At 45.5% G+C, this 71,137-nt stretch overlaps 1 protein-coding gene and 1 long non-coding RNA gene across 9 annotated transcripts; one reads left to right on the forward strand and one right to left on the reverse strand.

Moving 5' to 3' along the window:
* Positions 1-830: 830 nt before the first annotated feature.
* On the forward strand, positions 831-24,955 carry KLHL8 (kelch like family member 8). 6 transcript variants are annotated; one of them, XM_071555680.1, is made up of 12 exons: positions 831-1,104; positions 2,902-3,105; positions 5,248-5,338; positions 11,627-11,938; positions 14,329-14,877; positions 17,264-17,450; positions 18,132-18,275; positions 19,150-19,261; positions 20,907-21,075; positions 21,630-21,789; positions 22,770-22,971; positions 23,412-24,955. In XM_071555680.1, the coding sequence occupies exons 4-12, from the start codon at positions 11,729-11,731 to the stop codon at positions 23,533-23,535; spliced, it is 1,857 nt and encodes a 618-aa protein (XP_071411781.1). In that variant the 5' UTR covers positions 831-1,104; positions 2,902-3,105; positions 5,248-5,338; positions 11,627-11,728; the 3' UTR covers positions 23,536-24,955. The 6 variants fall into 6 exon arrangements, 5 of the variants coding, with proteins under 5 accessions (XP_071411781.1, XP_071411782.1, XP_071411783.1 ...); XM_071555681.1 differs by lacking the exon at positions 2,902-3,105; XM_071555682.1 differs by lacking the exon at positions 831-1,104 and having other exon boundaries at positions 2,831-3,105; positions 5,248-5,344.
* A 7,895-nt stretch (positions 24,956-32,850) lies between these two features.
* Positions 32,851-38,468, reverse strand: LOC139671821 (uncharacterized). 3 transcript variants are annotated; one of them, XR_011697788.1, is made up of 6 exons: positions 38,307-38,468; positions 38,070-38,189; positions 36,292-36,351; positions 34,652-34,930; positions 34,092-34,176; positions 32,851-33,441 (listed from the first exon to the last, which is right to left on the reverse strand). It is a non-coding gene; the product is annotated as an uncharacterized lncRNA (long non-coding RNA). The 3 variants fall into 3 exon arrangements; XR_011697787.1 differs by having other exon boundaries at positions 38,262-38,468; XR_011697786.1 differs by having other exon boundaries at positions 38,070-38,468.
* Between the last annotated feature and the right edge of the window lie 32,669 nt (positions 38,469-71,137).

Below are 71,137 nucleotides of genomic sequence, written 5' to 3' on the forward strand. Positions count from 1 at the left end.
GTAAAGGTATTTATTGACAATGTTGGAGGCAAGCCAGTTTATACTGGGCAAAAACTTGCCTAACTCGTTTGTGTAAAATAAGCCATTTATAGCCTTAAGTTCATAGTTAACACCTAATTTCCATATTAATGACCGGGCGAAATCTTGGGCAGAGCTTTTCTTTTGACTTTGAATTTGGGTAGTGGTCTCCTGACTTCATCCCTCGGGGTGGTCTTGAAGCGTCTTCATCACTGTTGGACTTCTGCCTTTTCTTTGCTCGATGACATGACCTGTCAAACTTGTAAAACCTTGGCTTCAACTCTACAAAATCTTGGATCTTTACCATTTCATCCTATTGAAATGTCTAGCTTAGTTTAGGGTATGACTTCTAACCATGGCACACTGGTTTCTATAATTACCAGACAATTTGTCCTAGAACAAAGTGGCTTTAGCACTTTATGCTGTTTAGTGGCCCTGCCGTGCAAACAACAGTTTGCAAAGCAGTATTAGAAAATTTCACAAAACTGGGGTTTTTTGGTCTCTTTTCTCTTTCACTGGGGCAGGAGCCAGCAACATGCCAAACCCAATGGCAGCAAAACTAAACAATGGTATCTTTGTGGGTTGAAGGCCTGACCAAACTATTACTAAAGTCAGTGGGAGCCTTTTTGGTGGTTTCCAGGGGCGTTGGATGAGAGCCACAATACATTACAGGCAGTATCACTAACTCTCAGTGCCAGAAATAAGAGCACAAAGACATTAGTTTCTCACTTGGAATAGCACTCTGCCCACTGACTCCTCCTACCTTTCCAAGAGCGACAACCTTCCCCCATCCCCAGCACTCCTCTCGGGAAGCTGGAGGTCAGATTTCCTCCCCGGACACTTCTTAAGTGTCGGGCTTTCATCTTGAAGAGAACAATCTGGAGAAGTAAAGCAGCTGCCAGACTGGGCATTGTAGGCATATGATGTAGAAACTCATTCTCTACGAGGCCAGTAGAGAATAAAAGCATGCATTGTGACAGAAACCAAGGAGAAATCTGCAAAACACGTCTGTACGGGTCACTTTGTCTGATCACAGCCTGCTGGAAACTGCTCATGGACTGCAGCGTCTCTGCCACATACATACAGGTTAGTACCTTTCAAACACGTGGATGAATTTGGGGAGGATTGCTTGGGTTTTTGTGTTCAGAAAAGTAACCACTAAAACATTGCTGAACAGGAATTTTCTGAGATGTATTTATGCAAAACCTAAAATGTGTTGGGTTGCTCAGAACTAGTGCAGTTTTGATAATCACATCATATAATCAATTCAGCTGTTTTCTACTGAACTTTAACCACCTCTGGCCTCTATGAAATAAATGGCACGAGGGTGTGTAATAACAACCCAAGCCCGTTAAACAGATACATTTTAGATAGTAACAATGATCCTCATATTTTTATGGATAGTGTTCTGGCCCTTTCTCTAACAGGCCAGCTCAAACAGCAGCGTTATTTAGTGTTATTTAGTTGGACATTTTTGCCTTTAAAGGCTCCAGAATAAATGTGCATCCCATCTAAACACAGCATTTGTGTTTTCTGTGTGGGATTTTAAACTTTCAGCCATTCATTCTCAGATAAGCATGGATTTATAAAACACCTTCCTGCTTCTGAGCAGAATTGTGTTGGAGGCAGGAAAAGAGGAAATCCTAGAATTATTATGCACATCTGCAGAGGTGAACTTGGCATGCAGTGTGAGTCCAGCTTTCAACACTGCAGTATGGAACTGGGAAATCTATTGAGCTATTTAGCTGTGGGCTGGAGGCGGAGGGCATTTTCAGTTGGCAAGCTGTGCTTGCTTTTGTGCAAGGAGTTCGTACTTCCCAGGGCGTGTATTTCTTTAATAAGGTCTTTGTTTGATTCTATCAGGCTGTAAAACATTCTTGACCAAATCTTTTAAAGTTCTCAAGCCAAGCTTTAAGCAGAATGAGACCAAGACTTACCATTATGGTTCCACAAGCAGAGAGGGGCACTACAAACAAAGACACTGAATAAAACTGGGGGGCACGTGTGTAATGAGGAAAGGTATTCCAGCACTGCAGGGGCGTATATATCTCTCTGCATGAGACACTGTAGAGACCAGAGCTGGTGGACAAGCAGCGTGGAAAGAGCTGGTACAGTCTTTCCCTCTCATTACATCCTTCTCTCTCTGAACTCCTGGAGAGCAGTTCCTGGAAAATATGAAGCAGAATCACTCTGATCTGTATTATAGAATCACAGAATATTCTGAGTTGGAAAGTACCCACAAGGATCATCAAGTCCAACCCTTATCCCTGCACGGGACCATCCCCAAGAATCCCACATGTGCCCGAGAGCTTTGTCCAAACACTTGTTGAACTCTGTCGGGTTTGGTGCTGTGACCACTGCCCTGGGGAGCTGTCTCAGTGCCCAAACACCCTCCAGGGGAAGCTTTTCCTGATACCCGGCCTAAACCTCCCCTGACACAACTTCAGGCCATTCCCTCGGGTCCGGTCAGTGGTCACCACAGAGCAGAGATCAGTGCCTGCCCCTGCTCTTGCCCTCACGAGGAACTGCACTGAGGTGTCCCCTCAGGCATCTCTCCCCAGGCCGAGCAGACCAAGTGCCCTCACCGCTCCTCACACAGCTTCCCCTCCAGAAGGGGGAAGATAATCTCCGAGGAGATGGCACTAGTTGAGCGGGGACAGGGTGATTTTATTTCTCGGAAGTTGCTCTGCCTGTTTCTGGTTCCCATTGAAGGGCAGCTTTTCTACGCGCCAAAAGGAAAGGAGATAAGCACTGAACCAGAAAAGGGAAACACGGTTGAGAGAGAACCGCAAGCCAGCAGCACCATTTTCGCTGCTCAGTACGTGCTCCAGCGGCACTCGCCGGTCCTTAATCGGTGCAAATGTTGTGTTCTGTCTCCCGAAGGGCACGGAAAGCCTTGTTTACCGCACAGAACACCAGTAAGGACACGGCCCCCACCCTTTCCTTTCCCTCCCGGGGCTCTGGACGGACCGGCAGCGCGGGAAGGGCGCCCCCCTCCCGCGTGCGCTGTGCGCATGCGCAGCGCGCCCCCTGGCGGCGGGCGGTCGCTCCGCCGGACCCGGCGCGGCAGCGGCAGCGGCAGAGCAGGTGAGCGGGGCGGGCACGGCGGGCACTGGGGCGGCCCTGCCGGGGCTCCGGTTCCCACCTCCCCTGTCCCCTACTCCCGCGGCGGGAGGCCGCAACCCTCCTGCCGGGCCTTTCCCCCCGCCGCCCCTCGCCCGCCGCCATGGCGCCTCCCCTGCCCTCGTGTAACGCGCCCCCTGCCCGCAGGCTCCCCTCAGGTGTCCCGGGAGCGGCCTCGGCGCGGGCCGTGCCGCGGGTGTTGCCCCTCCCCTGCTCGCAGCACCCTCGCGGGGTCTCAACGCCTCGGGCACCCCCGCCGGGGCGGCCCGGCCCGATCCGGAGCCGCTCCCGGGAGGGCCGCGGGACGGGCCCGGCCCCCTCTCGCCGCCCGCGGGGATCGCCGCGACCGGCGCCGGGAGCCAAACCGAGCGCGGGGGCGGCGGGAATTAACCTGGAATCGGTGCAAAGCGCTACCAGGTCTGGGCAGTGCCTGGGGGAGCGCAGGGCCGGCCCGCTGCCCGGCGTGGGCTCTGCTCTGTGTCAGGGGGTTTGTGCTGCCGTAGAGCCCCCAGGGACCTGGCTGCTGCACGGCTCGAGGAGACAAAAATGAATTAAAAAGTAACTGAGCCGGGATCCCACGCCTTTCAAGATAATCTGTGTGGAGACCACAGCCCGAGGAACTAGTGCCTTGGGCAGCTCGCTGCTGGCGTCTTGTAAGGAATAACGAGTGGAGTCACATAGCTTACTCCCAAACAAATAATTCTTGTGTTAAAACCGCAAGAAATTGCCGGTTGCTACTGGGGAGAGCCCCAGGAGTTCCCATCTTCTCCTTCTCTCTGAAATGAGAATTTCAGATGTCACAGCTCCAGCAACTCTTGATGTTGCCTGCTTGGGTTTTCTTCTTGCTTTGTTAGGTTCCACCTTCTCATCTCCGCTCAAGCATTTGCTTACCGGCTGCTGGGAAGTATAAGTTAATCAAATTTTTATCTATAAGGCGTGTGGAGGTAGTTCACAAGCTTAATAGGGCCTTCTGGTTCATGTCATCTGGATGTATCAGTTGGTTAGAGCACAGTTAATGCTCAGGTTGTGGGTTTGATCCCTGTAGGGGTCATTCACTTACAAGTTGGACTCTCTGATCCTTGTGGGTCCCTTCCAGCTCAGAATATTCTGTGATCTCTGTTACCTCCTTTGCCTAAGTCATTCCTATATATCGTGCAGTAATAAAGTTAAAATACTCAGAGATACCTGGCTTTCTGTGCCTGTTTGCAAAGGCTTCTGGAAATATAATCAAGAAACAAATCACACCTGTGTGACTACAGGAAAGTACCACAACAGGTAAAATAGCTCATCATGTGTTAAACTAAAACCACAATAGCCTGTCACATGTGGCTTTTATTGCTTGTAATGGAGGATACAGGGCAAAAGGTTCAGCCACCTTCTCTAAGCACCTGGGACTAAGGTTTTTGAGTCAGTTTGGTCTGATTCCCATGTAGTGTCTATGTGAACTCTTGTGCTATGAAAGATGTGTGTCCACATTGGTACATGGCAAGATTGTGCCTGGGGTTTCTGTGCAGTGTACTCGTGACCCTCATTTATTTTAGAAATTGTTAGCAAGATGTCAGTGGTCTGGCATCCACTTTTCTAGTTGGCCATTTATTTGTGAAAGCAAACCTAATCAGTGAGGTGACACAAAGACACGGCCGTTGTGTAATGACTGCCAGTAGTTTGGTGCAGGGCAGCAGAGCACCACGTTAGCCAGGGCTAATAATAATTTTCTGCATCAGTAGTTGTAGCGTTTTGAGTTGTGAAGCCTTTTGTCTTGTATTACCTCTGCCCCCTCTTGATTTCAAACAGATTTTGAAGAGCCTTACAGCTCTGGAACAAAGGAAAGATGATACTGTTTTATGATTTGAGCTGCTTGACTTGTGAGTGTGACATGGGAGTGCAGCCTCAGTGAATCTCAGCTCTAGACGAGAGAATATGACAATAGTTGGCAGCCAAGGCAGAGTGTCCTGGGAGGAAGGGGTTGGTGGGTGTATGGGAATCACTGCTTGGCTGCAGCTCTGGAATGCACTGGTGGGTACCATGCCTTGATGACATGTCCAGGGCAAAGGGCAGCTGGCAAATGACTTAGAAATAATTTTGCTCTCTGTTTATACTTCCCAGGAATGGCTGGAATAAGCACTGTCGTGGAGACCACTGAAGTTTTGTTATTTTTAGTCAAGTCCATCAGAGAAGACAGTAGTGCCTCTCCTTGGTAAGGGTATGTTTTGTGTTTTTATGAGTGTGATATACTAGCTAAATGTTTTATATATACATCAGTCTTTCACTGTGCTCCCATTGCATAATGATTTGCAGCATTTTTGTGTTCTGCTTTTTGGATATTCCCAAGGTTACACTGTGTGAATAAATCACATCTTAGTTGCACCTGTGTCTGCAAAGCAGAACCCTTTGCTGTTTTGTGGCTTCTGAGGGATTTTGCTGGTGGTTCTGAAGCAAAAGTAAACCAAGCATAAATAAATCATGGCCTGTTAGGTTCGTTGGTTGTTTTTCATAATGGAAAATTGAACAAACTTGTCAGCCTGTCATTCCATAAACCCCAGAAGATGGATGGCTTTTCTCAAGTTTGATGGAAACTGGCATTAAACCTCAGTAGAACTTCACTGAGCATTGAATTGAAGGGAGCAGGGAAGAAGCTGTCTCAAAACAGCATTAAGGGACTGCTAGGCAGAATTATTTCCAAAATGAGATTTTATCTGAGTATGCTTTTCATGCTCTACAAAACACCTCTTCTATAGCATTTTGCAAGAAAGAGCAGTCCTCGTTCACTGTTTGTGTGTCCACAGCACTGATGGGGTTTTGGTAAAAGAAGCAGATGTAAGGTGGTACCAGCTGTGCCCATTTCAGTGTTTGCCAAACTACCTGTCTGACAACGCAAAACAGTAATGTCAGTTTTGCTACAAAGAACCTCTGAAATGCTAAAAGGATTTAGAAATTGTATATTAGTGTTGTCTAAGAAACTTTTAAATGAATTTCTACAAAAGAAACCCTGGAGTTTTTAAACAAGCTAAACCAGTTAGATGTGTGGTTCCTGACTATTTTTCTTTCTTTCTGTTAAATAACGTTCTGCTGAAAAGTAAAATAGGCTTAGGTTTATGATACAGTATGTGAAGTGAACTTTCCCATGTTTTCCAACCTTGTCTGATTTGACCCAATTAGCGTGGGCATCTGAACAGTTTTGCATAAAGTGTATACACCATCTTTGATGGAATTGGTGAGTGGAAAAGGGGAGAGAGCACTGAGAATGTTCTACAGTATTTTGTCTATTGTTTTTCCCCCCATGTTTCTTCTTGATGATGCAGCTGTAACCAGACTGAACAGCAAACAGCTGCTTGTGCAGCCCCTGCCAAAGCTGCTGCTTGTCTGCAGTTTGCACTGCAGCTGCCTCCTCCCCTTCCCACATCTCTCCCTCAGTCTCTTCCTTAGCTCTGCCAGCTGCCCATTTTCCAAGTGCTCAAGTTTTCTTAGTACAACACAAGACAACAGCTTGACTTGTTCTGTGAGCTGGATCAGACTGGAGAAGATCCTGTCACTGCCTCTGCTTATCTAACCTTGTGGTCAGCAGTGCCAGCAGTTCATGACTCACAGAGACTCAGGCTCTATATTGGACAAGGTAGTTTTGCACAACCACACATACAAACTTGTATATATTTATTTATATGCATGCACTCTGTTTGTACTTGAGTCAGTTCCAAAGCCTCCCTGCTCACAGAGCTGCAAACTTGGCATTTGCAAAAGGCAAATTTCTCGTCTCCTTCACTTAGAAGGCCTTTCAATTTCCTGAGTGAAGCAGATTGCCCTGCTCTGCACATATTGTGATGTGGCTTTAGTTCACTTTGTGGATGGGTAACCAAAGCTACATACTGGTGAAACTTCATCTCTATCTTGATTTCTTCTGGACTTCTGCCACCCTTTTTTCCAGCTTCAGTACCACTGATCATAAAGAGCATTGGGTTTACTGGCATCATAATACCTCTCATCTGAACACTGCCTAGTTTTGGTTATAGTGGGAGTCTTGGTTTTGTTTGTTTTTTTATCAGTGAAGTGTCTTCTTTCCATGTGTCAGGGAAAGAATAAGGACGATCCATTCTTTCTGGGGCATTTATCCATTCTTTCTGGGTCACTTATCTCCCAGGGTACCTGACAGGGAAATGAGGCCATGTACTCCAGCATCTGGGTTGGCTTGTTGGGCAGGATTCATAGGAATTAAAAACAGAGGGATGCTGTTCATGTCCTGCCACTGTCTAATGTCTACAATTTCTTTTTGCTTCCAAATGGAGGTATTTTACCTCTATTGAACATAAATATTTTATGTGACTTGAGTAATTTTACACTTGTTTCAGTTGCAGATTGAACTAGAATGTCTGAATCAAAATCACTTCACTTTAGGATGTTACTGTTATCTGAATGGCAGCAGTTATAAGATAATGTGTCTGTGCTCTGACCTCCCATTCCTGCTTGCATTTTTAAGTTTGACAAATAAGCAGGAAGGGATCCTCAGTCCCTTTGCCTTGGGACCAGCACTGACAACCAGAACACGAACTTTGAGGTCTGGAACATCTGCACTCTTGAGAACAGCAGACATCGTCAATATTTCTAAATATTTAACTTGGACAAGAAAATTACCAACTTGCTCTCAGCAAACAATGGTGAGCTGTAAATGTGTGGTTTGGTTTTTTTATTCAGACAGTTACTCCTTCATGGAAAGTGTCAAGCAACTGTTTACAAGGAATGTAAACAGATAACAGATGATGTGATGAATGAGGCACTTGCTTTACTATCCTTAGAGTCAGTCACTTCCTGTGATGGTCACTTACACTCTTAATGTTGTCAAAATATGAGACCTTACAGAGGCTGGAAGACTTAATTGCCAAGATGAAAAAGGGTTATTGAATTCTGAATGGCCATAGCAGTGTTTTGTTCCAGAGAGGAAAGACTCTTTATGCGTGTGGCATTCACCCAGTACTGAACTAACTTCAAGTAGTTGGATGTTATTGTTGAATTATGGATGGTTTGGGGAACAAATCTGTAAATGGCTCTTCTCTCTTTGTGGAGTTGAAATACAATGACCTCCATGACTTCAGTGTGACCTTCAGATCTCCAGAGTTTATTATCTCGATTCAAGTGCTACTAAAGTTAATGTCTTTTTGATTTAAAATTTGAGAACAGAAAAGGGCTACAGCTGAACATGCAGATGAGCCCAAGACAGTATTTTCTGCATATGAAACATGGCTACTACTGGTACTTTCCATAGCAGATGACAGTTTGTTTGAAGACTCAAACTGTGAGGTGATGTAATTAAGACAAGTGGATGATTGGGGGATAGATACCTAAAAAGATTTGCATAACTGAGATGTACCACAGAAGTAAGATGCTCCTGAGTTGTGACTTGGAGGAAGAATGAAAATGTTATCTAGAATATTATTGTCTGTCACAAAGTCTCATCAGAAGAATATTGAAGTGTGTCAGACTATTGCTATCTGAATATTTCCATAAGGTTATATTACACATGTTAATCTTCAACATGTTGCAGAAATGTCTTTTCACCTGAGGAGCAGTAATTGACTTGCTCTCGTGTTCCCATACACGTATTTGATACTGCAATTTTGGGGGCTCCCTCATGCATGTAGTTCTCCTCTCTATGGCTGTGTGTCTGAGTAATGGCATTGGTTTCCTCTGGTGTGATTTCTAGTTTCTTCCCCTGTGTCTCGGTTTGAGGGAAACAAAAACAAAATGTTTACCCACAAGCAGAGGAGGGCGTTTCCTCTACAATAATCAGGCCACTCTATCAAATTTAAGAAAAGGAACTTTAATCAGATAATGGATACAAGAAGGATAACTGCTCTTAACTGGTATATGTAGGTATAAATATAACTGCAAACAGACCAGAGCAAACTGCTTCCCCAACACTACAAGAAAAAAACAAACAACAAACCCCCCCAAAACCTGCAGGTTTCCTCCTCGAGAAAAGTTATACTTATGGGCAGTATCAGTGTCACAGCCCGGCTGGCTGCAGGGTGAGCTCCCAGATGAATTCTGTCTCTCTCTCTGTGACCGTTGTCCCAAATGAAGAAGGCAAACTGGAAGCGACGAACCACCGCGTGTCCTGGAAAGAGGCTGTAACTTCTCTCTCCCGGGTCGCTGCCCCAGCCGGGGCGGGCAGGCCGTGATGCTGCAAGTAGCGGTGAGACTGAAGCAGAGGCTGGAAGACCAAATGCAGGAACCAAGAGAACAGCCGTGGCAAAGAGAAAAAGAACCAGCTCCCCAAGAAACAGCAGCAGCAGCGAGGAGCAGGAGAAAACAGCTTCCCTCCTCAGCAGCACACACACCCCGATCCTGCGTCCAGGCGAGCTAAAAAAGAATGTCCCCAAAACCAAAAGAGACAACCTGCTCCCACCCAAGCGATCAAGAAGAAGACAGTAGCAGTTAACTACTTCTTTTTGTTAACTAATGGCATGGGTAGTTAGTGGCAGGGGAGAGAATTTACATAATAATTCCAAACTACAACACCCTGCAATATGAAGTGTATACTTACTATGTATCAAATATATAAATCCAAACATGTGCTCAACTTCTTACAAGTGAGACCTCAGAGCATCTCCAAGAGCTTTATTTGCTCTAAGTATTAGATACGAGTGAAAAACAGTGCTTAAAATCAGTTATGTTTGGCTTTTTGTTATTGCTTAGTTCATTTACAGCATAAAAAAATTCACCCCAGCAGCACTGATTTGTCTTCAGACTCACAGGGTTTGTGTTGGTGTTTACAGTGGCATATCCAGAACAGGTAAAATGTAAACCATCAGCCTTTTATACAGGGAGGCACAGAATAATTGAGGAAAGTGTATGTGCAGTTGCAGTTAAAGCATGAGGCTAAATGCAGCATGTATGTCAGATGGAAAAGCCTTATGACTTGGGAGCTGTGAACTATAATTTAGCAATCAGTGGCAGTTCAGTCTGAAAGCAGCATTTGTACTCACTGTAAAAATTGTTAGGTGTGAATAACCAGGGAGTGGTGAAGTGAGAGTGTCAGTCAAAGACCAAAATAAGCATGAGCTCCCTGGAAGTGTAGGCTGGAGATGAAGGAATGACACATGATGCTTTTCAACACCACTTCAACTTGTCTGTTTTCTTTGTCTTGTTTGTCCCTGTTAATTTTTATAACTTCAGGAGTTATGTCTGAAGCTTTGTATCTCACTGCTAGTAGTGACTCTTCTGAAGAGCAGGTTAAACAAAGCAAAGGTGGTGGTGAGTACCAGTAGTGGAGGATCAATTTGAGAATCAAAATAGCCTAACAACAGTACAGTAATTTGCCAAATCTGGTGTAATGGAAGGCAAGTTTTCAGCAGAAAAAGGTATTCATTGCTCTAAACTGTATAAATACCCCATGCTCCACGATATCTTTGAGCTAGTTTGGCGGTTTGGAAGAAGTAATATCTTTCTCTTAGATACCTTTTAAAGGAGGAATAGTTGCCTTGCATAAAGCACCACAGGCAGATATTCTAGGCATGTTTGATCTGGCTTTAACCTGCAGCCAACAGCCCTGTCACCACACAGGGCATGGAGCTGGCAACAACCCTGTGACCCACAGCAGGAATGAGTACAGTCGCCTCAGGTCACTTCCTGCTTTTTCTCTGGTAACTGATGCACGAAGAGTTGTAAATTTAGTAAGAGGAATGGATGCTTTCAAAATGACCCAGAGGAAAATCAGGTCTGCTCCCAGGCATGCGACTTAAATTTTTATTATAGAAGAATTTTTTGTTCCTTTGGTCAGTCCACTTCCTGTAATCAGAGACCATGAGCAGAAATCACTGAAGTACAGCAAACATCAGCTCTCAGTGTAGAATGAAGAATGCAAGCATCAAGAATTAATTAAAATCTATCCAGTGTAAGAGAGGAACATGCTACTCAAGATACTCTCAAGTACCTTCCAGTATTTAAAGGGAGCTTTTAAAAAAGAGAGTGCAACTTTTCACATGGGCAGATAGTCATAGGACAAAGGGAATTTTTTAAATAAAAAGAGGAGAGATTTAGGTTAGATTTTAGGAAGAAATTCTTAACTGTGAGGTTAGTGAGGCACTGGCACAGATTGCCTGGAGAAGGTGTGAGTTCTCCATCCCTGGAAGTGTCTAAGGCCAGGTTGGATATAGCTTTGAGCAACCTGGTCTAGTGAGAAGTGTCCATGCCCAGGGGAGGGAACTGGATGATCTTTAAGGTCCCTTCCAACCCAGACTGTTCTATGATACATCTTTGCCTTTTCTTTTTTCATGTCTTTTTCAAGAAGTATGGACAAAGTTCACAAACAATGGCTTTTCCTAAAGGTACCTACATATGATTCTTGACTGTGGGGTGGGTTTTTTGCCCCTTCTCTTCTCACCTTCTACTAGTAAGATCACAGGTATTATTTATAACATGTAATCAAAGTGCTAATATACTGGCATTACCTAATGTCTCTTTTATGTGTGTGTGTTTGTTTTTTTAAAAACAGAAGGATGGACAGAACTGCATTTTAGGACTCAGCTTCTGATGGGCTGGATTTTTTCTGGGCTGTACCTTTTGAAGATTCACGCAGTGAGAGAAGAAACAGCCAATGGCTTCGGAATCCATGGTCCCTGAGCAGGCAAAACAACATCTGATAAAGGGAAAAAGGCGGCAGCAACAGCAGCAGCAAACCAGGCCTTCAAACAGTGATGCTGAAGATGATGTCTTTGTATTTGAGGCAAATGAGGCCTGGAAGGATTTTCACAGCTCTCTTCTTCACTTCTTTGAAGCTGGAGAGCTCTGCGACGTTACACTGAAGGTGATATTTGTCACACATCCATTGCATTTCATGGTCTGCAGATTAAGCTCCAAATAAGTGTGCTGGAGATGGCTGTGAATTTGGGCAGGGATGTGGAAGCTACAGAATACCTGTTGGATATGAGGCATCTCTAGATATGATCTTGAGTTTTTTTCTTATTTAGGAGGTTTACTACTGAAATTTAAACTTTGACCTCATCCAGCTTGTCTTCTAAGCGAGTTCCCACACTGGGTCAGTATATTACTGTGCAATTTCAGCTTCTTTTAGCCTTTTTGTTCTCAACACACTTTCATCTCCAAATCTCTCTCTTATTTCTGCATTCTATGTTGTTTTGCTTCATCTTTCTCAGCAAACAGGATTTCTAGATCAAATCTAGCTTCCAGCATTCTCAAAGAAAGAAAGAAAAACCCCAGACAATTATGTTCTACAGCTGATCAAAGAGTAAAGGAGGAGGAAGCAAGTTAATACAAATTAACATTATTATTGGTAATTTAAGAATATTAGATCGCATGACTCAGCTTCCAGTAAAGGCCAAAGCAACCCATGTGCATCCTACTGTGTGACTTCCTAAACCAGTGACTTTCAAGTAACTGGTTAACGATTATAATTTTCAATTAGAATTTTCTGGAGGGCTTAATTTTTCTTTTTGTAGTCCTCAGGCATTTCTCATGTTTCCAGAATAATTACCCCTCTACTGAACTTTCTGCTTTTGTGTGTGACCTGTGATAGCAGGCAATTCTGGTCAGACTAATTGCTGGCTCTTAAAATATGGTACTTAATAACTGAAGGGGGACTCTGATTTCAAAATACCAAGATTGTGCTAGATATTTAATATTAAGCAGGTTTGCGTAACATAATAAAGCCACTTAATTCAAAAGAAAGATCTAATTAGAGAGTGGGATGATGGGCAGAATAAAAATATCTGAAGGTGAGAACAGTTTGGGAACTTTCCCTGATCCGGCACACCAGCTGGTGGCATCTTTTTGCATCAGTACATAGTTATTTGGAGTGATGCTGTAACAGTGATAATCCATGGAAGCACACAGGGAGACTTCCTCTGCTCCTAAGAGCTGAATTTTGGAATTCCACCTACTGTGCTGCTGCTGTCACATGAACAGTGTCAGAAGGCTGTTAGAAGGTGGAGAGTGTCAGATGCACACCATCTGCTTTTCGCCTGTTGGTTTGGTTTTTTGTTCGTTTGCTAGGTCTGAACTGTGCCTTCTGGGGTGATCTAATTTAATCACACTGAACCATCCATCTTTTCCTTATTCTTAATCTGTGTACTCTTTCACGTGTGTTTGCTCTCTGTACTCAACTTGCTGCTTACCAGGTAGGTTACACTTGTGTTGATCATACACACTTTTTAAAGGGGTAGAGTAATTGTGTATTGAATCAGAGCTAAAAAAAACTCCAAATCACCTTTTATAATTGAGGTGGGTTTTTTTATTAGGTGTTTTGTTTTGTTTTTCGTTTTTGTGGGGGTTTTTTGTTTGTTTGGGTTTTTTTTGTTTTGGGGTTTTTTTTGTTTTGTTTTGTTTTTTTTTCAATTGCAATGCAGGTCACTGTAACAACTTTGAAAATGAGTCTTTCAGGGAAACTGGTTGTTTAACTCAGCCATCTCTTTATGTTAGTGCAGACTGCAGAATGACAAAGGCTGTAAGAAGGCACTCCTGTAACACAAATAAGTAGTGAATTGTTAATTTACCCTTAATATTTACATTGCTTTTTAAATGAAATTGAATATAATTGAATTGTAGAATTTTGTACCTGAAAAGTTTAATTTCTGCTTCTGATCAGAGTTTTGAAAAGTACCTTGTCTTCATGAAGAATACACTATCTGAACAGATTGTAAAAATCTTGAAGTGATTGGTAACTTTTAATAATCCCCATAATAGCTGTTATTACTGCGGTTTTACATGAATTTGCTTCTCTAAACATCATTATCAATTCCTTGACAGTAGTAAAAGTCCAGTTTAAGTTAAGTAATCTAAAAGACTTCACTTTACAGTTTCTTTCCCTTAAAGTCCGATACACGTTAAACAAGTGCCTGGCAGTCTCCTCCTGTCTCCAAGATGCATCTGGAGTGTTCCTAAGGATGCTTCATATGGCTTTTAAAGAAAGGCAAGCTCAGTGCATCAGTGTTATTGCTTCCTTGTTTTATGGCTTCGCTCTTTTCTGGTGGCCAAGTTACAACTTAGATCCACCTGGGATACATGGAGGTAATTTCAGAAGTAGAAGGCAAATGGAGTTAATTTGTTTGAACAAAACACAGTACCTTAATGCAGAGTGAGTCCTGAATTCTCATGTCAGCTTTACTGTTCATCCTTTCACAGCTGAAACTGACATTTCCAGTAAAACATTGTGGGGTTTTTTGTTCTTTTTTTTTCCAGGTTGGTTCAAAGCTTATCTCCTGCCACAAGCTGGTGCTAGCTTGTGTTATCCCTTACTTCAGAGCCATGTTTCTTTCGGAAATGGCTGAAGCCAAGCAGAAGCTGATCGAGATCAGGGACTTTGACGGCGATGCAATAGAAGACCTGGTGAAGTTCGCGTACTCCTCGCGGCTCACGCTGACCGTGGATAACGTCCAGCCTCTCCTGTACGCCGCTTGCATTCTGCAGGTGGAACTGGTGGCAAAGGCCTGCTGTGAATACATGAAGCTGCATTTCCACCCCTCCAACTGCCTGGCAGTCAGGGCGTTTGCAGAGAGCCACAACCGCATTGACTTGATGGACATGGCCGATCAGTACGCCTGCGAGCATTTCACTGAGGTGATGGAGTGTGAGGACTTTGTGAGTGTGTCACCGCAGCACCTCCATAAACTCCTGTCCTCCAGTGACCTGAACATTGAAAATGAAAAGCAAGTTTACAATGCTGCTATCAAGTGGCTGCTGGCCAATCCACAGCATCACGCCACGTGGCTGGATGAAATACTTGCACAGGTAGGGCAGACCAAGGCACCAAATACCTGTCTCGTCACTGGTTTAGTTGTATCAACTGTTAGGTAGATCTCAAGAGGAAAAATGTTCTTAGCTGTTGATGCCTCATCAGTTCTGAGCTGACAGTGGAAGCAGGTTAGATCTCTTGACTATCAGGAAGAAGTTGTGTTCTCTGGTTTCTTCAGAAAGAAAACTGCTCACTTTGTTGCTGGGGGGTGGGGAGCCGATAAAGAGCTGCATCTGTACTAGAGCAGAAACTTCTTAGATTTACATGAAACAGATAATAAAGCCATTGCTTCACTTGGTTTGACACTCCTACAGCCTGAAACTATTGCCCTTGCTGGCGTGTTTTTGTACTTAAGACAGGAGGCAAAACTACTGGGGTTTTTTTACCTGGCTAGGAAAGTAGGCCTGTGACAGAGACGTGTCACATCAAGTTGGGCTACTTCCAGAATATTTCGTGTGTTTCATTAGCAAAGACCAAGATGTGTCAGCCCCACGAGTAGGCCAGGAAACATGATAGACCTTTTAATGCTCACTAGACTGGCACTGCTGGTTATCTGTAAGAGTCAAAAGGAGTTTGCAGTTCAGTTGTCTAGTCTTGATGGAAGTTCACTGCTTCTGAAAGAAAGGCATACAGGTATCAAAAGGTCATTGAGCGGAGCTTATTTGAACATCCATCAGAGCTCTGCCTGTCAAAGCATTAAGTACTTCAGGTATTCAAGCTCCACATGAGGTGGTTATGGGAGTTTAAAATACAGTACTTGAGACATGTGGGGAACCTGTTCTGTGGAGGACTGGAGTGCATGCCATGTGCTGCAAAACACCCCATGTGTCTTAGCAGGAAGGGTCAGCTATGCAGTTTCAATTGTTACTGAACTCCAACTTGAACTTTTTGCATTTGGCTGAATTGCTAATATTGGTGTTACCTGAGAAAGGAGAGGTCCACTAAGATGCTGCTGTCATTGTCTTCATGTATCATTTTTCACATTTCTTAGTAAAAGATGGTTTATTAACTGTCTTCAGAAACCCTTTAGTTTCATCTAGACTAGCATGAGGTTTCTGGTACCAAAACCCCCTTCTTTAGTACATTCTAATTAAATTTACAGACTATAAAAAAATACTGAGTTTTATTGCCCAGTTGTGCTGTCAGATCATATTAACAACTTTATTCTATTGATACCAGAGTATCAATTATATACCAGTATTGAAGCCAGAGTCTGTATTGAAGCAGTGAAAATGTAAACCTCCTCCTGTAAATATGGTTTATTTTTACCATAGTATATGGAGCCATCAGCTTACTTGGACATTATTGCTAGCAGAAAATGTGATTTGGCTTATCAACAGTTATTATCCACATCATAATCAGCCTTAGGATTTTGCTGTCAACCTGGAGTTCCTACCACATCACAAACCTCAGGAGCCTGCCAGCAGGGCTACAATGGTGCTTTAAAGCAGCCTAAAATAAGCCATGCCAAAGTAAAGGAAGAAGTAGGACTGAAAGCAAGTGGGTAAGGAAGAAGTGGTAGACACACATGCTTACTTGAAGAGAGGGACACTTGTCAGTAATATAACAGCACCATCCTGCTTCTCTGAGAAGCACTGGAGATACTGAACTTTTCACCATTGAGCTAATTGAGAGCTGCTTGACAGCATGGACTCCAAACCTTAAGAAATCAGGAGTTTTACCTCAGTTCCCCCCACTAACAGCTGTCCCACCTGTGCCCCTGATTGTACTTCATATTTTTCACTGTTTTTCTCACAAGGGAAAATGAAAGGTTAGCTGAAATAAATGACAGGAAGCATTTAGGGAAGGAAACATTTGGCTCTGAACACCTTGTCTGTTTTTATATATTTTAACCTTGAAGTCTGTCAAGTCTGCATCAGAGAAAGGTGTTACTGCGTTAGCAATACTTCCCTCATAGGCACTTAGTTCATGCTGACAGTGTTTCCTGTTTGACTTGCCACCCAAATAAAGTGAACCATTCTAGCATAAGCCCTCCTATTGCTGGCGTAGGCGTGACCTGAAAATTCATACCCTCAGCAGACTAACCTGACCCAGGCTACCCTGGTGAAGTCACAGGTGCTGCCTGCATCACACCTGGCAGGTGCAGCTGCAGCACAGGCACATGCACTTCTCTCACACAGCCTGGGCCAAGGGACAGTTCTCCACTGTTGCTTAAATGCAAATGGTTGTAGCAAACATTTGTCACTAGCAAGAACTGTTCATATTGCTGTTACCTGGAAAAAAAAACGTGAAAGCCTTTCTCCTCAGGAGCGTGGGGCTGCCAGCTGGCTCAGGAGCTGCCATGTGTTACATGTGCATCACTGTGAATGGTGAGACTCAGCCAGTTCAGCCAGTTTCTCCAACTGTGTTCATTCCTGTCAGGTACGGCTGCCTCTCTTGCCCATTTGTTTCCTTATGGGCGTTGTGGCAAAGGAAGAGATTGTCAAGCAGAATCTAAAATGTAGGGATTTGCTGGATGAAGCAAGAAACTACCACCTTCACCTGAGCAGCAGGGCAGTGCCTGACTTTGAGTACTCCATTCGCACAACACCAAGGAAGCAAACTGCTGGTAATTAAATGTGTGTCTGGTTATCTGGTAGGGAGTGAGCGGTGTAGAGGAAAGACATTGATACCAAGCAGGCATAGCTTGGTATCCAGGACTCTTAATGACTTCATGCAAAACTGGGAGACATTATGTACCTCTCTTGTATTGAGATAATGAGCTGCATTTTCCTAGCAGATCTTTAGCAGTCATTTTCTTTCTTTAAAGCATTATTTATTTATCCCAATTGGCTCTATCTGTATTAAAGCTAGAGCTGTTAAGTGTTACAACCAGGCAATCTGTTTAAAGCTATACCAAAAACAGTGACAGTTATCTTTTGGAGTAAGAAGATTGAGCTAAATTTTAAAGTCTTTGACTAAACTACACCAAAAGTGAGTGATGAATACTAGACTACAAAGCCTGATTTTTATGTTGCTATATTTGACAAACAATGTATTTATCTCCCTAAGCAAAATCACAAAAAGTATGTTTAAAATAAGCATTGTTTTAGCAAGAGCATAGCCAGTTGCCATAGCAGCATGCCAAGAAGGCCAAAATACAGTATCCAATTATGCAGGGCAATGATCATGCCCCTTGAAGTGAAATACAACTTCTCCTGAACTATGTAATTTTCACTTTGCTCTGCTATACAACAGTTTTTCCCCATCCTCCTCCTAGTCCTCTGGAAAGCTGTTTTATTTTCCTCAGGTGTGCTGTTCTGCGTTGGTGGCAGAGGTGGATCAGGCGACCCGTTTCGCAGCATTGAGTGTTACTCTATCAGTAAGAACAACTGGTTCTTTGGCCCTGAAATGAACAGCAGGAGGAGGCACGTGGGGGTGATCTCTGTGGGAGGTCAGTAACCCTATTCAAGCAACCTCATTGAAAAGGCTCTTGCTTTTGCTCCTTTTGCTGGAATTGGCCCTTCTATTAGTTACACAAGTAGTAAAGTACTTTACTTGCTTAATTGTTGGATATTCTTCACTTTAGTAAAGCTTCCCTGTGAAGGAGTGTTTGGTTCTGAACCAATCTGAGACCTTTAGTTACTGAAAAGGTACTACTATGAATGGACAGAGTAGGGGCTGTTCAGCCTTGAGAAGAGAAGGCTTCATGGAGAACTAATTGTGTCCTTTTACTATTTAAAGGGAGCTTACAACAGATGGGGCCAGACGTTTTAGTAGGACAAGGGGTAATGATTTTAAACTACAAGAGGGTAGTTTTAGAGTAGACAGGAAGAAGATATTTTTTACAGTGAGGGTGGGAAAACAGTGGAACGGGTTGCCCAGAGAGGTGGTCAATGCCCCATCTCTGGAAACATTCAAGATCAGACTGGATGGGGCTATTAGCAACCTGATCTAGCTGAAAATGTTCTTGCTCATTGCAGAGGGGCTGGACTAGATGACCTTCAAAGGTTCCTTCCAACCCAAACCATTCTATGATTTTATGAACTGTGTATAGCCTCTTGCCTTAATAGGGCATTGACATTTTTAATCCACCTACAAAGAAATGGCCTTGCACAGCAGGCATCCAGTCCACATTAGAACAGATTCCTGGTTGAATACAGCATATAAAAATATAAAGTCTACACTTACTTAAATTCTGGTATTGAAAACATTTTAAAACTTTAACCTTTATTTGAGCTCTTTGTCTCCACATAGGCAGGGACATTACAATGAAAACTGAAATGTTGCCAAGCAATCTCTATATCAAAAGATGTGTATGTGCTCAGGTAAAGTCTACGCAGTAGGTGGACATGATGGAAATGAACACTTAGGAAGCATGGAAGTATTTGATCCTCTCACAAACAAGTGGATGATGAAGGCATCAATGAACATAAAGAGGTATATGTGTCACATGATCCAAAATTTAAGTGCTAGTCTGATAAATAATTTCTTGCTGCTGCTGAAAAACATCATGTCTGTCCTGCTTTTATTTGGATTTTCAAACTTGTTTCTAGGAATTTTTCTCCCTATTTTGGAGCTTTATGTTATAAATACAGTATCCTTTTTTTTTATTTCTGGGGAGTGCTGGCTTCTGGACCAGAGACCTCTTCTGCTCCAGCTATGTTTACATTCTGGTATGCCCAATAAACAACTGGTATGGCCTTTCTGCTATGTCCAATAAACAACTTGAAACTGATGAACTGGTTCTGTGGGTTTTTTGCTCTTTTTAAGAATGAGCAAGATAACTGCCAGCGTAACATGAAAAGTGAAATACTTCATGCCCAGCAAACAAATAGCTGCCTATGTTTTTGCCACAAAAGGCCAGAAGCACAAAAACACTGAAAGTGCAATTGAGGATTTTTCTTGTCTTTTGACATTTGAGATTCATTTAAGGAGTTACTGGACTTACAGATCTGTAATTTTTTGTTTCTGCTGCTACTTAAACCAACATCCTTAATTCTACATTCCATTTTGTTATTTGTTGTTTTTAAAAGCATCACATACAAGTAGGAGTAAAATACCGATCGTGGCTAAGTCCTAAAGCTATTTGTAGCTGTGACCTAATCAAAACATAAGACCCAAACTCCTAGAAGTGGCTTGCTCCTCCTTTTCCCCCTTGCCACCACCCTAGAACATAATCTCAGCAACCGTCAGCCCTAGATTTCTATGACATTTATTACTCAGTACACAGGTAAATGAGATGGGCTGTTGTGCCTTGGCTACATACCACTCCTCCTGTTAGTGGAGAAAAAGCTGCCACCATTAAGGATTGTCTGTTTTATCTGCTGAGGCAATTTAAGACAAGCCCAGGATATTGCCACAATGTTCGTTCTGTAGAGAGATTGTGCCTCCCTTGCTCCTGCCCAGGTATCTGTGAACCTGCCTTGTGTGTAACGAGACAGGAATGTTCTCAGTGACATGGTGACACATCTGTCTTGGTAGTTAAAGCAGAAAATGTTCACATTCTAGATCATACTTTTAAATTTTGTAATACTGATTGTGCTCTCATATTGTTAAATTCAGTAGAAACAAATCTGACAACCATTTTAATGATTAAAAAAGTCAGAATGGAAGAAAGTGCGATTGCATCTTGCTAGAGTTCAATCATCTAACATTCAGCACAGGTTTGCCTTTTAGTGTGTATTAACATCCCCCCCTCAATCATTCCCAAATTGTAGAAGCCAGCTATACCAACAGAGTTAAAACCAGCAGGTTTTGGTTCATCAGTTTCAGTAAAACAAAATAGGAGGCCTGAAATTCAGTACTGAGTTAGAGAAATCAGATATCTAAGACCATCTCATATTTGAGCATGTGAGTAGAAGACTTGGGCCTTAGGTGACATTCAGTCAAAATGGCATTCTATGCCCCTCTGGCACAGGTGTGCAGAGGCCTAGCTACGTTATTTACTATAAACTTCACTTTTTACTTCTTCACTACTGGTTTTTTGCGCTAGTTTGAAACAGGTGCCAGTCATGTAGCATTGATGTGTTATTCCCTTTCCTCAAGGATTTGTGCTGAGGTGTCCATGCTGTCATTTTCTTAGGAGAGGAATCGCTCTCGCCTCCCTTGGCGGCCCCATTTATGCAATAGGAGGTTTGGATGACAACGCCTGCTTTGGAGACGTGGAAAGGTATGACATCGACTCCGATCGGTGGAGCACAGTCGCCCCCATGAACACTCCCCGGGGAGGAGTCGGCTCCGTAGCCCTCGTGGTAAGTGACTGTACTCCCAAGACAGGGCCAGCTGAGGAACAACCCTGTTTTTCAAATCTGCCTCTGCAAGGCAGAACACAAGATCTTAAACAAAATGCAGCTGGTGGGTCTGAGCACCTCAGGTAATCAAAATCCTATGGAACTTTGCAGAAGGTGGAGGATATTTAGGATCATTCTCATATCAAATTGAACTGTTTCAATAGTATTTGAGGTACTGGGAGCAAGTACTAGGACCCTTCCAACAATGTGGCTAGTGCTTCCTGTCTCACACAGAAGTCTGGTTTGTTGTGGTCACTGTGTTTAAAGGTGCCAAATGCATCTGCAGTTCAGTCCCCCTGTTGCCATGTATGCTCTGCAAAATAGCTGCAACACTACATAACTTTTTAACTGGAAGATAGCATTTATGTTAGATAATTCGTTCTGTTGTCTTAAATAACAGTAAATAATTAGGACTGTGCAGATATACCAGGTTGTCCTATAATTTTAACATTTGTTATGAAAAGCTGAGTAAAGACAACTACATTACAAATAGTCTTTATACAACTCTCTTCCAGAACCATGTTTATGCTGTGGGTGGCAATGACGGTGTAGCATCTCTTTCCAGTGTGGAGAAATACGATCCCCACTTGGATAAGTGGATAGAAGTGAAAGAGATGGGTCAGCGAAGAGCTGGAAACGGTGTCAGCGAGCTCCATGGCTGCTTGTATGTTGTTGGTGAGTAGGGATGTGGTATTTTGTAGTGCTGGTACTGCCAAGCCCTGGCCATTGGAAGAAGCTGTTGTTGCTAGAGAAACTGGGGAACAGATAGACCTGACCTGTACTCGGTGTTCGTGGGCAGAAGAAAGCAAGCGCAATCAGGACACACTTAAATGAAGGTATGTTAGTGAGGAAATAAAAAGCTGTTCCTAATCCACATTTCAGGAGGGCTGTACTGTTCAGGGCAGTTTGTCTGTATTAGAAAATCCTCTCAAGACTCACTAATATTGAGTTTCCTTTTAGGAAATTATTTTTAAGTTCACAGGCTTTTAAAGCTTTCTAGTTGTGTTCTGAGTGTAGACAACAGTAGCTTTTTCACGCTTATTCCACAGCCTGTTGTCCTGTGCGTTACCTTTTACCTGCTTTCCTGAGGGAGGAAGATGCCAGGTAGGTATGCTATAGTGGTAGAGCTTTGACTTGTGTATTATCATAAGTGCTTAAAAAAGTTTTGAGCAAAATGCTCCTCTGACAGCTTCCCCAGCAAGGGGAATGCATCCCTGAAGTCTTACATGAGGAATTTTTTTTCCTACTTACGTGTGCATCAATGCTGTAATTTTGAAAACACTGCAGTGTATTTTGCATAAACTAAACTAAGTTTAAGTTTGGGAGCATCTTTTTAATTGTCCTTGTTTTTTTTTCTATTCCAAATGAGAAGCTCTATCATTGTAAGTATGATGAATTCAAGGAGAAGAATAATAGAACTAGAATCATTGCACCTTGTGCAGCAGAAAAGTATCACTCTTGGCAGTGCTTGTACAGTGGCAGGAGGCAGAGCTGTTAGATCAATTTTTAGGAGCTTACAAAGTTCTGGTGAAGAGGGAGCTGTACAGTACCCAGTGAACACTGAGAATAGCCTGATAATGCCAGTTCTGAGCATCACCTCCATCAGAAGTGGCTAAAACCTGATAATGTGATGATGATGTGATGGTTCTTTGCAGGTGGCTTTGATGACAACTCTCCCCTGAGCTCGGTGGAGCGGTTTGACCCGCGCAGTAACAAATGGGAGTATGTGGCAGAGCTCACAACTCCAAGGGGTGGTGTTGGCATAGCGACATTGATGGGAAAGATTTTTGCAGTTGGAGGTCATAATGGCAACGTGTACCTGAATACAGTAGAAGCATTTGATCCCATTGTGAATAGGTAATTTTAAATGTTTTATTTGGCTTAATAAGACAATGAAATCTGCCTGTATGAAAACACAACATGATAGTGTGCAGCAGGAGTCCAGCTGTTGTTTCCTGGTAATAATTGAGTAATACCCATGAATATCGATGCAGGACTGCAGCCTATGCCACTAGGTTGTTCTGGTAAATATTTAAGCACCTCCTTCCTCTTCTGCTTCCTCTCCATCCCTTGTCCTCTCCACTTCATTACCAAACAATCTACATTCTTCTGGTTGTTTCAATCTGATTTTACAGTAAATTTACCAGAGAAATAATAAGCTAGTGGGGTGGGTTTTTTGTGCAGAGTAAACAACCAGGCTGTATAGTAGAATTTTGGACACAGAAAATAAATACTTTCAGATTGCTTAGAAAGGACAGGAACTTACTTTTTCTTTTTTGCTTTGCCATGTTCCATAGGTGGGAGCTCGTGGGCTCGGTGTCACACTGCAGGGCAGGGGCAGGTGTGGCTGTGTGCTCCTGTCTCAGCAGCCAGATCCGGGACGTGGGCCAGGGATCCAGCAATGTTGTTGACTGCATGTGAGCTCTGCTGCTTCCTCCAAATTCCAAAGGAATGATTCTAGGGAGGCCCTGCAGAGCTTTTAAACGCTGTGTTTTGTATGGTAGGTTAAGAAATCAATCCAGTACATTTTCTTTGTGAAAATGGTACATTTTGCAGCTGTAAAGCTCTTGGTGGCTTTTTATCAATAGTGATACAGAAAAGCCTGTGAAAACATGGAATAAAAGTGTGACTCACAGGAAAACAAACCTGCCAAGAGCTGCAATCATCCCATTTTTGAGAAGCTATAGTTTCAGAATCATTTGAGGCAGCTGTTGCAGGGACTCATTGAACTGTAAGCCAGGCACAGGGTGAGGGCAGAGAGAGTGGCAGTTGTTACTGCTGAGCTTCACCCAACAGCCCTGCTACATGTTTCCTGGAGGACTCGAGTGCCATTTAATATAACTTATTTTCTGGAATGGAGTCTTAAACATTTCCTAATTGTGCAAGAGCTTTGTAACACAAGGCATCTCAAGTTTTAGAAGGTAACGACATTCCTGGTGCGCACTAAGATAACTGAAGCAGAGAAGGTCACTGCCCACCTCCCAGGGGACTGCTGGCCGCAGTGGAAATTGCAGGGATTCAGTCTGAAAACTCTTTCAAGGTACTTTCTCAAGCTAATACACTTGTTAGGTGAAAAGATTCTTGACCTGAGTTTAGCCACTGGAATACTGGAATTCTCTAGTCTTCAATAAAATTTGTAGTTACAACCCCTCTTCTCCAAAGGTGAGTTTCTGTTGAGAGGTCATTCTTGAAGTAACAAGTGTAATTTGTCCTACTTTGAGATGACAGTGAGTAAAAATGTAGGCTTCAGTGGTGTTTGAATCACCATTTTTATATGAAATCAAAATACATAATAAAATTTGCAGTATTCTCTAAACACGTTCAGGTGCAATTCTAGCAGATAACATAGCAAATTTCATACCCAGTAGCACCTCTGATAATTCTCAAGGTACTAGCTCTTTTAAGTAGATAGAGAAACCAAAGAGAATAAGCAAGACAAATAATAAACCAGTACTTACATAAAAATATATCAGTACTTACATAAAAAACTTGAAATAGGAACTTGACAGTCCTGCGTACAAACAAATCTTGTTACACAGTCAGAAACACTGAATTCCAAGTAAGGTCCAGCTGGAAAGACTACAGATTCCTGTTCGTGCATCACCTTGAAAGACCAGCAACTGAAAATCCTTTGTGACCAAAATTTCACATTACAAGGTTGTTCCAAGTGACCAGGGAGAGCAGCAAACTTCTCTGCATTCAGGCCCGGGGAAGAGGAAGGACAGCGTAAGGCACAATCACATTTTGCTTTCCTGTCTGAAATGGCTTGCACTTTGGTAGCACCCAGGGACAAAGTGAATGGTACTGTAAATAATGAAACATTGCAATAAAACATTTGTACTTCAAAGCACCTTGTTTGTACAATGACTCTGGAGCATACTATTCCTGGGAAACATTACAACACTGAGTATTTTTTTGTTTCTGCAGTGTATAATTCTCAGCAGAAAGCTTTTTGACAACAGAGAAAATCATGTGTTATAGCTGCAAGTTGTATTACCCTGCTACCCACCTTGAAAGGATGTGGTTCCCCTCCTGGCTCTTCATCTCACTAGGAGTGGAAAGAAAGGAAGCAGGTTGGGGACCAAGTGAGTTTTTCTATGGATGCCCTGACTAACAAAAAACCTGCAAGTTTTCTGCCAAGTGACACTGACTGTGAAACCAAGTAGCCTGGCAGTGCTAGATACCAGCTGATACATTTCTCCTCCTGGTGGGAAGGTGGGAGCACCCATGAGTGTAGCCTGTGGGTAACTCACACTCCTGGACCACACTGACCACAGTGACCTTCCAGGCACCAAAGGGAGAAGTGTTCAGGGGGAAATCACGTAACAGCAAAGGCACTGGGATTCTGTGCCATGAGGGAGGAGCTCTGCTGTGTCACCCTGTAGCTGTAAGGGTGAATAGGGTCTAGGTCTGAACAGAATCTTACGACAGACACCAGTTGTATTTCAATGCACAGCCCCACCCCAACACTCATGCTCAGGCCTACAGAGGTGAATCCTTAAGGACTAGGATGAAAACTACAAAGCAGGTTTAAAAGGAACAACCCTGTTGCTAGTACACATTGTTAATCTTAGACGGCACCAGAGCCACAAATGCCTTGTGCGGAACTGGTTTTAGAAACACTATTGCTGGAAAAGTGACAATGATGTCAAAGTATAAAAAAAAAAGCAGGATTACTGTGGTGACAAACTGCAATGACCCATCTGCACATAAAGCTGTTGTGCTTTAACACTGGCAAACTTGTCTTGCTTTCTCGAGTACTGGCAATGCGATAAAGATGACAAAGGAGTACCCTCCCTTGTCCGTGCTGAGGGGCAGAGCAGCCCCTGCATTTGGGATAGCAAAGTCTGTGAACGTTCAGGGCCAGGAAATCGTTGTATCCAAGCATGATACACGTCTGATCCCAAATGTGGAATTGTCTCTGCTTATGTTAATGACCTTTTCCTGCATCTAAAAGCCTTCACCTCTCCCATAAAAATTGAAAACCCAAAGATACCTATTAGTACATCCTTTAAATGAAACTGGAAAATCATTTTTAAGAAATCAAGTATGGTCACAGTTAATCACCTAAGTTTCTGGTGTGCTGATTTTAATGATGCTTTTGGGAGGAGCATGACCAGACTTTGGATCACTCTTGACCAGTCCCCTTGGCTGTGTATCTCCAATCACATGGGTGCAGCCACTGCTTACAACCCCTGCTGCTGCCATCCACCCCAGCTTCTGGGACAGCCACGTGCACAAAGCTGCTCCTCACCTTGGGACTAGACACAAACTTCCTGTGCTTCCCAAACTGTAGCACTGCCAAGGGCAGCTGTGTCTCATGGAAAGCTTAATCTGAGCAGTACTATGAATGGAAGATCAGCACAAAGGCAAAGATTTCCCTCAAGGTTACATTTATGATTACTTCACTAAAATAGTAATTTCTGATTGTATTTGTTTCCCACAATGTGCTGTAAGACCACAATGATGCAAAGATCGTGCATGTACTAGTATTTGTTATATTTTTTGTAAAATAACATCCTTTCAAAAGAATTGTAAATTCATGCATTATTTCTGTTCAAAGGGCATTGTGGTCATTTGGTTATTTTTCACAGCTTCAAATACCTTTTAATACTGCTCTACCCCAACTGCATCCCATTCCTAACACAGCCATGCCTGCAGCAGAGCTCCTTGGTGACACGTGTGATACTTAAATATTTTAAAATGTAAACAAATACATACCTGCACTCCTGGTCCCAGCAGGAAGACTGCAGACTTTCCTGCCGTTTGTTCACCGGCTGAGAAAATGATTCCCTTGGAACGCCTGCCTGCAGAGGGCGATGCAGCCCTGCGGGCAACCGAGCCCACCCAGGCAGAGCTTTGCTCACCCCCTGTGTTTATGGACACAACCAGTGGCCTCGGGATGCTGCACGGGAGAAGCAGCAGGAGGAAACATCCCAACCAGGCACAGGAGGGGTCCCCTTCCTGTCTCCAGGAATTGCTTTCAGATGTGGTGGTATTTGGGGGCAGTTATTGCAGAGCCAGTGATGTTAACCCTTATGGGGTTAACACCCTACACACAGAAGGCAGACTGAACACGTCAGAAGAAATTTATTCATCAAAGCCAAGGAACTTCCCTTGCTTGAGATCTGGTAACACACTCCCTTCTTTTACAGCAGCGGGAAGGTAAATAAAAGCACAACTGGCAGCAGATTCTGAAACAAGCACTTAAGTGAACAGCCTGTTTGTCTGTACTCCACCCCACTGTATTTCAGTGTGAGCAACAGCAATGGAGACAGTCCAGCAGTTCTAAAGCACCAGGAGATTTTATGGGATAGTTTTTGCCGCCCTGAACTTCTGTCTGCACTTACCTAAAATCACCTTGTTTGCTGTGTGTCCTCTGCCTGCTGAGACACCTGCAGGATGCTCAGCTGATCCCATGTGATGGAAGCATGGCTCCCATGTTGAATGACACTGAGATTCATTTTACAAACAAGCTGTCAACAGGTGGTAAAAATTCAGCCAATTAACCCATTCAAGCTTAATTAAAACAAATGCCTGAAAAATCCTTAACTCCAGGACTGCTCCACAGCTAAATGGGGCTGTCTATCCTCATTTAGACTGAAACTACTTTTAAAACTATATTCAGCATCACTGCAGTGCAGTTTTGCAAACCCAAGTACTCTATTCCAGATGCACCACTGAAATTTTCTGCTGTCCACTTTTACCACATCTGTGCTTGTTTTCTAAAGCTTTGCCATGTTCTCTCAATTGGAAATGCCAGCAAATAAAGCTCACCCATCCAGGAGATGAAACTTCTATTTGTAATTCTTTCTTGGCTCTGTCAGCAAGGTTGGTGTTGCTGCCACTTCGTGGCATTTTATCACAGTTCCTTGGAGTCCAGACAGTTTGTTTTTAAAGCTCCTTCAGCACCAAAAAAAAAAAAAAGGTAAAAAATTGTCAAGAGGCAGCTATGTAATCCCTGCTGCCTGACTTGTCTGGTCTGCAGAGATTGTGTTCTGTCACTTTAAACAAAAAGCAACACATACCTGCTCTCAGTTTTCCACCAAAAGGATGATTTGATCTTTCAGTAGGTGCACACAGCCTATTTCAGGTGGTGCAGCAGTCACTGTCCTAACTGGGGTAACAACACACAGAGGCACTGGGCTGTGTTGAAGAAGAGTGAAGACTGAGACGGAATCTCATCAATGCACATAAACACCTGTGGTAGTTTTGGCTTTAGTTTGAGTTTAGGCCTTATTTAGGCCTCAGTTTTAGCGAGCCTCAAAGGATGCAACATAGATTAGAAGAGACAAGCATCATCTGATTTAAGCAACCAAAGAAGTATTTCATATCATCTGACATCAAGAAGTGTCAAGGGGTATAAAAAGAGAGAGAGGAGGAGTTTTTCCTTCGGTCTCTGCCTCAGCCCCTGGGAGGACCTACTGCTCTGATTCCTGAGATTAGTCCTTGCTGCCATCCGCATTGTGTTTATCTAGGGAAGTGAACATTTTCCTGTTAATTTTCTTTTTTCTCTTGCTGAGAGATTTCTCAGGAAGAGTTTTTGGGAAGTCTTCTGGGGTTGGGGTGGTTAGAATCTGTATTAATACCTCAGGTGACGAGGTGAAGGTGTTCTTATTTCTTTATATATATATATATATATGTATTATATTGTATTATGTTTTTAATTTGTTTTCTTCTGTGTAGATAGAAAACCTTGCCATTTCAAAGTTCCATGTCTAGTTTCTTTTTCCTCACTCCCTTTCCCTGGGAAGGAACCTTTTCACTCTGTATATTGGGCAGTTGGCATTTTGCCAAGCTGAACCATAACAACACCTCAAAGGCAGGTGCCAAGAGGATGGTGCCAGACTTTTCATTGGTGCCCAGCGACAGGACTGAAACACAAGAAGTTTCATCTCAACATGAAGCAGAACTTTACACTGAGGGTGGCACAGCACTGGAACAGGGTGCCCAGGGAGGTTGTGGAGTCTCCCTCTCTGGAGACATTCCAACCCCACCTGGACACATTCCTGCATCACCTGCTTCACGTGACCCCTGGAGCAAGAGAGTTGGACTAGATGATTTCCAGAGGTCCCTTCCAATCTTAATGATTCTGGGATTCTGTGAAGAGAACACACACCTGGCCATGGCTGCCTGCCTGGCTTCTGAAGCACTCCTATTCCTTGCAGCATCCCACAGGAGTATTTCTCTGATGCTTATTAAATTAGTGGTCCAGAAAATTCATATTCTAAGCAGGCTACCCTGCAGCTTCAGCTGTTCTTGGGAGTGGTAGTGAGGCTTGGCCCCATTTACATGGCCAACACTTGCTACAACCTCTAGATCTCCCACTCCCACCCCTCCCTTCCTGGCTTTTGGGTGAGCTGCCTGCTGGCACATCACACCTCTTCCCTCTACATCTCTTCTGCCGCTCCCCATCTCCATCCCACCCCCAAAACCAACCCTCTTTGCTTTAACCACAAGGAACAAGCATACGAAACACACCATTTGGGGGTGTGAGGGGTAAGGAAATGGTGAGGACTGGCCCAGGAAAAGCAGCTGCACCCATCCAGCAGACAGGAGAGCACGTCTCCAACCACCCCTTGCACTCACCCAAACCAGAACAGGATGCACAGATGCTTAACCCACATAAGGATGGCCACAACCCAAGCTTTCTTCCCATGTGCTTTTCCTACCCTCCACACATCTTGCAACCAGCCTGGGGCTGCTCTGGTTTCAGGCCACATGAAACACTAAATGAAGGCAGTGAACTGAACCCCAGAGCCACCTCACCAGAGCAAATGCACCACCAAGCTCCTCCTGTCTGGTTTGCAGCTAAAAATCCCACCAGATGCTCAACTGGGCATATTTTACCTTTTTTTTTTTAAGCTAAGAAGATATTTTTCTTTTAACTCTGACATCAAAACCAATTTTGCCATTGGGTTTTTAAGCACACAGTGAAAAAGTGCACTGAGCCCCAAGAAACCAATACATTTCTACACACAGCTTCTGTGTGTAGCAACATATGTGCTGGGTATTAAAATGGTTTCAATATCCTCCACAATTTACAGTCTCATAATGTTTCTTATTTCCCCATGATTGAAGTAATTGCCTGAGAAACTCATTCAAAGAGAAGAAAAAAGCTTTTTACACGAGGGACATAGATGTCCTGATCAAGTTTAAGGTGTACAGATTTATCACAAGAACCCAAAGAGAGGGAAGAGGTCAAAACCAAAACCAAGGACATTGCAGTCAGACTTTGACTTTAGGTCACATGAGATCTCTATCTCCATGTCAGTGGGGTTTTCAACTAGTAAATCATTTGGCATCTTAAAAATAAAACATGTGACAATTTCAACACGTGTGTTATTTCTTTTCAATAAATATTGCATGGGAATGCTGCTTTGCCACTGTCGCTACCTCCTTTCCTTCTGGGCCTCAGCCATCACCTCTGTTTTCCCCTGGATTAGTGGTTTGCTTCGTAATTGCAAATGCTATTTCCTCCACTGTTGTGTTTTTGTTTAGGTGTGTGTGGGGAGGTGTGAGGGGTGTTGTTTGTTTCTTTGTGGATTTTGGTTGGGTTTTTGTGGTTTGTTTTGTTTTGCTTCTTTGTTTCAGTTTTGATTTTATTTTCATTTTAAAGGCATAAACAGGCCCAAGTGAAAAGAATGAGCGTTTTTCTAACATTTGCAGGCTCCTGACCCAGGTCTAGGTTGAACTATGATGCATTTTTAAAAATTTCTTATTATTTCAAAGAATCAGAGAATGGCTTAGGTTGGAAGGGACCTCAAAGACAATTGAGTTCCAATTCCCCTGCTGTGGACAGGGACAGCTTCCACTAGACCTCACAAAGCAGGATGACACCAGGCTTCCACACAGCAGGGGCCCTCCTTTGTCCTCCTCAGATGGTGATACAAAAAATGGTGCTGTCTGAAGACAAAGTCATAAGAAAGAATTGATCCACTGGTCTATAATGAAGCTCCAAAGTGCACATCAGCCTTCAGGCTGGCTGAGCACCCCCACACTGCCTGAGAACAAAGCAGTCAATGCTGAGCCTCTGTCCCTGCCTTACTGGGAGCAGTCTCTGCTCCAGGGAGGAGGAGTGCAAGGCAAGTTTGATAGGTCAAAGTGTGGGAACATGGACTTTGCTTCCACTTGTCAGGATGGGTTATCCCTGAAATGCACTAAGGCCTTCTACAAAGTGAACATAAAAAGCCAGTTGCTTGAAAGTGTGGGAAGACCCAGCCCCGATCCCAGAGGTCCTGTGTTGCCAGGGCAGGCGAGGGAACCAAGGCAGAGCCACAGCACACTCCTGCCACGTCCTCACAAAAGCAGGATGAGTCCAGGCTTCCATGGGGCAGGGGCCCTTTTCTACAGAAACTCCTTTTGGAAATGCAGACATTTTCCTTGTATTTATTTACTATACATTTTCATGAGCCTAAAACCCACAAAGTGGTATTTTACAAAGGGGTACTGCTACACATGTGCAGATCTGGTCCTACATGATGAAATTATAGGGGAAAGGGAGATCATTCTTTCCTGTAAACACTGGGTTTGGGATACCATCCTTCTCCTCACCACTCCCATGGGTTTGTCAGACAAAAGGTGAGGGGTGTGAGAGAGGAGCAGAGGGCTAAGGCACACTTTTTGATAAAAGGACAGCAAATGCTGCTGTCCCACAGCAGGAAATCTTTGGGTACAGAAGGGTGTCATCCTACTGAGCACACCCATGCTGTGGATGCTGCCTTCTCAATTACAGTGACAAGAGCAAAATGCTTGCAAACAGCTAATTATTCCCTTTGGTGTTCCCTTGACAGGTTTCTCAGTCGCTGGGCCCATTCTATAGTGTGGCTGAAAAGGAGCCCATGAGTTCTCTCCCACCTGAAGGAAGTACTTTGCTACTAAATCCTGCTCTTAGATATTCACCAAGAGCACCAAGGGTGGCAGGCAAATTCCCACATGCAAAATCTGTCTTATGTTCCACATTCAGCCGCTTAGTCCCTCCCCATGGAAGCCCTCAGACTTAGCACAATGTCCAAGCCATCACAGGGACCCCGTTGCACCTTTCCACCCCCACCCACCAAAATGACAACAGGCAGTCCAGGAAGGAATCCTCACTGTCAGTGACATCCCTCTGCCACAGGAGGCAGGCAGAGCTCTTTCCAAGCACACCTGGTTATTGTGCCACCCCAGCCTGAGGCTTACAAGGCCCAAACTGAGCAAGACCCTCAGTAACACACTTGCAGTGCTGAGGGCGTGGATGTGCACGAGAGCACAGCAAGGAGGATCAAAGGAACAATTCCTCAAAAAGTGAACTTAGAGCACAGAAGGAGGCACAGGGTTCCCCAGCTGCATCAGCTGGCTGACAAAAGCAAGAGGGTGAGGTTGGAAAGCAAGCAAAGCAGATCCCTCTGCTGTTTTTACTGTCACCCAATGCTGTTGGGTGCTATTTGGAGGAACTGACTCCAAAATTGCATCCTTGCTTCGAAACACTCCTCTGGCATGTTTTCTGGGCAAACAACGACTGCAGACTGTGAGATGTCGCATAATTACATCTGGAGGCAGATCTTGTCACTTGTGTGTATGATTATTGTCCTGTTGGTTATTCATAATGGAAATGTTTATAGACTATCAATACATTTGGCCATTCAGACAATGCATTGCACTTTGTCATTTGAAAGGCAGGTGCCATCCTCCATCTCTTCTTTCTCAAGGCAGCAAAGCACTACCAAAACCACACAGTTCAAGGTTTTCCCAATGGAACCAGAAAATTTCAACTTTATTTACAATAGTTTTGCTTGTAGGTGCTTTTTTGAACAATTCTAAAAAACAGTAAAACTAAGTTTCTAATCTTGTAAGGCTACAAAACTGCAAAACCTTCAAGGTGCTTATTTGAACAATTCTAAAACAGCTAAACTTATTTTCTAATTTTCTAAGGCTTCAAAACTACAAAACCTTCAAGGTGCTTATTTGAACAATTCTAAAACATAGCTAAACGTATTTTCTAATTTTCTAAGGCTACAAAACTGCAAAAATCTTCAATATGCTTTTATGAACCATTCGAAAAAAATAACTGAACTAAGCTGCAAGTTTTCAATGCTTCAAAACTACAAAAAACTTTGAAGGGCTTTTTCGAAGAATTCAAAAACATAACTACACTAAGCTTCTAAGTTTCTAAGGTTTTCTAACTGCAACAAACATGAAGGTATTTAATGTCTTGGAGAAACTATTAGGGCATATTTTCTTCCACTCTCAGCCACTGTAATCCCTGTCTGGTGTAGTGGAACAGGGTGGTCAGGCTACTGGTCAATACCAGGGCACACGTCTCTTTGATGACTTCAGCAAAGATCTCTGGAAGAAGAGAGGGAGAGAGAAAACATTGAGTTGGTTTTACACAACAGGCACATCTAACAGGGAACAGTCAACCAATGAGTTACTTTATTCAAAGGGGACTTGCAAAGTCTTTTGAATTTCAGCAACTGCCTCATTAGTGTGAGGAGTTTTACAGCCTTCCTACAGCACCTTGTGCTTGATTCCTTTGTGAGTTTGCCAACAGATCATGGCAATGCATCCCTTCTCCCACAGGAGCTCACAAAACTTTGCCCTTTATGGACATGACCCTGCAAAGGCCACGTGGAATGGCAGGTTACAGGCTGAACTGCACCCACTCTACAGCTTTTACAGATTCACCAGTGCTGGCAACACAGGAGAACACAACTTCTTTAATGACAAAACTGTACAATAAAAACCCCAGCAATTCTAGGAATTGCTACTGGCAAATAATGATTCACATGCCCAGCAAGGACTCCAAAATTCAAGTGCTGCTCAGCAGCCAAGCTACTTAGCAACCGCTGTCCTGACAGGGCAGGTCTCACACATCCCTCCCTCTCTCTTCCCTCCCAGAAGTGCTCATGAAGAAGCAGAAGCTGGGGTGGCTGCAAGGCCATTCTTGCCTGCTGTCTTCATAAACTGCAGACAAGGGGTGTAAAACAAACACTTACTTTTCAGACTTGAGGAGGGACCTCTTTGGCTGTAACATCTGGCAAAGATGGCACTGGGAAAAATGTTTGGCATTCCCTGCAAACCCTGGAAAAAAATGAGAGAGAAATCTGGTTAGAGAGATATGCCTAAACCAAGAAGAGAGCAGTAAGGCTGCAGGCAGAACAGGTTTCATGGCCACTAGCCAAGGCAGGAATGGGTAATATCCATTCCCACTTATTTCCTGTTTAACCACACAACAATTGCTGATTTGCCATTACTGACTACAGTGGCAGGCAAAAGCAAGAAGTTAGAAGCCAGCTAATACAGTGTGCAAAGTCTGACTTAACACACTCACATGTAACCACAACAACATTGTTGGGTGTTATGGATGTTACATGTTTCTTGTTTCTTAGTTTTAAGCAAGGTACCCTTTCTTTTTCTAAACACACTTATTTTGATACAATATTGTATTTGCAGTTTCCTACAATCAGAAACCATTGCTAATCTCAGAGCATGTTTCTAAAAAAATCACACAGCACCCATTGGTTACTGGAAACATCCCCCCAGTTCTCCTGGATACCTCCTTTGATGCCCTTGGACAGTTCTGTGTGATTTCCCTTCACTCTCCAGAGCCTGGCAAATAAAGGATCCCTGGGGTTATCCTTGGCAGGTCCTTAGTCAGTCTCGGCTCTGTCTCATTTCGGCCACTCTCGGCTCAGTAGGATTTGGGCCGCTCTCAGTTTGGTGTCTCATTCGGGTCATGTGTGTTGACTTTGGAGCAGGACGTGCAGGAGTCATGGCTGGCTGTGGTGGGAGCAGCACATCTTTCTTCTGGGTTTCAAACAAAGGTTTGGATGTTCTGGAGATGGGAAGCAAAGGCATGAATATCATGGACATAGAATGTAGGGATTTTTGAAAGACTCAATTTACATCCTCTACCAATTCCATATTAATTCTCCTAGAAGTGTGAGACAACTTGTTAATAGGGAGGATCCAACAAAAGCAAAATGAGACTTCAGGGACTTCATTGTGTGTTAGAGAACACATCTCCATCAGTCAACAACAAAGGAACAAGTTGCTTCTCAAGTAGGAGGCTTGCCCTTGCAGGCAGTGCTTGCAACCAGACTATCAGGACGCTGCACAAAAGCTCCAACACTGCTGCTTTTGGGTCAGTGAGGGGGTAATTACAGTGACTAAAATCCCTGGGACAAGTCACTCAACATGGCACAGAAACTGCAGCACTGCCTCTATCTTATGGTCCCTTATGGTACATGGAAGCTTCTGTGAGAAGAGGTACTCCCACTGACAGCTCCTGTCTGTGCTTTGACAGACTTCAACTGAGTTGTTCCTTTCAGACTTGCCAGCTCAACTAGACAACACGTACAAAGTGGAGGGGATTCAAGCCAGAAAGGCTGCAAATGCACTATTTTAACTGGCAGAGATTACCACATTTAATAATATAGTGGCATGTCAGATTTCGGATCATCTGAAGTGAGGGTGACCAGGGAACTCTGGCAGCTCTAAGCAGCACCAAATAGCTCTAAACCAGCTAAACGATGGCCCCAACATCAGTGTTTTCTCTGCAGAAAAGCAGTTTACTCCTGATGTCAGGACACAAACCTCAGAGCTACATACCAGTCCAAGCCAAAGGCCGAAATTCAAGTCCCAGGGAAGCAGCAATAGAATGCAGTAGCCCATGACTGATGCAGGAGCCTCCACTGTTGGGAACACTGAGGACTTGGAGACATGCCCTTGGAAGCACTCACTCTAGCCCAGACCTGGCCAAAATCCTGGCAGTACCCTGGTGTGTAAGCTGGGGGGGGAAGTTCAGCAGATCTCCCAGAAGCACTGCAAATGCTACACTGGGATATAGAGAAATTCCTGGCCATCGACGCCACCTGAAATTCCAGGCAGTCAGGACTCAAAATGTACACTCTTTATGTGTCCATTAGGTCACACGATAAAAAGACAAAAGACAATGATCTGATTTTAGTGGAGAAGGGAAATGCTCTGTACCCTTACCCACCTACACCTACACAGCTGTTTTCTGGACTGGTTGCTTCTAGGATGTAAAGGCCAGTCTGCAGCAGATGAAGTTCCAGAAGGCATATTATGCTAGAAGCAAACTCTCGAATATTAGGACAGGAGAGAGAGCTCTTAAACTCAGCTTCTTGAAGAAGATTTATGCATCTTTCTGACATCCCGCCACTATATACTCACTTCAGTTTATTGCAGTCTCTGCTCACTGAGGACTAGGTTTAATCTTCATATCTCTCTCCTCTAAGAGGAAGAAAGAAAAGAGGAAAAAAAATCACTCAGGTTTTGAAAGTTCACACAAAGTACAGAGCAATGCACTTAAGATTGATTGCTTCTGGTTGAAAACAGAAAGAAGATACTGGAACTCACCAAGAAGAAACCCACAGAACACGAGATAGAGATTTCAGGCTCCCTGCCATGGAACCAAAAATGACATTTTTACCTACTTTTGCTTGGACAGATTATGTTTTGAAGTGGCAGGGATGGAACCGCCAAACCTCTTGGTACTAATAGTAATCAAAGGTAAGGCCCTTCCATTGCTGAAAATAAGCATTTAATCTGTTCTTGGGGGGCTGGATCCAGGAGCTGGGTGCAGCACTTCAGATGGGATCTCAGCAGAGCAGAGGAGAGGGGCAGAACCGCCTCCTCCAAACTTACAGACCACCCTGCTTTTGATGCAGCTCCGAACACAGTTGTCTTTCTGGGCTGCAAGCACACACTGCTGGGTCATATCCAGCTCTTTGTCCATCAGAACCCTCAAATCCTTCTCTGCAGGGCTCCTCTTAATGAGTTGTCCCAGTCTGTACTCATGTCTGGGATACTTGCAGGTTTATGACACTGTGATGATCAGTGGGCTGTGCTTGACACAGAGTCTGACTGTGGCAGTCAGTATGTGCTCAGGACAAGGCTCCAGCAAGGAGATCATGTCCTTAAGTTGCTTTTCAGGTTGATCTTCACACTGCCACACAAGATGTCTGACAGCTGTACCTGACCCTGCTCTCTCACATTCCTTCACTATTCCCCTGCTCTTCTCAATTCTCCCCCACAAATACAGGAGGTTCACAAAATGACAAAACTCTATAAAACCCACACAGGAACCAAGGGAATTCATTCACCTATGCTAAGACACCTGCTCTGCGAGGAGGAGGAGGAGGAGGAGCAAAAAGGTAGACAGGCCCTGAAATATCCCCAGGGAATACTCATCCAGCGCAGGGCCTGCAGCCAACTCTTTGTGCAGCTGAAGCAGCTGGCTGGAGGTATATTCATAGTTCCCTTTGGGAGTCAGCTTTCCACAAAACATTTGGGAGCTACAACCACTTTAGTTAAATAAAGGGCTGTCTTGTAATGCAAGGGAAAGTGACCCTTAGAGTGGAAGGACTCTGCAGAGGGGTCTCTGGAAAGCCCCTTATTGGACACAGCTATCTTTCAGGCATCAGCATCTCCAAAGGTCCAGGGAAAACCCAGCAAGCTTTATGGAAATTTATCCAAAGGCCAAGTGCTTCAGGTGCCCCACTGCTTTTAACAGGGTGACACAGGGAAGGGGCACTGCTGCCCCACAAAAATCTGCTTGGATTGAAACCTGGAAAAACCCACCAGCGCTGCAGGGGGGTTGGCCAGCCCCATGCAGACACAGCCTGCTGCCAAAAGCTCCTCTGACAGGAGGGCTGGGGCTTTGTTGTGTGAGAAAAACAGCATTTCCAGAAAACACAGCCAAATATGGTTCCAAACACCAAAGCATGTTAGACAGTGTACAGGGCTTTTCATTTGCTCAGGATGGGGTTTGTGACCAATGAGAAACAGCTGTGGAAAGTTTTGAGTCACACTGGCTTTAGAAGATGAAAACACATTTATAGGAGGAGCATAATGGCTCCACTCCCAACCTGTGAAGTGGAAACTTTACAGGAGTATTTCAACCACCACCTTGGTCCTTGTGGAAACCCACCTCCCCTTCCACCTCTCACCTTTTTCTTTCCATGGGGCTCCTCAGGACTCTCCATGGCTTTTCTCTTCAAGTCCTGCTTCCTTTCCCGAGGGAGGTCTTTGGTCCCTGCTCTCTCCTGACCTTCATCGCTCCTGGAGGTCTGAGGGAATATTTTCAGGTCACTGGGATCCTCTTTTACCTTGATAGACTCAGGAGCTGAGGGGTGTCTCACTGGCAAGAGCATCTTCTTCATCCCATGATGAAAGGGCTGCTTCACCTTGGCCTGGTGGGAGCTCTCTGAGTCGCTGGTGTCCGAGGCTGAAGAGCTCTCTGAGCCACTTTTGCCTGAAGAGGAGGAGCTCTCTGTGGCACTGCTGTCTGAGTCTGAGGAGCTCTCTGAGTTGCTGGTGTCTGAAGAGGAGGAGCTCTCTGTGCCACTGCTGTCTGAGTCTGAGGAGCTCTCTGAGTTGCTGGTGTCTGAAGAGGAGGAGCTCTCTGTGGCACTGGTGTCCGAGTCTGAGGAGCTCGCTGAGCCACTGGTTCCTGATGAGGAGGAGCTCTCTGAGTCACTGGAGCTCCCTGACTCTGAGCTGCTGGATTGCAATGCTGCCACACTCTTGGGCTGGCATTGCAGAGGAATGTGTGGCTGCCATGTGATAAAACTAGAAAGGAGCATGAGAGAAAGTGACTTACTTATTATATGGACATGACAGTATTCAAAAACCCAAACCCCATCTTTTGGCAATAAGAGGAGAAGGGAGAAGGCCAGAGGAATACATTACCATACTCAAACCAAAAAACACCTCTGAGATTAATTCTGCACAGTCATACAAATACCTAAGCAGGACATCACTGCTACATTCTGAAGGTGCATTTAGCCAAATACAGTTAAAAAAATTACCTAAGCTGGCTACTGTTTTTCTGAAAGCCCCAATCCTCAAATATATCTTAACAAACCCTGACAACTTTCAGGATGGTTTCTCAGTTTTTTATTCTCTCCCTTAAGTTTTCACTTAACTTCTGTGTTACTTGGTCAAGCCAAAAATGTGGGTCAGTGTACTCTCAGAGAATTTGGAGCTTCTCCACCTTCCTTCCTCTAATGCTGGCACAGGGCTCTTCAGACTAACAGTTCATGGCAGAATCTGTTTACAATCAGCTGCCTTATCCTGAGGAGCTGAAACAGCCTCCTCGAGTCTACGTAAACCTTTGCTGTTCTTCACCCACTTGGCTCCTTTGCGCTTCCTCCTGCACTACAACTGGACTCACCCCTCACCCATCACTACTGCAACTGAAATCCCATCAGCGCCAGCATGATCTGCATAAACACTGGTGCAGGGAAGGAGGAGAAATGAAGGCAACCGCTGGGGAAATGCAATTGTTGTTCACAGGAAAACTTCAGCATGCCTGGAGCTTTTGCGCAAATTCCTGCACAGCTGAAGCCAATTTTCCACAGCAGCCACAGGCAGCCAGAAACCAAAGCCTGTGGCTACAGAAGAAATCAGGAACCCTTTCCAATCTCCCCATTACGTAGCAAGGAGGGTTGTTTCTCTCCTTATCTGGTCTCGCTAGTAATTTATGAACAAACCTGTACCTTGGAGAAGCAAGTGGAGAAGGTGGCTTTTCAACAACCTGTTTTGTTCACAAAACAAAGAGGAGAGGGGGAGGAAAGGTTAGCTCACGGAACTTGGAACAACAGAAGTCAAGGATATTTGAAGGCACTTGTGTGTGCCTGGTGTCTACAACATGGAGAACTGACTTGGTTGTCATTACTGTCCTCACTGTCACTGAGCCGAACGTCTTCCTGGAGCACACTGAAAGAAAGGAGAAGGTAAATATCAGTCAGGGCAGACACATTCTCAAGCACCCCCAGGACTAAACAATTTGGGCTGTGCTTGCCAAAACACACCAAACTCCCCCATCCATTCTGAACCTTTGATGTGCTTAATCTTCAAAACCCTGTCCTTGCCTGACTGGGTGGTAAAATGTAATTCCCAACCAGGCTTTTCATTGTGCTTTCCAGCTGACCTGGGGATATTTGGCAGTGCGGGTCAGTAGCACTGGCTGCCATCTACAGGCAGCAAAGACCAAGCTCAGTGAGGACAATGCTCCTCACAAAAGGCACCCAGCACACCCTGCAGGGTGGAAGGAGTCTGATTCTTGTACAGAAGAGACTCCTGTGCTCTTGGCCTGCACTGCTCTCCAAGGCTAAAGCATTAATACTTAGGGGATTTTTCTTCGATTTTGGTTTTAACACAGTCAGTATAATCATGACAGGGCGGTCCCGTGGTGTAATGGAGAGCACTCCAGACTCCGAATTCCAAGGACCTGAGTTCGAGTCTCAGTGGGGACCGTCCCCTGGCAGTTCAATGCCTCTCTGCCATCCCATCCCGTCAGATCTCAGATGCTGAGCCGGATCGGCCCCGGTTAGTACCGGGGGCTGTGACAGTCCTGAGGACTTCCCTGTCACTGTCCAAGCTCGCTCGGCCATGGCAAATGGACCTCAGGACTTAAACGGTGAGGCCAGTTCTGCGCACGCTGTGCCTCACCTGAAAAATCCACTGTGCAGGCTGGAAGGGCACGTCCACTTGGGGAGAGCCCTTTCCAAATCTGCATTCGCCAAGTTTGGCCATACAATTCATAATCATAACAGGGTGAAGCAGACTTGGGATTAGTGAGTTAATAGTAAAATATCATGAAATAATTATGTTTCTGTTGGTGAAAATTCCCTGCAATCATGTTTTCTAAGATAAATCAGATTGATAAAATCTGAAGCTTAAGAATCCTCAAGTAATATTAGTTCTTGTTCTTTCCAGGTCCTTTTAAGTAACAGCCCAGTCGAGGTGAGAACAGAGTGTGGTTACTTACGATGTTCTTGGCTGACAAGTTGGCAATGTTTCTGAAGCTGCCCCAGACTGCTCTGTACATCAAACAGGAATAGGTTGGTTTAATTTGCCTCACTTACCCTATGATCTCTGAGCACCAGATTGGAAAGCAACTTTGTGTTTGCCCCTGAGATCATTCCTCACTCCATGGGGTTTCCTAATGGGGTTTCCTAAGGAAATACTGCTTGTCCTCTGCTGAACTGTGACGCTAATTTCTAGGTCATGAATGTTTACAGTGTCTAAAGCCACTTCTAAATCCATCACTCTTCAAAAAAGCAAAGGACATCATGCTTCTTAACTAAAGTAAACATCTGGCATTCTCCCACCATATGACCCAACACACAAAAAATTACCTGTCCATACATAAATAACCATGTTTTTTCTTTGGACATCTGCTTACCTTGATTCTGAGCTACAGAGCCACCGAGTTCCTAGAAAGAAAGCAAGCACAAAGTGCAAAGTGAGAATGAAATAAATCATTTATCTGTCAATAGCACTTTACCAGTGATTTGGTTACCATGTGTTACTTACTGTACTAAACACTTTGGCTTGTCAGAGTCTGACTGGGAGGTGTCATAGACACTAAGCTGACCTGCCATACTTTAGCAAGGGCAGAAATGATACTGCTGTTGCCACCAAAATCGTGCTGGTGGCACATTAGGAGTGTGTGCATCCTTGAAGAAGTATTGCAAAAATGTACAAGAAGTGCCAAGCAGTTTAACAGAGTCAGCAAATAGTTTTTGTTGAGAAGAAAGTTGAAATAGTTTTTCTACTTCAACATTGGCCTGCTCAGGTTCAAAACTCTTAAAACTCTAAAACTCCAAAGCATTGCTTAAAACAATGGAAAAGAGGAAAGATAATTTTGTCAGCCCACTCCAAAACACTCAAAAGCTCAATTGCATCTAATTCTCAGGTAAACAACATGCTGGAAGCAGCCCCTTCACAACTCAAGATCCATTAGATACAAACACCAGAAAACACAGCCAAATATAGTTCCAACTCCAAAGCATGTTAGACAGGGTACAGGGCTTTTCATTTGCTCAGGATGGGGTTTGTGACTAAGGAGAAACAGCTGTGACAAGTTTTGAGTCACATTGGCTTTAGAAGATGAAAACACCTTTATAGCAGGTGCAAAATGGCTTCACTCCCAACCTGTGAAGTGGAAACTTTGCAGGAGTATTTCAATAACTACCTTTTTCCTTGTGGAAACCCACCTCCCATCCACCTTTCACCTTTTTCTTTCCATGGAGCTCATCAGAATTGTCCTTGGCTTTCCTCTTCAAGTCCTGCTTCCTTTTCCGAGGGAGGTTGTTGGTCCCTGCTCTCTTCTGTTTCTGAACTACAGATCCACTCATTTCCTAGAAGGAAATCACAAAGTGAGAACAAAAGAAATCATTTCTCTGTCAATAGCACTTTAACAGTGATTTGGTTGCCATGTGTTAGTTACTGTACTAAACACATTGACTGACTTGTCAGAGCCTGACTGGGAACTGTCCAAGACACTAAGCTGCCTGATGTATCTTAGGAAGGACAGAAATGATAGTGCTGCTGCCACCATAATTGTTCTGCTGATACATTAGGGGTGTGTGCATCTTTGAAGAAGTATTGCAAAAAATGTACAAGACGTCAGCAAATAGTTTTTGTTGAGAAGAAAAACTAAATGGTTTTTCTACTTCAACGTTGGCCTCCTTGGGCTCAAAAGTCCTACAACTCTAAAACTCCAAAGCTTTGCTTAAAACAATGGAAAAGAGGAAAGATAATTTTGCCACCATATCAGCCCACTCCAGAACACTCAGAAGCACAATTGCATCTAATTCTCAGGTAAACAAAGTGCTGGAAGCAACCCCACCACAACTCAAGATCCATTGGATACAAACACCAGAGGAAAATACGTGCAAGAGGCAGAAAGGTCTCTTGTAATTTATCAAAAGCCCTGGCAAAAAGAGGCTGGTTTACCTTTCTTGGGAATGCAAATTTAGAAGCAGGTGAATGAAGAGGTGACAGGGCAGGTAAAATCGAGCAGGTCATTTCCTGGAACAAGATGGAGAGAAGCAGCTCTCAGAAGTTTTGCTGAGAGACACAGAGGAGGTTTCATGCTTCAGACACTCAGAGGGATCTACCTCTTCATGTATCTGTACATGCTGCCCCGGGATGGCTACAAAAGGAGTGAAATGCATTCCTAACAGGCAAGAACAGAGGCTGTCTGGGGAATTACAAAAGGATGCCAGACTTCCATCTGGAGGCTGGTGCTGCAACCCCAACCAGCCCACAGCAGCCAGTGAGCAGCTGTGCACAGCTGCCCTTCAGCTCAAGCACTGCCCCAACAACAGCCTCTTGAGAGCAATTGAGGCATCCGGATTTTACACTCGCAAAGCGACAGCGAGGGAAGGAAACCCCAGGAGCCAAACTGCTCCACTAGGACTTCAGGGTCTCCAGACAGCATTTTGCATCAAGGAACTGTCTCCTCAGGATCAGCATGGTCCTGCTCAGGGCAACAGCCAAAGAGGAGGAGTGGAGTGCTATGTTTTTCCCCACCCATTCCTTTAAGGCATGCAAAATATCAGCAAACACAGACATCTCTTCTTTTAGGGCACCTACCTTTAAAATCTCTTCTATGGACGGCACATCAGTAGAGTTGGTCTGCTGAAAGAAAAAAGAGGGAAGCAGCATGAGTTTGCTTGGGTTTTTTACTGACATGAGGCAAGCATGCACTGAGCAAAAATGTTGTTACCAACTCCTCTGGGAATGCCATGCAAGTCCATCAATAACTAAATGCTGGTAAGGACTAAACGCCCCTACAGAAGGGCAGTTGCTTTCCTTAAGCTGCAATGGAAGCAGCTCAGCTTTGCCCACAAAGCCAAAGGTTGCCTCTGCATTTAAAAGATTTGTGCAAAAACTTCATCTCTTAAGAAAAATAGAAGTCATAGTTCCTCATTCCTCTAAGCCAGTTCTAGAGAAGAAGGAATGTTTTGTCATTCACCCACATAAAATCAGATTTCTTGTTGTTCAGAAGCTAAAAATCCCTGTCTATAGTGCAAGCCCCTTCAGGGTGCCATTTGGTGCTTGGCTTCCTATTGACAACACTGTTCAGAGTCAGGTAACTCAGGCTGGTCTCCAGGCTGGGTCCTTCTGCCAAGACTGAAATTCTGCTAAGCAGATTTGGAAAGCACCTGACCACCATCACTGGGTGGGGGGACAGCACAGGTTTCGTAATGGCAGCAGGGGTGAAGCCCTCAAGGGACAAGATGGGACTCTGCATAAAAAGCCAAATTCTGTTTCTCAAGACACGTGATTCCAGGCTCCCAGAAAGACATCCTCCTACTTACTAGACACAGCTCTTGAAGAGAAAAACAAGTCAGGCCTTTAGGCACATGAGCTTTTCTGCAGGACTGAAATAGACCTCAAGGCAGATCGGGGGAAGAATCAGATTTAGCTTTTGTCTGCTTGGTATAGCTGGGGCCAACCAGTTGAAATACAATGTGTAAAACCATGTGTGATGGGTTTGATGCATGGCTTCCTCGGTAACTAGGTGTAACTAAAGAAGTGGACATTACATAAGTATTCCACACGTGTTTTCCATGTAACAGAGGATGAGGGGAGGTAGGGGAGAGTTTGATCTTTCTTCTTATGGCGAGGCTCAGGGGAGCAGGAGGAGCCTGGACGGTCCCTTGTTTCTGTGGGTTTTCCTACCTCGGGACGTGGTGAGAGTGTATCGTTGCCTGTTCTCCTCCTTTCTTGAAGTTTTTAATTGTATTTCTCTGTTTGGTTTGGTTTGGTTTGGTTTGGTTTCTCCTTATTTCCTTGTTACCCATTCCCCTTTCCTTTTCCCTTTTTTCCCTGGGGTGGGGCCCCACAGTAGAGGAGCTGCAAGACATTCTCCTCTTTGTTCAGCCATGATGGAACTGAGAAAGCCACACCCACACACCGGCTCTTACCCCTTCTGAGATGATGTCGTAACATGGCATGGAATACAACATTACTGGCTAGAAGAAGTCAGCTGTTAGCTAGCCCAGCCCAGCTCAAGTCAGCTGGCAATTCCAGGCCTAGTCTGAACTTTAAAGCCTAAATTTTTGGCCTACTTGGCTAAACCCCTAACACCATGCTGCCAGATATTGAAGGCAAGAGGGAAGAACAGCAGACTTTGTGCCAGTCTAGACCTATTCCAGACTATCAGGGTCACTGCAAGGCAGAAGCCTCCCTGCAGCTCTTTATTCATCAAAAACAAGAGGGAGGGCTGACCTTTCAGCCCAAGGCCCCGTGTCCTTCCTGTGCTGGGGATCCAGGAGATGGATGCTGCAGTGCAAAGCGGATCAGTGGGCTGTGCTTGACACAGAGTCTGACTGTGGCAGTGTGTGCTCAGGACAAGGCTCCAACAAGGAGATCATGTCCTTAAGTTGCTTTTCGGGTTGATCTCCACACTGCCACACAAGATGTCTGACAGCTGTACCTGACCCTGCTCTCTCATGTTCCTTCACTATTCCCCTGCTCTTCTCAATTCTGCCCCACAAACAAAGGAGGTTCAGAAAATGACAAAACTCCATAAAACCTACACAGGAACCAAGGGAATTCATTCACCCATGCTAAGACACCTGCTCTGTGAGGAGGAGGAGGAGGAGGAGCAAAAAGGTAGACAGGCCCTGAAATATCCCCAGGGAATACTCATCCAGCACAGGGCCTGCAGCCAACTCTTTGTGCAGCTGAAGCAGCTGGCTGGAGGTATATTCATAGATCCCTTTGGGAGTCAGCTTTCCACAATACACTTGTGAGCACCAACTACCTCTGCTAAATAAAGAGCTGTCTTGTAATTCAAGTGAAAAGTGACTCTTAGCGTGGAGGGACACTGCAGAGGGGTCTCTGGATAGCCCCTTATTCGACACAGCTATCATTTAGGCATGAGCATCACTGCTAGCACCACAGCAGCTCCAGGGAAAACCCAGCAAGCTTTATGAAAATTTATCCAAATGCCAAGTGCTTCAGGTGCCCCACTGCCTATAACAGGGTGGCACGGGGAGGGGGCACTGCTGCCCTACAAAGCTGTGCTTGGATTGAAAGCTGGAGAAACTCACCAGTGCTACAGGAGGCTTGGCCAGCCCCATGCAGACACAGCCTGCTGCCAAAAGCTCCTCTGACAGGAGGGCTGGGGTTTTGTTGTGTGAGAAAATCAGGATTTCCAGAAAACACAGCCAAATATGGTTCCAAACACCAAAGCATGTTAGACAGGGTACAGGGCTTTTCATTTGCCCAGGATGGGGTTTGTGACTAAGGAGAAACAGCTGTGACAAGTTTTGAGTCACATTGGCTTTAGAAGATGAAAACACATTTATAGCAGGCACATAATGACTCCGCTCCCAACCTGTGAAGTGGAAAATTTACAGGAGTATTTCAATCACCACCTTGGTCCTTGTAGAAACCCACCTCCCCTTCCACCTCTCACCTTTTTCTTTCCATAGGGCTCATCAGAACTGTCCGTGGCTTTCCTCTTCAAGTCCTGCTTCCTTTTCCGAGGGAGGTTGTTGGTCCCTGCTCTCTTCTGTTTCTGAACTACAGATCCACTCATTTCCTAGAAAGAAATCACAAAGTGAGAACAAAAGAAATCATTTCTCTGTCCATAGCACTTTAACAGTGATTTGGTTGCCATGTGTTAGTTACTGTACTAAACACATTGACTGACTTGTCAGAGCCTGACTGGGAACTGTCCAAGACACTAAGCTGCCTGATGTATCTTAGGAAGGACAGAAATGATAGTGCTGCTGCCACCATAATTGTTCTGCTGATACATTAGGGGTGTGTGCATCTTTGAAGAAGTATTGCAAAAAATGTACAAGAAGTGCCAAGCAGTTTAATAGAAATAGCAAATAGTTTTTGTTGAGAAGAAAAACTAAATGGTTTTTCTACTTCAATGTTCGCCTCCTTGGGCTCAAAAGTCTTACAACTCTAAAACTCCAAAGCTTTGCTTAAAACAACGGAAAAGAGGAAAGATAATTTTGCCACCATATCAGCCCACTCCAGAACACTCAGAAGCACAACTGCATCTAATTCTCAGGTAAACAAAGTGCTGGAAGCAATCCCTTCACAACACAAGATCCATTGGATACAAACACCAGAGGAAAATATGTGCAAGAGGCAGAAAGTTCTCTTGTAATTTATCAAAAGCACTGGCAAAAAAAGGCTGGTTTACCTTTCTTGGGAATGCAAATTTAGAAGCAGGTGGATGAAGAGGTGACAGGGGAGGTAAGAATGAGGAGGTCATTTCCTGGAACAAGATGGAGAGAAGCAGCTCTCAGAAGTTTTGCCGAGAGACACAGAGGAAGTTTCATGCTTCAGACACTCAGAGGGATCTCCCTCCTCATGTATCTGTACATGCTGCCCCGGGGTGTCTACAAAAGGAGTGAAATGCATTCCTAACAGGCAAGAACAGAGGCTGTCTGGGGAAACACAAAAGGATGCCAGACTTCCATCTAGAGTCCTGGGGCTGCAACCCCAACCAGCCCACAGCAGCCAGTGAGCAGCTGTGCACAGCTGCCCTTCAGCTCAAGCACTACCCCAGTAACAGCTTCCTGAGAGCAATTGAGGCATCAGGATTTAACAGTTGCAAAGCAACAGGGAGGGAAGGAAACCCCAGGAGCCAAACTGCTCCAGTAGGACTTCAGGGTCTGCAGACAGCATTTTGCATCAAGGAACTGTCTCCTCAGGATCAGCACCAGTGGTTTGGGAATCACAGGGCATGTTCACACCATGAGCAGGGAAGGGGTGGCACAGACTCAGACCCAGAAACTGGGAGCCAGTGCAGTGCTCCCAGAGCCAGCCGTGACTGCAGGTTACAGTGGAGATAGTGTTGCATCAGACTGGCTTGGCTTTGTACCACAGGAGACTGCAATGACAGTGAAGGAGCAGCAGCCCAGCAGCGGTGCTGTGCACAGGCAGCTGGAAGGACTCGGGGGCGTGGTCCTGCTCAGGGCCACACTGCTGGGGCCGGCAGCACGGACGCGAGGCAGCGTCTCCAGTGCCTTTACAGGGAGGGCACTCAGGAAAGGCAACCCCTGACTTGATGAAGGAGCAGCTCTGGCTGTCTCCCATGCCTTCTCAGTCTGGCTCGTGAACTACACTGTATTAAACTCTCATACTGATAGAAAGGTTTAACTTGCAAGTCCAGTCCTACATCAGGCTGACTTTTATCTTTCGTTCTCCTCAGCACACCCCACAACACACTTTGAGCAATGGCAACAGCCAATCACAAGTGGAGTGCTATGTCTGCCCACACCCGTTCCTTTAATGCAAGCAAAATATCAGCAAACACAGAGATCTCTTCTTTTAAGAGCACCAACCTTCAAAATGTCCTCCACGGACAGCACATCACTGGAGTTGGTGTCGTCCAGGAAAGGTCTGAGCTCTGGTGGTTCAAGTGCTGGATGTGTCACTAAGTCCTGAAATGACTTTGTTTGACTGCAGGTCAGTTCATGACTTTGAGTCCTAGTCTGTGACCTGGATTTGAACTTTCTTTGATGCCATATAACCTTGTCACAGTTATGTCTCATGTACTCCTTGAAATCCTCATAATCGCCCAGGACCTCCCAAGTGCGCCTTGACAGTGCATCCTTTTTATTGGTCTGAGAAAGAAGAACAGAGAGGTGGAAATTTCAAAACCATCCCAAGAGATCCAGCTCAGGAAAAGAAATTCCTCAGGATCTTCATTGAATCACCATGCATCACCACCAATGAAGTTAGGCAAGCTCACGTTGATGCTGCAAATCTCTCCAAAGCAAATGGAACTGCTCCAGCCACTATCAGTCATTTCAAGACAAGTTTGCAGGTGCGCCTGCAGCCTTCGGGAGCAGCAACATCAAATCCACATTTTTAGAACCACAGCTGCAGATAGCCATGCAGCCAAGCCAACCTGCTCTTGAGCACTCTCCCTCAAACTACAGGAGACCAACCCCAAGTCCACAGCTCTCTTGCACAACCAGCGGAGAGTTAAGCACATGCTCTGAGGAATGGAAGTTAAGCAGACGGGAAGATGCCGTGTTTGCATGTACCATGCTCAAGTGTGCTACACCCCATGCAGAAGACACAGCTCCCCTTCCTCTCCTTGCCCTCTGCACCCCACTCCCATTACCTTGTAGGGTTTTGCAAAGAGAGGAGTCTCCTTGGAGAACCAGGGATTGTTCCCTAGAGCCTCCCGTCTCCTCTTCTCTTGCGCCTGAAGGCGAAGCAAGTCCCTGGTCTCCTTGGACATGCTTTCAGAAAGAGAAAGGATGATGAACATCTTACACCAGTATTATCAATGAATTTATACAGTACAGCATGCATCCTTCCTTCCCAGTAACTTCTACTCCCGACACAATCTATCAAGAAGGGTGGGAAAGGAAAAACTATCCTCCCATGTATTTGTGAACTAAATTGACAAGCAGTTCATGAGAGTGATAAGCACATGAGCTGGCAGATCCACTTGCAATAACTCATCTGAAAAACTGCCATTCTTGTTCTCCTCAGACTTCTACACCAACTGTCCACCAGAGAGTAAATGAAAATCCCCAATTTTAAAGGCGTTGCCACTTTCAAAGATGGAACCTTTGCCTACTTTATAAACAGGCTTGAAAACTCACTCCTAGACTTTTCTTCATAGCCTCACCTTCTCAAGTGCCCCAGTTTGCAAAAGAAGAGCCTTGTCTTCCCCAGCAGTGAAGGAGAGGCAGAGCTGCCTCGTCCCATACTGAGGGGCAGTTATTTCAAAGAAGTAAGTTATATTAAACTAGATGACATTCCTCATTCAGTGCAATGCCCACTTCAGTGCAATGCCCACTTCTTTAATATAAGGCTGCAGCTTTTTAGTAGAAGCCTCCAACCACCTGTGGAGACACCTTTTCTGCCCATTGTTAACCTGGCCATTGAGGGTATTTGTCAATATGTTCTTCAAAGCTTTGAAAAACCTGGCCTATGCTGAAACTCAGAACGCTGCACAGTTCCCCTATGGTCAGTGTTAGGAAGCGAGGCTCAAAGCCTCACAGAACCACAGACAGCTCAGGCCTGGTGTGGAGCTGTGCCCAGAGGAGAGGAGGACTCCACAGCCTGCCAGGTGCCCTCAGGGGAAACCCGTGCAGAGACACCGCCTGCCTGGCCCCAGGTAGCCGTCCCTCGTGCAGGCACGGACACAGCCCTGACTCTGCTCCTGCCAAAGCTGCAGGGCAAACCCCAGCTCCCGTCCTTCAGGAACCTCTTCCACTAACAGCTTGGATATTTACATTGCCCTAGAATGGGAACCCACAAAACCTCCAAACCAAAACCACTCCCAGGCCCTTCCTTACTGATTTGCAGAAAAGCTTTGGGAGACTGAACCTCCAGGCTTAGCACCAAAACGCCAACCACGTGGGAGCCTGGGAGTCTGGGAACTCCACAGTCCCACCCTGTCCCTCTTCAGGGGAAAAACAGTTCAGAATGTGAGAGTTAAAACTAGGGCTATAGCTAATAGAGTTGCATTATCATTTTGGATACCAACACTGCATCTTGAGTCTTAATCTCACTTTTGGTTGTATTCAAACTTCCATTCCTTCCCACATTTCTGGACAGAGGCACCCTTTGTCTTTCTGTACCTAAGTGGAGTGGAATATCATGAAATCATCCAGGCCTGGGTCTGGAACAGAAGCCATGAAAAGACCAAAATGCTCGGAAAGCCACTCTCTGTGACATGACAGTCCTCCCTTACTTCTCCCACTCAGTGGTTATCATTCTTGCATTGAGGGGGGGATTATTATTTTAGAAACCATCTCGATATTCCTCAGAGCACCTGGGAAAGTCAATATTACACCAAGTGAATTCCTACCTATCGTCACTCTTCCCGTTGTCTGGGGGTTCCATTATGAACTTTCAATTTGCTCTAGAAGAGAAAAAACAGATACTCAACATTTCTTTTACAAAAAACCAGCCCATTGTACTAAGTAGATGCCACTCAAGCTTTGCTTCAAAAGTCAAAAAGAACATTCTTTCTAAGAATCAGTAGAGGGAAAAAGAGAGAGTGAAGTAAGAGAACATGAAACATCTTCACTTTCCAAAGAAGCAACTCATGACAGTCATTGTTGTAGCACACAAAAGAGGAATAAAGGTTAATTTCCTCCCTTTGTGTGTGTCTGTGGGCACACATTCTGCTGTGAACACTTTCTTTGGTTTCAAAGAGACCTGTTAGAGCTGCACACACTCATTACTGGATCAGAAGGAATGTTTGCAGAAATTGGCCTTAACTGACGAGAATCATCTGTCTGGAAATGCAAGGCAGCAGGAGCCGCCGTGTGCCATTGGCTCTCATGGCAGGCTTTGCCAAGGACTTGCACAAGATGCTGAGCCAGCATCTCTGCTGAGCTCTTCTGCATTCCAAACAGGGAACTAAACTGCCAGCTGGAGGACACCCTGCCTAGAGCAGGGAGGCTGGCTCAAGATCTCCAAGGACATGCTACATACAAAGCTTGGAACGTCCACGTGGCAGTCACTGCAGTGCACTTGAACATACATGACCCAAACCCATGGATTACATGGAGTTTAGAATGGGAGAGCCAAGAGATCCATTTTCCCCTTCCCCAGCAGTGATGTTGCATTTCAGGTCAGCTCTTAAAGACCAGAACAGGCTTGGCCAAGAGCATGACACACTGGGCTACTACTACAGGCTCCAGGAGATTTGTTTCTATTTGAAAAAGAAATATGCCATTAGGGCCCTGCCTTGTGACAACCAAATAGGTCTCAGATCAATGACAACATTAGTGGAAAAGGAAAAGAGAAAAGAGACAAAATAAGCATTACAAAGACAACTCTTGACTAAAACGTAACGCTGGATAAAAATTGAAAGCCGCAGCGGTCAGAAAGCAAGGAGGAAACAGAAGGGGAAGAATGTTGTAGAAATTACTACAAGAGAGTGAGCTCCTCATTTCACTGTACCTGCAGCCCCACCTAGCAGGGCCCTCAGACACAGCTAAGCATGAGCCACTGCACAAACAGCACCATTCTGGCCCATCACAGAAAGAAAGTTTCCCCTTGATTGAGTCCAGACACAAGAGACGAACACAGAGCACACTGTCCCTCAACGCTGCTCTCTCACTCTGTGTCAACACCTGTTTCTCACCATCCTGTCTGCCACAAACCTGACTCTAGTTCACAGCAGACCAAACAAAGTGTGTGCAGAGGCGAGAGCATCAAAATTTTTGTCATGAGGCTGCCACATGGGTGCCTTGTGCAGCTATGATGTGTTCTACTTGGGAAGGACTTGGGAAGAAAAGAAACGTTCCTGGAAATGCAAAGACATGGCAAGCGAGCCTAGACAAGTGCAAGATCACCTCAGCAGAAGAAAAGTCTCCAAGAGGAAGAAAGAGGAGTGAAAATATTTCCATTATCATTATATATACATATATTGTCCATATTTCTACTCACAATGGCCTTGATTCTTAAGATAGAAAAAGGAATAAATCAATAGCTTGGGATTCACTTCTGCAGTTTGGGATTTTCCACACAGTTTTTACATTTTCCTTTGGAGTCACTGTCTGCGACAGCTCAACTGTAATTCTGACTAATCCTTGTACCCAGAGCTCCTTTTGCCACAGATCTGATGGGCCTCCCCTCAACCACCTCATTCTCAGTGCCAGGACCTTTTGGCAGCACACAGGCCAGAACCAAGGGGACTTGGCACTGCCAATATCATCCTCCTATATGAGGGATTACATGGCTATCCTACTCCTCAAAGACACTTAGGCTTAGAACTGGATCAGCAGCAACCCCTCCTGGAACTTTACCCTCCACTTGACATTAATTTGTCCCACTGCAGCCTGCATAATAATACTAAATAGTTTCCTCAATGAGATGACTTCTTGCAGGGAAAATGGTTCTCAGCTTGCAGAGGCAGCAGTAAGAATCTGGAGTGGAAGCTGTGCCTGTTGATCTCTATTGATGGAAGGCAGCGGTAACAGCAGTACGTGGCCTGTTTCCACCTTTCCTGACAAGCAGAGAATTACCTTGTACAACAGGCTTTCCACACAATGAATGCCTCAGAGAGTGACGATCGAGATAAAAACACGCTTTCCGCTTTCCGAACAATGCGCCGCTCACAGGGTGAGAGCTACGCTGCGATCCGTGCGGCCGCACACCTCGCAGTGCTGCCGAGGGACGGGCGTTGCCCTTGGCAGATGCCCAGTGTCACCTGCATGTCACAATCACAGAACCCTGCCGGGGCCCCGCCCACATTCCCCGCTGGAACGGGGCAACTCCGCACTTCCCAACCTCAGGACACAGCATTATTAACACAGCAGAAATGCCCAGGAGCTGAGATTACAACTCGCACGGCAAAGCCTTAAAGTCCCTGGAGTAAAACAGGCAGGCAGGATCTGCCAAGTTGCTCAGATTAATTGATGGCCCTGAGCAAGTGGTTCATGTCAGTTACTCGCTTTGCAATTACAGATCACAGGGAAAGCATTTTGGGCGTTGATGTTCTGAAAGGTCAAACCTGGACTCCACCACATTGGCGTATGTGATCTTATGGTGCAGATGTCGATGCCAAAAGAAATTGGGCAGCTCCAGGGCACTTCACAGAGCACCTGCACACCCTGATGCAAAAATTACTCCTGTGGCACCACGAGGGACTTTTGAAGCTGATATAAACTTGGAAAGGCAACCAGTATTAACTCGGGATTACCCACAATGCCCCACTAACAGCTGCAGTCCCCAAGACTGCAAACCTGCCAGCTAGAAGAAGCCGTGTGCTTGACTATTGTACAGATTCGGAAAAGAGAGAGATTATCACATGCTCACACTCACCTAAGTCCCCTCTCCCTCTGGAGGAAGGACTAAACAGAGAGTCCTGGTTTGCAGTTTGTTGCAAATGGTTGCAGCCCTTCATGCATTTTTAACTACTGCCCTTCTGAACTTTGGAGAACTGGTGCCTCACATTCAGAAAGTGTCCCAGTCATGGATGGCAGCCTTGAATTCCAAAGATAGGCATTTTATATACAGTCATATCTTTTGCATCCAAGGTTTTTCCTTGTGGGACACAACAAAGTGCAATTCATGCCTGCCTGGAAGGGAGTGCAATCAGCCATAACTGCACATGTTCACAGTGCTCATTTTCAGGGATGGGTGTTGCATCTTTCCCTGCAGCTCCACACACACTGATGTTTCAGGGGACTCTGGGATGCCAAGGTTTCCTTCTGACTCACTCAGGAAACACCGTTGCAAAAGACTGATGGTAATTGCTTTCCAGATGTGAAAAATGCTAATGTATATTTTTGGAAAGTTTGTTATTTCGCATGGGTTCTTTTCTGTCTCAATATTCAGTAATATCCAATGGGAAAAGGGAAGGTTATGTAGTGAGAGGTGAGAGAAATTCTCATGAACCAGCTCTGCAGGAGTTCACACTTTTGTGAAAGGAAGGCAATGCAAGATTTACAGCTGCATTGCAAAGCTCCAGACTGCACAGGAACTGCTTAGCAGTGACACCAGTAAGCCATGTTCTATCAATCCACCAGAAAATGCATCCACATTTACTGTAGCAATGTATTTCTCATCAGAGTATCTTGTAAAACATATAGCATACAGTTTAGTACCCTACCTTAAAATTTGCTAATTATTAAAAGCCAGGTGAGATGCACAGGCACCTTGCTAAGCATGCAAAATCAGTACTGCAACTAACATTTATCAACAGAAAAACAGAGCCGAATGTGGAAAACTCCCACTCTGCATCCCAGGAACTGCAGAAACTATAGTTATGATGGGTAGGAGGGGTTGTTTGTTTCTCTGGCTTTCCCTGTGCCTGGCCTATTAGCAGCTGTCAGTTTTCTCTTGCTGCCAGTCATTAGTCTCTCCTTCACATTTCTCCCAAAGAGAAGGGCAAGTCTTGTTGCTGGTAATGAAGCTGAACTCTTCAAATCACTGTTTCTGAGTTTTAAAAAGCCCCTGTGCCATGGCACTGGACAGCCACAACATGCAATGGAGATGAAAGCAGGCACCCAAGTGGCCCTGGCTGGAATTTTTACAGGTCTTTTACAGGGCTGTATTTGACGTGACCAATTGCTGCTGTATCCCTTAGCTGGACATGGTTGATTCTTCTCCTTCCTGCCTTTCTCCATCAAGACACAGGCAAACAGCTGCTCTAATTGAACATACAAGCTGCTTGGAAACTTGAACCTCATGGGCCCAACTCAAGAGCTTCCCTTCCCTTCAATGCAGCATCAGTAACAGTGACATTATTGTAAAACTTGATGTCTTTGCATGCATTCAGTTATTTGAAGAGATAGCCTGATGTACCCTCGCAGAACACAATGAATTCATAGAACCATAGAATCATAGTATGGTTTCATGTGGAAGGGACCTTAAAGATCACCTAGTTTCAAGCCCTTTCCTTGAGCAGGAAAGCCTTTTCCTAGACCAGGTTGCTCAAAGCCCCACCCCATTCTAGTAGTCATTACTATATATACATGTATTTAACATATCTTTTGTTACCATGGTCTTGATTATTAACACAGGAATAGTAAAACATTAATAGCTTTGGATTCACTTCTGCAGTTTAGGGTTTCCCACATAGTCTTTACCATCTTCCTCTGAAATCTGTCTGCAACAGCTCAACTGTAATTCCAACTAATACACGTACCCAGAGGTGCCCCCTCAATCACCTCTTTCTCAGTGCCAGGACCTTTAGGCAGCACACAAGCCAGAACCGAGGGGGCTTTGCACTGCCAATGTCATCCTCCTATACGAGGCTGGATAATAATACGAAAGAGTTTCCCTGGTGAGATGACTTCTTGCAGAGAAAATGGTTCTCAGCTTGCAGAGACAGCAGTAAGAATCTGGAAATGAATTACCTTGCACAAGCAAGCTTGGCAGGCAAGGAATGCCTCAGAGAGTGATGGTCGAGATAAAAACACACGTTCCGCTTTCCGAACAATGCGCCCCTCACAGGGTGAAAGCTGCGCTGCGATCCGTGCGGCCGCACACCTCGCAGTGCTGCCACGGGTAGGCTGTGTTCCTGTCTGGACAGGCAAGCTCCTGCCTCAGAGCCTCTGCAACAACAATGTCACATGTCAATTATTTGTTAGCAGGATATCAGAAACATTTCAGTAACCCAACTAATAGATACAATTCCTTCAACTAGAGATAATTCTTGAAAGACTTGATGTGAGCAAAGTTTTCCGCACACCAAGTAATTCTCCTGTTTATACAATTAAAAGTTTATCTTTTTAGTTACCTCCCCTGTCTCCTGGCTCTTTGTGTTTCCCAACACCTATAAGTTTCAAATACTGGGAAAAGCTGAATCCGTCGCTCAGGCACAGGAGCTGCAGAGAGGCAGCAGCTCCTGTTCATGTATTAGAAAACTCATCTCACCCTGTAGCTGCCCAGAGCCTCAGCACCCAGAAATGCTGCACAGGCAGAGGTGGCCCCCAGACAAGCTGTATTTCTCATCTGCACCTTGCTTGTGTCTTGCCCGTGAAGGTATACATTCCTTCAGCATTGCTGGACAGTGATGCCAAAGGACAAGGGGGAACACTTTCAGATCAGGCACCTAAAAGTTTCTTTCTGTTCTTACTAAATGTTATTTAATTGATAAAATCTAGAAGAGAAGCAGGAGACAAGAAGTGTCTGATGATACAGGAAAGGTGTAACGGCAACATCTGGAAGACGACAGTGTTTCATGTCTCCTGGCTGCATTCAGACAGCAGAGAGGCTGAGGCAGGAGGCTGTGTTAAGCAACCTCTGTGTCCTGTTTGGATTCATCTCGGACACTGGTGCATTTGGAGGTTCTTCACTTCACTGTCACTTGACATTCTCCCTGTCTGCAAGTCTCAGGAGTCTCTGGGTCACTGTTGAAACCTGACTCTGAACTGCTGGACTCTGCACATCCTGCTTCCTGGCACCAGGGAAGTCCTTGGGCTTTGCTCTCTTCTGGGGGGCTTTCCTGGGGGGCTGAGGAACTATTGCCAGTGCCGCTTTATCAGAAACTGCTCCAGAGTCAGTCCCTTTCCACAGAATTCAGTCTTTGAGGAACAGGCTGCTCCAGCTTGGGTCCCCCACAGGGTCCCAAGTCCTGCCAGCAAACCTGCTCCACTGTGGATTCCTCTCTCCATGAGACCACAGGTCCTCCCAGGAGTCTACTCAGGGAGTCACAGCCACCTCTTCAGCAGCTACCTTCTCTGTGTGTGGCTCCTCCATGGGCTGCAGGTGGATCTCTGCATCCACCACATGGACCTTCCTGGGCTACCGGAAGTCAGCCTGACACAACCTGAGCTGCAGTGGAATCCCAGCTCCAGCACCTGGAGCATCTTCTCCCCCTCCTTCTGCACTGCCCTTGGTTGTTCCTCTCACATATTCTCCTTCCTCTCTGGCTGACTGTGGATGTTTGTGAATGTCATCATGCTGCTTCCGCAGGAACACTCTTTCTCTGGTGCCTCCTTGCCAGAGGATTGTTTACCAAGCACGGATGCGATATTGGAGTCTTGGTTCCTCCAAATGGCACCCAACAGCATTGGGTGACAGTAAAAACAGCAGAGGGATCTGCTTTGCTTGCTTTCCAACCTCACCCTCTTCCTTTGTCAGCCAGCTGATGCAGCTGGGGAACCCTGTGCCTCCTTCTGTGCTCTAAGTTCGCTTTTTGAGTAATTGCTGCTTTGATCCTCCTTGCTGTGTTCTCGTGCACATCCATGCCCTGAGCACTCCAACTGTGTTACTGAGGGTCTTGCTCAGTTTGGGCCTTGTAAGTCTCAGGCTGGGGTGGCACAATAACCAGGTGTGCTTGGAAAGAGCTCTGCCTGTCTCCTGTGGTAGAGGGATGTCACTGACAGTGAGGATTCCTTCTTGGAGTGCCTGTTGTCATTTTGGTGGGTGGGGGTGGAAAGGTGCAACGGGGTCCCTGTGATGGCTTGGACATTGTGCTAAGTCTGAGGGCTTCCATGGGGAGGGACTAAGCGGCTGAATGTGGAACATAAGGCAGATTTTTCATGCGGGAATTTTCCTGCCACCATTGGTGCTCTTGGTGAATATTTAAGAGCAGGATTTAGTAGCAAAGTACTTCCTTCAGGTGGGAGAGAACTCATGGGCTCCTTCTCAGCCACACTATAGGATGGGCCCAGCGACTGAGAAACCTGTCAAGGGAACACCAAAGGGAATAATTAGCTGTTTGCAAGCATTTTGCTCTTGCCACTGTAACAGAGAAGGCAGCATCCACAGCATGGGTGTGCTCAGTGGGATGACACCCTTCTGTCCCCAAAGATTTCCTGCTGTGGGACAGCAGCATTTGCTGTCCTTTTATCAAAAAGTGTGCCTTAGCCCTCTGCTCCTCTCTCACACCCCTCACCTTTTGTCTGACAAACCCATGGGAGTGGTGAGGAGAAGGATGGTATCCCAAACCCAGTGTTTACAGGAAAGAATGATCTCCCTTTCCCCTATAATTTCATCATGTAGGACCAGATCTGCACATGTGTAGCAGTAGCCCCTTTGTAAAATACCACTTTGTGGGTTTGAGGCTCATGAAAATGGATAGTAAATAAATACAAGGAAAATATCTCCATTTCCAAAAGGAGTTTCTGTAGAAAAGGGCCCCTGCCCCATGGAAGCCTGGACTCCTCCTGCTTTTGTGAGGAGGTGGCAGGAGTGTGCTGTGGCTCTGCCCTGGTTCCCTCGCCTGCCCTGGCAACACAGGACCTCTGGGATCGGGGTTGGGTCTTCCCACACCTTCAAGAGACTGGCCAGCACTGGGACCATGTGGACAGATGACAAGCACTCCAAATGCTTCCAGCTCTTCCTGTCCATTGGTCACCTCAGCACAAGAAATTCTGGTTTATAGGGCACTGATTGTGTCCCATGAGTGTAAGCAAGGCGAGTTTGAGATGTGCTGAGCTGGAGCACAGCCATGTCTGCTCCCTGCCCAGCCAGGCTATTGGGATACACCAAACGATCCAAGGCCAGGCAGGGCCACGCTGGGCTGGCTGTCAAGGGCACAGCTCGCGTGCCAGGTGGGATTTGGTTTGCCAGCGGCGCACTCAGCGCCAGGCCCGCTGCATGGCCGTGGCTGTGGCTGCGACCCCATGTTTTGTGCCGGCACCCTGCGGGCTCCAGGGGGCCACATCCCTTCCCACAGCCAGAGCCCGCGGGCAGCTTCCCCCCTCGGGCCACACGCCATGGCCTCGTCCCCCGCGGCCCCAGCCGCACCCAGCCCGCGGCCCTCCGGCCCGGGCCGGAGCCCTCGGCACAGGCGGGCCCTCCCCGCGCAGCTCCAGCCCTGCTCTGCCCCAAAGAACGGGAGCGGCGCCTCCCCTCGTGCTGCGGGAGGCGGCAGGAAGCGCTGGCAAGAGGCGCCGGCCCCGCTGAGGCGCTGCCAGAGCTGCCAGCATCGAGCCGAGGGCCGAGGGCTCCATCCATCCATCCATCCATCCATCCATCCATCCATCCATCCATCCATCCATCCATCCATCCATCCATCCATCCATCCATCCATCCATCCATCCATCCCCTCAGTGGCAGGGAGGGCAGCGGCTGCCTCTGCGCTCGCCTTGGAAGCGCCTCGGGGCCCGGAGCCTCCTTTGCTGCAGCTCCACAGCTCCCTCGGCTGCTCCTCAGCACACTTGGGCTCCGCAGCCTTCCCAGCTCTGCTGCCCTTGTCGGGACGTGCTGCAGCTCCAACATGGCCTTGGGTCAAGGGGCCCCAACTCGGCATTTGAGATGCTTAATCCACATAAGAATGGCCACAACCCAAGCTTTCTTCCCATGTGCTTTTCCTACCCTCCACACATCTTGCAACCAGCCTGGGGCCGCTCTGGTTTCAGGCCACTTGAAACACTAAATGAAGGCAGTGAACTGAGCCCCAGAGCCACCTCACCAGAGCAAATGCACCACCAAGCTCCTCCTGTCTGGTTTGCAGCTAAAAATCCCACCAGATGCTCAACTGGGCATATTTTACCTTTCTTTTTTTTAGCTAAGAAGACATTTTTCTTTTAACTCTGACATCAAAACCAATTTTGCCATTGGGTTTTTAAGCACACAGTGAAAAAGTGCACTGAGCCCCAAGAAACCAATACATTTCTACACACAACTTCTGTGTGTAGCAACATTTCTGGTGGGTATTAAAATGGTTTCAGTATCCTCCACAATTTACAGTCTCCTAATGTTTCTTGGCACCAGTGAGTCTGGGAAATTGCCATTTTTCAGCCAAGAATTGAAGACGGACGAAGATTCCTCTCAGGGAAAAGGTGCCAGGACACAAAGGGATTGCTGCTTTTATAGTGTAAATTGTGCTGCATCATTGGCACATGAGAGGCCAAGGCTGCCACCCATTACCTTTGCACAAAGCTCAAGCGTTTCTTGGCACCAGTGGGCATGGGAAATTGTCATTTTTCAGCCAACAATTGAAGATGAAGATCCCTCCCAGGGAAAATATGCCAGGACACAAAGAGACTGCTGCTTTTTTAGTGTTAATGGTGCTGCATCTTTGGCATCTGAGAGTCCAAGGCTGCCTCCTTTTATCTTGGCAGAAAGCTGAAGAGTTCCATGGCACCAGTGGGTCTGGGAAATTGCCATTTTTCAGCCAAGAATTGAAGATGGATGAAGATCCTTCCCAGGGAAAAGGTTCCAGGACACAGAGGGATTGCTGCTTTTATAGTGTTAATGGTGCTGCATCATTGGCACCTGAGAGCCCAAGGCTACCACCTTTTCTCTTGGAGCAAAGCTCAATCGTTCCTGGGCACCAGTGAATCCGGGAAATTGCCACTTTTCAGTCCAGAATTGAAGACAGATGAAGAGTTCTCCCAGGGAAAATGTGCCAGGACACAAAGGGCTGGCCTATATTTTTTTATTTTGCTGGACCCCTGCCCCTTTCTACGAGGGTTGGTTTCCTGTAGCCTTGTTGTGCTGTGTGCTGAAGGAAATCTGCAACGATATGGAATCTCCTGGTCCTGGATTATTAGTCCATTAACTAGAAGAAGTGTGTGCTCTATGCTCACCCCGACCATGTGGCCTCTGAGAGCCCCCCAGAAAGGACACACAGGGACCACCGGTGAAGGCAGGAACAAAGAGGAAGTTTAATCAGGGGTACAGGTTTATATGGACTTTGGAGGGATAAAAATTCACCAATAAGGGAAAAGAGGGAAGTCTGGCTTTGTGCCAATAGGAGTAAGGGGATTTACATTCAATGGGAAAGTGTTTCAGGAAATATGAGGTCACAATCTATCTCCCAGCCCCCTGGCCTGGCAGGGGGTTATGGGAAGGAGAAGCAATGATAATGCAGTTTTTACATTTGGTACATTTAAACCACATTAAAAGCTTCAGTTTTTAAAGCATTCTCAGTGGCTGGTGTATTTTCTTCATTGGCCCATTTCTGACATGACATTCTCCAAGCCATGTATTGAGAATGCATTGCCACACCATTCCCCTCCTGCAATTCGGAAAAGGGTTAGGGTTAAATTTAGGTTAGGATTAGGATCAGAGTTAGGGTTAGGGTAAGGGTTAGGTTTATTTTTTGGGTTAGGATTAGAGTCATGGTTAGGGTGCTTTTGTATTCTTAATGGTGCTGTATTATTGGCAGCTGATAGCCCAAGGCTGCCACCTTTTATCTTGGTGCAAAGCTCAAGCATTCCTTGGCCCCAGGGTGTCTGTTAAATTTCCATTTTTTCAGCCAAGAATTGAAGAAGGACGAAGATTCTTCCCAGGGAAAAGGTTCCCTGCTTTTATATTTTTAATGGCGCTGCATGATTGGCACCTGAGAGGGCAAGCCTGCAACTTTTATCTTGGCTCAAAGCTCAGTCCTTCCTGGGCAGCAGTGGATCTGGGAAACTGGCGTTTTTCAGCCAAGAATTGAAGATGGATGAAGATTCCTCCCAGGGAAAGGGCTCCAGGACACAAAGGGATTGCTGCTTTTATAGTGCTAATGGTGCTCCATCATTGGCACCTGAGAGCCCAAGGCTGTCACCCTTTCTCTTGGCACACAGCTCAGTCGTTCCTTGGCACCAGTTGGTCTGGGACATTTTGATGTTCCAGCCAAGAATTGAAGACGGACAAAGATTCCTCCCAGGGAAAATATGCCAGGACACTGTAACAGTTCGTTTTAGATACATGTCCGGAATAAAGCCAATCAGAATAAGATACCACAAACAGTATTTATTACAATAATAACTAGCAAAAGAGAATTAAAAGGACAAAATACCTAATAATACAAAAGAGAATAGAAAGAATAAAATACTTAAAACTTAATTAAGGGATACAAAAGGATACAATATAGTTGAAATAGAGTTGATGCTGCAGCAGTTGCTTCCTATCTCTGATGCTTACTTGAGCAGACAGGCCAGGACTGCTAGGGTGGCAGAAGCTGGACAGCACTCATGCTTAGCGGGCGTCTCCGCAGAGCTGACATGGGCTCAGTGGAAGGATGGGTGTTGCTCCGCTCCCCCACTCCTGATGTTCCTATTTATCAGCTATCCATTATACTACGTAGGGCCAGGATGCAGTATGAGGTGATGCCTGAGAGGCAGCCAAACACCGCCTATTAATTACATAAGTAGCAACAGTCTGCACATGCTTTCCTGTTGGGTAGTGGTCGTACGGCCCCTTCCCACCTATTTTTCCTCCCACCATTAGTTTCCTCACCCCCTTGTACAACCTTCACCATTGTGTTCCTATGCATGCAGCCAAGTCAGGGAGGAACAAGGCCTTGATAATGAAGAACATTTAATGTTATATAGATACTTTGCATACTGTTCTGCCTAGTTTATCAGCAAGTGCTTTCTCACCCGTCTATGCTCCATTGATCATCTGAATTTAAAAGTACTCCCTTACAGACACAAAGGGCTGGCCTATATTTCTTTATTTTGTTGGACCCTCACCCCTTTCTCCTCCTGCAATTCGGGAAAGGGTTAGGGTTAAATTTAGGTTAAGATTAGCGTTAGGGTTAGAGTTAGGGTTAGGGTTCGGTTTAGGGTTTGGGTTAGGGTTAGAGTAGTGGCTTGGGGGTTTTTATATTCTTAATGGCACTGTATTATTGGCAGCTGATAGCCCAAGGGTGCCACCTTTACTCTTGGCACAAAGCTCAATCATACCTTGGCAACAGTGGGTCTGGGAAATTTCCATTTTTCAGCCAAGAATTGAAGATGGACGAAGATTCCTCCCAGGGAAAAGATGCCAGGACACAAAGGGATTGCTGCTTTTTTAGTGTCAGTGGCACTGCATCATTGGCACCTGAGAGCCCAAGGCTGCCACCTTTTCCCTTGACGCAAAGATCAATCATTCCTTGGCACCAGTGGGTCTGGGAAATTTCCATTTACCTTCTAAGAACTGAAGAGAGAGGGAGATTCTTCCCAGGGAAAAGGTGCCATAACACAAAGGGCTGGCCTCTGTATTTTATTTTGCTGGACCCTCACCACTTTCACTTCTTGCAATTCAGGTAAGGGTTAGGGTTAAATTTTGGTTAAGATTAGGGGTGGGATTAGGGTTAGAATTAGGGTTAGGGTTATGGTTTTGGTTAGGTTTACAGTCATGTTTAGGGTGCTTTTAAATTGTTGATGGTGCTGTAGGATTGGCACCTGATAGCCCAAGGCTGCCACCTTTTATCTTGGCGCAAAGATCAAACGTTCCTTGGCAGCAGTGGGTCTGGGAAATTGCCATTTTTCAGCCAAGAATTGAAGATGGACGAAGATTCCTTCCAGGAAAAAAGGTTCCCTGCTTTTCTAGTGTTAATGGCTCTGCATCATTGGCACCTGAGAGCCCAAGGCTGCCACCCTTTATCTTTGCGCACAGCTCAATCAAACCTTGGAACCAGTGGCCATGGGAAATTGCCATTTTTCATACAAGAACTGAAGATGGATGAAGATTCCTCCCAGGGAAAACGTGCCAGAATACAAAAGGATTGCTGCTTTTATAGTGTTAATGGCGCTGCATCAATGGTACCTGAAAGGCCGAGGCTACTACCTTTTCTCATGGCGCAATGTTCAATTGTATGTTGGTACCAGTGGGTCTGGGACGTTGTCATTTTTCAGCAAAGAATTCAAGATGGAGGGAGATTCCTCCCAGGGAAAAGGTGTCAGGACACAAAGGGATTGCTGCTTTTATAGTGTTAATGCTACTGCATCGCTGGCACCTGAGAGCCCAGGGCTGCCACCTTTTATCTTGGCGCAAAGCTCAATCCTACATTGGCACTATTAGGTCTGGGAGATTGCCAATTTTCTGCCAAGAATTGACGACAGATGAACATTCCTCCCAGGGAAAAGGTGTCAGGACACAAAGGAATTGCTGCTTTTATAGTGTAAATGGCGCTGCATCATTGGCACTTCAGAGGCCAAGGCTGTCTCCCATGATCTTGGCACAATAGTGCGGTTCCATGGCACCAGTGGGCTTGTGACACTGCAATGTTTCAGCCAAGAATTGAAGACGGACAAAGATTCCTCCCATGGAAGAGGTGCCAGGACACAAAGGGATTGCTGCTTTTACAGTGTTAATGGCGCTGCATCATTGGTACCTGAGAGGGCAAGACTGCCTCCTTTTCTCTTGGCACAAGGCTCAATCCTACATTGGCACTATTAGGTCTGGGAGATTGCCATATTTCTGCCAAGAATTGACGACGGACGAAGATTCCTCACAGGGAAAAGGTTCCAGGACACAAAGGAATTGCCTCATTTTTAGTGTTAATGGTGCTGCATCATTGCCAGCTGAGATACCAAGGCTGCCTCCCATTATCTTGGCACAAAAGTTCAAAGGTCCATGACACCAGTGGGATTGTGAAACTGCAATATTTCGGCCAAGAATTGAAGACGGACGAAGATTCCTCCCAGGGAAAAGGTGCCAGGACACAGAGCGATTGCTGCTTTTGTAGTGTTAATGGTGCTGCATCATTGGCACCTGAGAAGCCAAGGCTGCCACCTTTTATGTTGGCACAAAGGTGAAGAGGTCCCTGGCAGCAGTGGGTGTGATTAATTGCCGTTTTTCAGCCAAGAATTCAAGACAGATGAAGATTCCTACCAGTTTAAAGGTGCCAGGACACAAAGAGATTGCTGCTTTTCTAGTGTTAATGGCCGTGCATCATTGGAACCTGAGAGCCCAAGGCTGCCTCCTTTTACCTTGGCGCAAAGCTCAATCGTTCCTTGACACCATTCGGCATATGAATTTGCAATTTTTCAGCCAAGAATTGAAGATGGATGAAGATTCCTCCCGGGGAAAAGGTGCCAGGTCACCAAGGGATTGCTGCTTTTATAGTGTTAGCGGTGCTGTATCATTGGCACCTGAGAGCAGAAGGCTGCAACCCATTATTATTGCGCAAAGCTCAATCAACCCTTGGCACCAGTGGTCATGGGAAATATCCAATTTTCAGCCAAGAATTGAAGAAGGACGAAGATTCCTCACAGGGAAATGGTGCCAAGACACAAAGGGATTGCTGCTTTTCTAGTGTTAATGGCGCTGCATCATTGGCACCTGAAAGTCCAAGGCTGTCACCCATGACATTTGCTCAAAGCTGAAGCGTTCCTTGGCACCAGTGGACATGGTAAATTGATATTTTTCAGCCAAGAATTGAAGACAGACGAAGATTCCTCCCAGGGAAAAGGTGCCAGAACACAAAGGGATTGCTGCTTTTATACTGTAAATGGCGCTGCATCATTGGCACTTCAGAGGCCAAGGCTGCCACTTTTTCTCTTGGTGCAAAGCTCAAGAGTTCCATGGAACCAGTGCATCTGGGAAATTGCCATTTTTCAGCCAAGAATTGAAGACGGACATGTATTCGTCCCAGGGAAAATGTGCCAGTACACAAAGGGCTGGCTTATACTTTTTTATTTTGCTGGACCCTGACCCATTTCCTCTCCTTCAATTCAGGTAAGGATTAGGGTTAAAGTGTGGTTAAGATTATGGGTAGGGTTAGGGTTAGGGTTACGGTTTGGATTACGTTTATAGTCATGGTTAGGGTGCTTTTAAATTGTTGATGGTGTTGTATTCTTGGCACCTGATAGCTCATGGCTGCCACCTTTTATCTTGGCAGAAAGCTCAAGCGTTCCTTGGCACCATTGTTAATGGGAATTTCCCATTTTTCACTGAAGAATTGAAGACGGACAAAGATTCCTCCCAGGGAAATGGTGCCAGGATTCAAAGGGATTGCTGGTTTTATAGTGTTAATGGCGCTGCATCATTGGCACATGAGAGGGCAAGGCTGCCTCCTTTTATCTTGGCACAAAGGTGAAGAGTTCCATGGCAGTATCTGGCATGGGAAATTGCCCTTTTTCAGCCAACAATTTAAGATGGACAAAGTGTCTTCGCAGGGAAAAGGTGCCAGGACACAAAGGGATTGCTGCTTTTATAGTGTTAATGACACTGCATCATTGGCACCTGAGAGCTCAAGGCTGCCTCCTTTTATCTTGGTGCGAAGCTCAAGAGTTCCATGGAACTAGTACGTCTGGAAAATTGCCATTTTTCAGCCAAGGATTGAAGATGGACATAGATTCTTCCCAGGGAAAAGGGCTGGCCTATAGTTTTTTATTTTGCTGGACCCCCACCCATTTCCCCTCTTGCAATTCAGGTAACGATTAGGGTTAAAGTGTGGTTTCAATTAGGGTTAGGTTTAGGGTTAGGGTTGGAATTAGAGTTACTGTTTGAGTTAGTTTTTGAGTCATGGTTAGGGTCCTTTTAAATTGTTAATGGCGCTGTATGATTGGCACCTGAGAGCTCAAGGATGCCACCTTTTGTCTTGGCATAAAGCTCAAGCATTCCTTGGCACCAGTGGGCCTGGGAAATTGCCATTTTTCGGCCAAGAATTGAAGACGGACGACGATTCCTCCCAGGGAAAAGGTTCTCTGCTTTTCTAGTGTTAATGGCACTGCATCATTGACACCTGAGAGCCCAAGGATTCCACCTTTTATCTTGGCACAAAGCTCAAGTCTTCCATGGAACCAGTGGGTCTGGGAAATTGCCATTTTTCAGCCAAGTATTAAAGACGGACAGAGATTCCTTCCAAGGAAAGTGTTCTCTGCTTTTATAGTATTAATGGCGCTGCATCATTTCCTCCTGTGTGCCCAAGGCTGCAACCCATTATCTATGTGCAAAGCTCAATTGTTCCTGGGCACCAGCGGGCATGGGAGTTTCCCATTTTTCAGACAAGAATTGAAGCCAGATGAAGACTCCTCCCAGGGGAAAGGTGCCAGGTCACAAAGGGATCGCTGCTTTTGTAGTATTAATGCTGCTTCATCATTGGCATCTGAGGGCCCAAGGCTGCCTCCTTTTATCTTGGCACAAAGCTCAAGATTTCCGTGGAACCAGTGCGTCTGGGAAATTGCCAATTTTCAGCCAAGTATTGAAGACAGATGAACATTCCTCCCAGGGAAAATGTGCCAGGACACAAAGGGCTGGCCTATAGTTTTTTATTTTGCTGGACCCCCACTCATTTCCTCTCCTTCAATTCAGGTAAGGATTAGGGTTAAAGTGTGGTTAGGATTAGGGATATGGTTAAGGTTAGGGTTAGGGTTAGGGTTAGAGTTACGGTTTGCGTGAGGTTTATAGTCATGGTTAGGGTGCTTTTAAATTGTTGATGGCTCTGTATTCTTAGCAACTGATAGCTCAAGGCTGCCACCTTTTATCTCCACGCAAAGCTCAATCGTTCTTCATCACCAGTGGGTCTGGGAAATTGCCCTTTTTCAGCAAAGAATTGAAGTACGATGAAGATTCCTCCCAGGGAAAAATGTGCCAGGACACAAAGGGATTGCTGCTTTTATAGTGTTAATGGTGCTGCATCACTGGCACCTGAGAGCCCAATTCTGACACCTTTTCTCCTGTTTAGAAGCTCAATTGTATCTTCACACCAGTGGATCTGGGAAATTGCCATTTTTCAGCCAAGAATTGAAGATCGATGAAGATTCCTCCCAGGGAAATTTCACAGGACACAAACGGGTTGCTGCTTTTATAGTGTTAATGGCGCTGCATCAATGGCACCTGATAGCCCAATGCTGTCGAGTGCTATTTGGATGAACCAAGACTCCAAAATTGCATTCTTGCTTGGAAAACAATTCTCTGGCAAGGAGGCACCAGAGGAAGAGGGTTCCTGCGGAAGCAGCATGATGACATCCACAAACATGCACAGTCAGCCAGAGAAGAAAGAGAATATGTGAGAGGAACAACTCTGCAGACACCAAGGGCAGTGCAGAAAGAGGGGGAGAAGATGCTCCAGGTGCTGGAGCTGGGATTCCACTGCAACCCATGCTGCAGCCCAGGGTGTGGCAGGCTGTTGTCCTGCAGCCCAGGAAGGTCCATGGGGATGCAGAGATCCACCTGCAGCCCATGGAGGAGCCACACACAGAGAAGGTGGCTGCTGAAGAGGTGGCTGTGACCCCCTGAGCAGACTCCTGGGAGGACCTCTGCTCCCATGGAGAGAGGAACCCACAGTGGAGCAGGTTTGCTGGCAGGACTTGGGACGCTGTGGGGGACCCAAGCTGGAGCAGCCTGTTCCTCAAAGACTGCATTCCTTGGAAAGGGACTGACTCTGGAGCAGTTTCTGATAAAGCGGCACTGGCAATAGTCCCCCAGCCCCCCAGGAAAGCCCCCCAGAAGAGAGCAAAGCCCAAGGACTTCCCTGGTGCCAGGAAGCAGGATTTGCAGAGTCCAGCAGTTCAGAGTCAGGTTTCAACAGTGACCCAGAAAGCTCCTGAGACTTGCAGACAGGGAGAATGTCAAGTGACAGTGAAGTGAAGAACCTCCAAATGCACCAGTGCCCGAGATGAATCCAATCAGGACACAGAGGTGGCATAACACAGCCTCCTGCCTCAGCCTCTCTGCTGTCTGAATGCAGCCAGGAGACATGAAACACTGTCATCTTCCAGATGTTGCCGTTACACCTTTCCTGTATCATCAGACACTTCTTGTCTCCTGCTTCTCTTCTAGATTTTGTCAATTAAATAACATGTAGTAAGAGCTGAAAGAAACTTTTAGGTGCCTGACCTGAAAGTGTTCCCCCTTGTCCTTTGGCATCATTGTCCAGCAATGCTGGGGGAATGTGTGCCTTCACGGGCAAGACACAAGCAAGGTGCAGATGAGAAATACAGCTTGTCTGGGGTGTTTGGGGCCCACCTCTGCCTGTGCAGCATTTCTGGGTGCTCAGGCTCTGGGCAGCTACAGGGTGAGATGAGTTTCCTAATACATGAAAAGGAACTGCTGCCTCACTGCAGCTCCTGTGCCTGAGTGACAGATTGAGCTTTTCCCACCATTTCAAACCTTCAGGTATTGGGAAACACAAAGAGCCAGGAGACAGGGAAGGTAACTAATAAGATAAATGTTTAATTGCACAAGAGGAGAATTACTTGGTGTGCAGAAAACATTTCTCACATCAAGTCTTTCAAGAATTATCTCTAGTTGAAGGAATTGTAAAGAACCTGTGAATCATATCTGTTAGTTGTGTTACTGAGATGTTTCTGATATCCTGCTAACAAATAATTATGTGACATTGTTGTTGCAGAGGCTCTGAGGCAGGAGCTTGCCTGTCCAGACAGGAACACAGCCTACCCGTGTTTCCATCACTACTCAGGCTCCATAAAATGCACAAGCCACATAATTGGAAGTCCTTGCCAGGTTTTTTCTGGGCTGCCTCTGAGCCCACAGCCTTTGGACAAAGCAGCTGCATGCCTGGCCCTGGTAGCTGAGGGTTGCCTGAGTGGCTCCGTATCTGCTGCTGGGCACAGAGAAGGGGGGAATCTGTGGCAGAAGTATGTGCTGTGCCACTCCAAAAGTCCCTCTTGGTGGCACAGGAGTAATTTTTGCATCAGGGTGTGCAGGTGCTGTGTGAAGTAAGTGCCCTGGAGCTGCCCAATTTCTTTTGGCATCGACATCTGCACCGTAAGACCACATACGCCAATGTGGTGGAGTCCAGGTTTGACCTTTCAGAACATCAACGCCCAAAATGCTTTCCCTGTGATCTGTAATTGCAAAGCGAGTAACTGACATGAACCACTTGCTCAGGGCCATCAATTAATCTGAGCAACTTGGCAGATCCTGCCTGCCTGTTTTACTCCAGGGACTTTAAGGCTTTGCCGTGCGAGTTGTAATCTCAGCTTCTGGGCATTTCTGCTGTGTTAATAATGCTGTGTCCTGAGGTTGGGAAGTGCGGAGTTGCCCCGTTCCAGCGGGGAATGTGGGCGGGGCCCCGACAGGGTTCTGTGATTGTGACATGCAGGTGACACTGGGCACCTGCCAAGGGCAACGCCCGTCCCTCGGCAGCACTGCGAGGTGTGCGGCCGCACGGATCGCAGCGTAGCTCTCACTCTGTGAGCGGCGCATTGTTCGGAAAGCGGAAAGCGTGTTTTTATCTCGATCGTCACTCTCTGAGGCATTCATTGTGTGGAAAGCCTGTTGTGCAAGGTAATTCTCTGCTTGTCAGGAAAGGTGGAAACAGGCCACGTACTGCTGTTACCGCTGCCTTCCATCAATAGAGATCAACAGGCACAGCTTCCACTCCAGATTCTTACTGCTGCCTCTGCAAGCTGAGAACCATTTTGTCTGACAGAAGTCATCTCATTGAGGAAATTATTTAGTATTATTATGCAGGCTGCAGTGGGACAAATTAATGTCAAGTGGAGGGTAAAGTTCCAGGAGGGGTTGCTGCTGATCCCAGCTCTAAGCCTAAGTGTCTTTGAGGAGTAGGATAGCCATGTAATCCCTCATATAGGAGGATGATATTGGCAGTGCCAAGTCCCCTTGGTTCTGGCCTGTGTGCTACCAAAAGGTCCTGGCACTGAGAATGAGGTGGTTGAGGGGAGGCCCATCAGATCTGTGGCAAAAGGAGCTCTGGGTACAAGGATTAGTCAGAATTACAGTTGAGCTGTCGCAGACAGTGACTCCAAAGGAAAATGTAAAAACTGTGTGGAAAATCCCAAACTGCAGAAGTGAATCCCAAGCTATTGATTTATTCCTTTTTCTATCTTAAGAATCAAGGCCATTGTGAGTAGAAATATGGACAATATATGTATATATAATGATAATGGAAATATTTTCACTCCTCTTTCTTCCTCTTGGAGACTTTTCTTCTGCTGAGGTGATCTTGCACTTGTCTAGGCTCGCTTGCCATGTCTTTGCATTTCCAGGAATGTTTCTTTTCTTCCCAAGTCCTTCCCAAGTAGAACACATCATAGCTGCACAAGGCACCCATGTGGCAGCCTCATGACAAAAATTTTGATGCTCTCGCCTCTGCACACACTTTGTTTGGTCTGCTGTCCTGTGAACTAGAGTCAGGTTTGTGGCAGACAGGATGGTGAGAAACAGGTGTTGA

This window comes from Pithys albifrons, chromosome 5 (genome assembly GCF_047495875.1).
Source record: "Pithys albifrons albifrons isolate INPA30051 chromosome 5, PitAlb_v1, whole genome shotgun sequence".
Lineage (NCBI taxonomy): Eukaryota > Metazoa > Chordata > Aves > Passeriformes > Thamnophilidae > Pithys > Pithys albifrons.

Bases quoted from the DNA above. Each gene is read 5' to 3' on its own strand.
- KLHL8 (XM_071555680.1), top strand. From the start codon at position 11,729: ATGGCTTCGGAATCCATGGTCCCTGAGCAGGCAAAACAACATCTGATA. The intron at 11,939-14,328 runs GTGATATTTGTC...TTTTTTTTCCAG, and splicing joins TCTGCGACGTTACACTGAAG to GTTGGTTCAAAGCTTATCTC. The intron at 14,878-17,263 runs GTAGGGCAGACC...CATTCCTGTCAG, and splicing joins TGGATGAAATACTTGCACAG to GTACGGCTGCCTCTCTTGCC.